Below are 72,089 nucleotides of genomic sequence, written 5' to 3' on the forward strand. Positions count from 1 at the left end.
GTCTGGGGGGCACCGCAGGGGGAGATGTCAATTTTGGAATCAGCAACATATACACATAAGACAGTATTTAAAATGATAACTTTGGAGGAGATTCCAAAGAAAGTGAGAGTTCAGGAATCAGCCCTGGAAACAGGCTAACACCTAGGGGATGGGAAGAGAAAAGAAAAGTAAATTTTCAAATAAAATGTGAAACCCAGAAAAGGTAAGTGATTTGGCCAAGGCCCACATAGCAATTTTCATCAAGGCTAGAACTTAAAGTTGGACCTTTTTTATTCTTTTTTGAGTCATTTTATGACAGAAGTTAAGGGACATATATTTCTCTTTTCAAAATCTGTGGACTTTGAAGTCTGTTATTCCATATATTGACCTGTTTCCATATTGTTATTAGTTTCATGATTATATATGTTGCCACAAATAAGAAAACTCATTGTGTCACAGAGAAAGCATTTCTTGTCTAGAGACTTTGCTCACAAAGGGATTGATTTCTGGTAGGACATATGGTAACATTGTTAAGCTATCACTGCCTGGGAGTGTGAGTCTCCAGAAAGGGAGGAGTGATTTCTCAGTGATGGCTCAATGAAAGGAGAGCATGAAGCCTGCTGAATCTTCTGAGAGATCAGGGTAACATCTCCACAGTAACCCAAACTTAGGACTGATATAGAAAACTATCAAGTGCTCTGCTTCTGGTCTTCTCTCTTGGAAGAGCGACACTATTAATTAATGCATATGTAACCAATTCAAAGCAAGATTTTGTTCACAAGTAGATACTTATTATTTGTAATTAAAACATTAAGGGCAAGAGGGCCTCAGAACAATATAAAGTTGACTCTCTTCTCCTCTCCATTCAACAGACAGCCAAATCTTCTGGTGCAGTGCCAGTCCTGTCCCTGAGACATGATGATGAAGGTAGAAATGAATTGATTTGGCTGTATTGGGTGCCTGGTCACCAGGGCTGCTTTTAGCTCTGGCAAAGTGGATATTGTAACCATCGATGACCCTTTCATTGTCCTCAACTACATGGTCTACATGTTTCAGTTTGATTCCACCCACAGCAAATTCCATGACATGGTCAAGATTGAGAACAGGAAACTTGTCATTAATGGAAAGCCTACCTCTATCTTCCAGGAGCAAGATCCTGCCAACATCAAATGGGGTGATGCTGGTGCTGAGGATGTTGTGGTGTCTGCTTGGGTCTTCAGCATCATGGAGAAAGCTGGGGCTAAATTGAAGAGTGGGGCCAAGAGGGTCATCATCTCTGTCACTTCTGCTGATGCTGCTATGTTTGTGTTGGGTATGAACCATGAGAAGTATGGCAACTCCCTTGAGATTGTTAGCAAGGCCTTCTGCACCACCAACTGCTTGTCCCCACTGGCCAAGGTCATCCACAACAACTTTGGCATTATAGAGAGACTCATGGCCATAGCCCATGTCATCACTGCTACCTAGAAGACTGTGTATGGCCCCTCTGGGAAAGCTGTGGCATGACAGCCTAGGGGATGCCCAGAATATCATCCCCACCTCTACTGGCACTAAGGATGTAGTGTAGGCAAGGTCATCCCTGAGCTGGATGGGAAACTCACTGCATGGTCTTCCATGTCCCCACCCTCAATGTGTCAGTGATGGATCTGACCTGCCACCTGCCAAATATGATGACATCAAGAAGGTGGTAAAGCAGGTATTGGAAGGCCACCTCAAGGGCCTCTGGGCTACAGAGAACCAGGCTATCTCTTGCAACTCCCACTCTTCCACCTTCAATGCTGAGGCTAGCACTGTCTCAGTGACCACATTGTCAAGCTCATTTCCTGGTATGACAATGAATTAGGCTATAGCAACTGGGTGGTGGACGTTAGGGCCCACATGGCCTCCAAGGAGTAAGAGCCCCCTGGATCACCAGCCCTATCAGGAGCAAAATGAAGAGAGAGGCCCTCAGCTGCCCCAACTCATCCCCCCAAACACTGAGAATCTCCCAACCTCCAGTTTCCAACCCAGACATCCTTAAGAAGGAGAGGGGCTTGGGGAGCCCTACCTTGTCATGTACCATCAATGGTGTATACTATATTCAGTCAAAAAAAATAAGAAAAATAACAATACAACGTCAGGCATGCTAGTGCAATGACACTTGGTATCTCACAGTTTCTTTATTAACTTAAATTTTCATGTTGTGTCATCTTTTGGATCACATTTTTTTAAAGCAAGAAACCTATGGTTTCTGTTTGGATTTGTAGCCATAATAGCAAAAGACAGAAACCTGGCCACCATGACCCCTATGTGGACACTTTTGTCTGGGTAATGGGAAGCTAATGGATGTAGAGAAGACCACAGGAAATGACAGTCTTCCTTATTATCAAATGCTTATTCCAATAAAGTCATTGAAAGCATTAATTACTCAGGAATTATGAACCTGAAAATTAGTTATGATATTGTTGTTGTTAAGAACGTTGATTATTAGCATGAACAAGTTAGAAAAAGAAATGAAGTAATTTGGTGTTTTAGCAGATGTTTTTCTGAAAATGCATACCAAAAAGTGGAAGTAAGCTCAAGGATACAGTATCTGACAAAAGAACAAATCAGTCAGATTTATTGAACGAAATCACCCCATTTGGCATTTATATATAACACTTTTCTTCTGACAATTTGAAATTAGTTGGCTAGTGATATTAGATTTCATCCTCAGTGAAGTTAAAATATTAATGTATAAAAAGGAAAAAAGAGCCTGATCTTAACTGCACAGGTTTCAGCCATGCAGAAGTGAGGATGGACATAGTATAGGGATGTTGGCACCACACCTACCTAGACCACTGACTGGCCTTTGAATAGGATATTAAACCTTGTAAGCCCCCATTCCCTATCTGCAGTATTGCTCTTGCACTATTGTCCGGTTGTTGTCAGATTTTAAATGGAAATATATGCAACACATATATATCTCACACAAGTATCTGACAAAGTGAAGGTGATCCAGCTATTAAAATCATAAGTTTGGCCACATTTTGCACTCATTTGTCCGCTCTGCCTCTTGAATGCTCAGAATAACTCCCCACCTAGAAGTGCAGCCCCTGCCCATCCTGTCATTCCATGATGCTCACGTCATGCTTCTTCATGATGAGCCAAGTCACCTGAGAATGAACACGGGTCTGTGCCTACTTGAGTGGTCAAATACAAGGAAAGCAAAATGCGTTTATATGGTAGGATTTGAGAGTCAGGCTCTCACTTCATAGTCTAGAAATAGACAAAAAGGGCCATAAATATACAGATCATTGTGGATTCATAGCAGACCATTAACAGGGAGTTAGGAGTACAACGGGGCCACTTCTTTTAGTATAAGGCTGTGAAGTGTAAGAAGCACAAACCATTGCTTGATGATTCAGACAAAATTGGCATGTATGTGGGAGGGACCAATGTGTGTCTTCAATATTGCAATCACCACCATTATGCATGGGTACAGATGCCCTTACCATGCCTTAAGTAGACATTTGGGGGCTTCCTGATGGTATAAGGAAAGGTGTTTCTCTGTGGGTGCCTGCATTGCACACCAGCATCAGGAACGCTGGAGAACAAAGAAACAGGAAATATACACAACCATTTTAAGGTGTGTCATCCTTCCAGCTTTCTGATTCCAGGGCGTGAACATGAATTCTCTTACATACCAGGATTAGCCAGGGTCTTCCAGAATATGTATATATATTTTTTGTTTTATTATAAAGAATCTATATATGATTATGGACGCTGAGAAGTTCTAAGTTCGACATGAGCATACTGGAGACCCAGGAGAGCCAATGGTGGAAGTTCCAGTCCAAGCCTGAGCCAAAGGCAGTTGAAGACCAATGTCTCAAGCTAGAAGACAGAGTGAAATTTCCTCCTACCCAACCTTTTTGTTCCATTAAGACCTTCAGTGGATTGGATGAAGCCAACTCACATTAGGGCGGGTGGTCTTTACTCAGTCTACTGATTCAAATGTTAATCTTATCCATACACTCTCACAGACACACCCAGAATCACGTGTGACCAAATGTCTGGGCATCCCGTCAAGATGACACTTAAAATTAATTGTCACAATGCCCCACTCCTGGCTGGGACACATTAGGCCGTATTTATTACTTGGAGTTTACTATTGAAAAGTTGCTTCCATTTGATATGGTCATGGATTCTTTACCCTTAACGGATCGAAGAAAAGAATTCAGGGGGTTGACTGTGTTATATGTGTGTGTGAGTTGTAGTGAATATGAGAATTTCAAGGGGAAGCCCTCATAGGACTTCAGTTGGACTCACAGCCTTCATATAACTCTCAGACGGATTCTTGACACCCAGCATGTTAACCACAATGTGGTCTGATACCATGGGATATAGATCAGAGTCCTGAGTGGGGCAGAGGTGTGTCTAGATGCTCAGAAGACAGCTGTCACATTTTCTGACCTGGTGTTCGTGGTGCTAACCTTCTGTGCTCCTTCTAGACAGAGAATTCAATATTTAATGATTTCGTGGTTATTGAGGCATATGCGCTGATTCACTAATACAATTATAACTCTTAGAAATGTATCCCGACACTCCACTACTTGGGATTTGTGACCTTTGGGGGATGGGTACTTCATTGTCTTGAGTACTCGTGTGATGAGAGATGCCATTGTTCTCAGAGTCTGTTGGGGGTTAAGTAATTTTAAATCAGAAAGAGCTACATTTTCTAAGCTTTACTTATGAAATTTAACTATATTATTTCTTAGGCTTCTATATGGATTTGTCTCTCACTTTGGCTCAAAGCTTAGCCATAGTGTATAACAAAAATATGACTCCCATCACAGAACACTAGACCTTGTGTGTGTGTGGGGGGGAATCTGATAACTAGTGGGAAATAATGGAAAGATTTTTAAAGTATATTTTATATTTTCCTTAGCATTCTCAAGAGATTATTGATTTTTTTAATCTCAGTGTCTCCTATTTGTTTAACCATTTTCCTCATTTTATGCTAAAGCATTTCTAAATAACAAGAGGAAAACGGTTTTATGATATCAATAATTTAAATTCCCTTTAATTTAAAAATACAATCTTTTAAATGTCACATTTGTCTCACATTCTACTTTTCATTACAATATTCCCTGAAGCATGGATCTTATAACTAAGAGAGCCTTTATAGTCATTATCATAAGTATGAGGCTGCTTGCTCATAATCATATCGGTGTGGCCTTTTTGTAGACTACACAACCTTACAGAGCATTTTAAGATTGCATTTAGTTATTCATGGGGCCATCCAGTGAGAGCAACCGCTCACATGAATATTGGTTGAATGAATGCTTTGAGTAATATATTTAACTTGTTTATTTGGTATTAACGTGAAATTCTATCAAACATCACTGCCCGGTTCCTCGGTTCATGCAACGGGAATATTTCCTAGAGTTCCAGCAGGTGGCAGCATATAATATCGAAAAAACGCAGAACAGCTTCTAAAAACACGTAGGCACCAACAGGCTGTTCTCTCTTTACTGTGTCTGAATCCTCCTCGTGGGCCTCCCAACCAGCCTTAAATGTGAAAGTAGCATGTGTATATATGCTGATGATGAATAAGCTTCTCTGTATGAAGATTACATATCCTATGAAGGCCAAGAATAATAAAAATAGCTGAAACGTATGGAAGGGTAAGTGATTCTCACTATTCTAATCACTCACTGTGTATCATTTGTCAAATACTTATAACATCTTTTTGTTGGTGTTATTATCGTGTGCATTTTACAGACAACAAATGGAGGAAGGGCTTTACCCAGGCTGCTGAGTAGAGGAGGGAGGATTTTAAACGAGGCTGTCTGGCTCTAGCATTTTTTTTTTAAGATTTATTTATTTATTCATGAGAGATCAAGGAGAAGATCATGAGAGATCAAGGAGAAGCAGAGTGATAGGTGGGAGAAATGGAAGGCCGGAGGATGTCAGAGGGGCTGGTGTAAAGAGCAGCCTGTGTTTTATTTATTTATTTATTTTTAAGATTTTATTTATTTATTCATGAGAGACACAGAGAGAGGCAGAGACACAGGCAGAGGGAGAAACAGGCTCCATGCAGGGAGCCTGATGTGGGACAGGATCCCGCGACTCCAGGATCACACCCTGGGCTGAAGGCAGCGCTAAACCGCTGAGCCACCCGGACTGCCCCATGTTTTATTTTTTATTTTATTATTTTTATTTTTATTTTTTTAAATTTTTATTTATTTATGATAGTCACACACACACACACACAGAGAGGCAGAGACATAGGCAGAGGGAGAAGCAGGCCCCATGCACCGGGAGCCCGACGTGGGATTCGATACCAGGTTTCCAGGATCGTGCCCTGGGCCAAAGGCAGGCGCCAAACTGCTGGGCCACCCAGGGATCCCTGCCCCATGTTTTAAAAGCAATGTGACAAAGGTCTTCTCTAGGCATTGTCGGCTCTCTGGTGTAACAACAGTGACTTCCCCAGCCACCCTGTAAACTCTCTGGGAGGCGAGGCCACATTTTCTTGAACTTTGAGTTCGTAGGAATGCAATGGCTGGTCATAGAGGGGGTGTGCAGAGGCCAGCTCACATGTGTACCTCAGCTGGACACCAGCACCACTTCCCCAAGAATCTGAGCGGCCATGGGCTCATGGGGAGCTGGCCAAGCTGAAATCAACCAGAGAGCCTTTCTCAAATCTGGGGTGAGAGATTAAACAGCTACAAACTATGGCCACGAAGAGAATAGCCAGGTGGTATAAGTCACAGTTTACAGAGGAGAGAATGCACTCAGGAATGCTCTGCTGCCCCTGTCAAAACCAGGAACTGTACTTTCACTCGCAGATTGCAAGAAAAAATAAAGCACCCCTGGAGTGAGAGATCTGTCTGTAGGCGGTGCAGCCTCTGTCCTGGGCTGGAGCAGGAGGTCCAGGTGGGGGTTAAGCCTCTGGGAGGAAGGCTGGGAGATGCTGAGCAGCCTCAGGGGAGCTCAACTGTTCACTAGTACCACCTGGTCACACCAGCGCACCAGGCCAGGAGCTCTACACACCAGTTTGGGGGGATACAAATATTCAGTCCATAGCTCTCACCAACGGTAGGACCATCCCTTTGGGAGCCACTGCTTTAAAAGCATTATGCTGTGTTTTGACTTCTTCTGGATATTTCTTTTACTGCACCCTCTGAAGTTATCTCTCTCTCTTTCTCTGTCTCTCTCTTCCCCTACTCATGACAGGTTTTTGAGAACAGGTGCTGGTTTTCTAACAGCACATGAATATTCTAAGATGAAGTTATATGTGCTTTCAAACTGAATAAAAATGCAATTAGGAGTGAAAGTAAGGTACACTAAGCAAAATGAACAGAACAGAGGCCACCAATGATATCACCTAAGGGAGCCCACGATTAAGTGTGAGTTACAGGACTGATCGTACAGTATAATGTCTCGACAGTGCCTTTTTTCACTTAAAAATATTTTGTGCTGACACTTGGGCCTACTGGTATATATAAAACAACATTAAGAGTAGCATAATAAAGGGGAGCCTGAGTGGCTCAATCAGTTAAACATCTATCTTCAGCTCAGGTCATGATCCTGGGTCCTGGGATCCAGCCCTGCATCAGGATCCCCGCTGAGCAGGGAAACTGCTTCTCCCTCTGCCCCTCCTGCTGCTCGTGCTTTTGTACTCTCTCTCTGTCTCTGAATAAATGAAGTCCTTTTAAAAAAAAAAAAAAAAAAAGAAGAAGAAGACTTAGTATTGTGAACATGGCAATATGCCCTACATTGGCATAAATATTCAATCTAATTCCTAAGAAAATCCCCCAACCCCCCTTTTTTTTTATTTTGCAGAAATTGATAGGATGATCCTAAAATTCTTATGAAAAAATAAGAGATTTAGAAAAGCTAAAGCAAATTACATTCTTTGTTTTCAAAAGTAGAGTATTTATTATATATTTACTTTTCTTGTTAAATATATTGCTAAAATTTTTTTTATAATTATGTCAATATTGGGATTGGGATCCCTGGGTGGCGCAGCGGTTTAGCGCCTGCCTTTGGCCCAGGGCGCGATCCTGGAGACCCAGGATCGAATCCCACGTCGGGCTCCCGGTGCATGGAGCCTGCTCCTCCCTCTGCCTGTGTCTCTGCCTCTCTCTCTCTCTCTGTCTCTGTGACTATCATATATAAAAATTAAAAAAATAAATAAATAAAAATTATGTCAATATTACCTATGATATTTTTTCCTGCTAAATCTGTTTCTGGTGCTTATTAATGAAATATACAGAGGTGATTGGTTTTTATTGCTGTGTTGTATATGACCACCTTCTCAAGTTACTAATTCTAGTTGTTTCGTGCTAGAATCTTGTTTTTTTTTTTTTTTGCTATACACTAATGTGATCAATGACAAAATATAGTTTAGTTAATATAATCCACCACATCAATAGGCTAGGGAAGAAAAAGCCTATGGTCCTATCAAATGAAGCAGAAAAAAAAAAAAAAAAGCTTTTGTAGAATCCCCCAACTCATTCATGATAAAAACAACTCTCAGCAGACAGAAATAAAGGGAACTTCCTCCACTTGACAAAGAACATCTAACAAAAATCCAGAGCAAAAATCATACCTGATGAAGAACAGTGAGATCTCACTGCATGCATATTAGAATGGTTAATGCTCAAAAACCTGACACCACCAGAGGTGAGGACCTCCTTTCTGGATTAAATAGCTGCTTTCTGTTCATGTACTCACATGGCCTTTCCCCCGTGCATGTGCAGAGATGGAGAAAGCTCTGGAGCCTCTTTGTCTTCTTATAATGGCACTTCTTATAATATCATTAAGGTGGGGATGATGGCTTCAACATAGATCTTAAGGATGTGCAAATATTCAGTCCATAACAGTGAATTTGCAAAATTATAAGTAGTTCAGAATGACTGCTGCATATGTTGCAGATGGAAAAGAAAGAAGAGATTAAAAACTGGGCAATATAAAACTCTGATTTTTTTAATGTAGGTTATGGGAAGCTACGGAATACTTTCCAAAGAAGAGCAGCATGATGGGAGCAGCATGATTAGGTTTATTTAAGTAGCAGTATTAGAGTGGATGGATGATAAGGGATAGCGTCAAGGAGGCCTTTGTGCAACATATAAGGACAGCATGAACCAAGGCAGCATTCAATGGAGGGGACAGAAGAGTTGTGAGATGGACAAGGCAAAATCCACAAGATATGAGGAAGAGTAGATACAGGAGAGAAAAGATGTGAGGGGCAGACAGTGGTAGCAGCCCTATGCACTCAATCTGGGAAGAGAAGTAAAATTCAGTCATACAGGCAGTTAAACTGATTCTGAGAAACACATATTTGGATTTGTTAAGTAGATATTTAAATAATCTGTCTATTTGGACCTGGAAGACATAACTTTTAAGGAAGGCAGTAGATAGCGTCAGATTCCAGAGAAAAGTCAGGAAGCCTAAGGATAAAACACTAACGGTTCAGTCCAGCAAATGCAATGTAGTACACTGAGATCCACAAGGCCCTTGTCACAGTCAGGCGTTTCTTTCTTATTTATTTATTTATTTATTTATTTATTTATTTATTCATTCATTCATTCATTCATTCATTCATTCATTCATTCATTTTTACTTTTTAAAAACTATTATTTACATTCAGATAATTTACATATATTACTAGTTTCAGAGGTAGAGGTCAGTGATTACTCTAAAACGCAGTGTAACACACCGCCATGAAGAAAGTTCGATATATTTATCCAGAAGTGTATTATCTAGGGGATAATTTCCTGAAAAGTAAATTGACTTCTCTCCACTCAGAAAGAGTGATTACCAGGTAGCATGGTTATGTGAGCTTGGACTCACTAGTACACGCGTCAACTCAACATTTTTCAGTGGTTGGATATATTCAGTTTATTTTTTTGCTTTATGAATTTAGTTTTTGGATATAATTCAGTTTAACTTGTGGCTACCCTCATTCCAAAATAGATAAAACCAATGTGCCTCCTCAAGGTCACAACTAATATCTACGTGAAGTCTCAAAAATAATACAAAATTAATTTACTTCTCATCTAAGCTACTTTGCTATCTACCTCTAGAAAAAAAAAATCTTAAAACTGAAATTAATTTAGCTCTTTTCTTGTTGAGCTTTCCTGGAAATACTGATTAAAACTCCAAACGAATATCTTTGATTATTCTCAGAAAATACTTTCAATTGCCAATTCCCTTGCTGTCTCAGTGTGCATTAACAAGCAGTGACCATTGGGACCAAGGTGCAAAGCCATTTGAGGTGCCAGAGCACCCTACAGGAATGCAATTATTTCCTTGAGGATTTCATCATTCTCAAACTGGAATGAAGTCTCTACAAGTGGAATCGTCCTTTTTTCTTGGGAAAATATGAGTTTCTTTGCTGCTAATATTCTGGGTACTTATACTCAATTGGAGGGGAAAATTGTTTTGGCTGATCTGAGAACACTTCTGCTAAAAAGAATTACAGGTAGTTTGTATAGGAAAATAATGTTCATCCATATTTATTCATTTTGAGAGATTCTTAGGGCACATGAAACCAAAGTGCTGATAACTTTAGCTTATGTGTACTCTGCTTTTGTTTTACTTGGAGCATCTCTGCTCTTTAAGCGGGATATGGTGGGCAAACTAGGATGGAAAGGAGTTTTATACAATCCTCTCCCCAAGATGTTGGGTTGTCAGCAAAGTTAGTGATTACTTTATATAGAGCTCATTATAATATGTAAATGTATAGCTGAGTGGTGTCTGACACCAACAGTACCATTTGGATTGCAACGTCTGAATTTATCCATAAGTGAACATGTTGCTTTATTATAATGCAGCGAGCATTATCCCAGCCTTGGGCGATGGGGTGACAGGCTTGAATCTGGGTGGTGCTGCTCTTGAGCTGAGTAAACCTGGATGGTTAGCCAGCCTCTTGTCACACAGGACCTCAGTGTCCACGTGTGTGCCACATGGCCATGGTACATTGCTTAGAACAGTTCCTTGAAAACTGTAAGAGCCCCAAATGTTTAGTATTCCTTTTTATTCTCTTTCTTTTTTCCTCTTCATATTGTTTTTACAATATGAAATATAAATAATATAAAATATAATTTTATATTATATAAAATATAATTAATATATTTTAAATAAATATATAGAATAATATAAAATATAAATTAATATAAAAATATATTATTTTTCAACATCTACTTTAGTAGTGTTTAAAATACACTTAGGAAAAGCACTGCAATCTTCAGCTATATGGAAATGTCCATGAGGGGGGCATCTGGGTGGCTCAGTGGGTTAAGTGTTTGCCTTCAGCTCAGATTAGGATCTCAGGGTCCTGGGATCGAGCCTCACCTCGGGCTCCCTGTTCAGTGGGGAGTCTATTTCTCCCTCTACCCCTCCCCCCACTTGTGCTCTCTTCTGCCCCATGTCACATAAATAAATAAAATTAAAAAAGAAAAAAGAAATATCCATGAGATGTTTTCACTGTCTTTGGAGGAAACTATGCTTCTGAAGGTTTAGAAGTAGCTGTCTTTGGTTTTGCCACCACTCCTCCTGGAAGGAAAGAGCCCATGGTCTTAGTATCCTCATTACTCTGCAGAGCATCGATATTAGTATTTTGTTCCTGAATTACTTATGGGATTTTCCTTCTGACTTCCAACTTCCTTTCTGGCTCAAACTTACTAAGGTTCAATAAAATGAGTGGCTATAAGTCTGTTTGGTGAGACGCAAGGTGGTATATTCTGCTTGATAGGTACCAAGCATTGATATCTGTGGGTTGAAACAAGTGCAATTCACTACATAGTAAATCCTTCGATATAAGACACGTAGAAGGCTGTGGGTAAAGAGAACAAATTGTTTGAGGCTGAGAGGAACTGAGCTCAGGCAGGCATGAACACAGCCTGCACTCAGTGCCTTTGGGGGTTGTCAAAGCAGAAACTGCACCAGACAAAGGTAGGCCAGGCAGGGAGACTTTATGCAAGGTCACTGCAAGGCAGGAGAGAGGCCAGGGCACAGCCTGAGCTTCACTCAGACACCACAAAGGGCAGGGGGTCCTTAACGGTAGATGAGAGGAGAGTATCTGTGGTTGCGAAGAGGCAGCACCCAAAGTAAAGGTAAACCCATGTCCTCATGACAGGATGTAGTTTTGCAACTGAAGGCAAAGCGTCCTGTCATCGTTAGGTTCCTACCCTCCAACAGGAACTGGGAGATGGCGGTGTCATCCCCTGGGATGTTTTCACTTCAAAGGGATGACTCTGGGTCATTGAGATAGAGAAGCCTAGGTTCTAAAACTTGCAAGAGGTCTTTTAAAAGATTAGCAGACATCACAAAGAGGCAGAAAGGGATTCATAAATTTTCCCAAGTATGTGCTCTAAGTAAAGAGTAAGGAAAAGCCTAAGTAAAGGTTCCTTTGGCTGAGGGAACATGCGGGCTGTTCAGAGCTGCCTCTGCATCCTGGACACGTGGCCGGAAGGCATGCCAAGTGACGGGACGTGAGAAGGTGGATCAGGGCCAGAACACGGATGATGGTGGAAGTCCCAAGGTGGAGCTCAGGCTTCATTTCCCAATCACTGAACTATTTCAAGCATGGGAATGAAACGATCAAACTTCCAAATTAAGCAAGTATGAAAATTTGCATATGTGTATGAAAGAAGAATTAAAGAGGGTAAGACAGGTCAGGGGATGTGAAAGGAATTCTCTCGCTTAGTGCTCAAAACTGTGATGTGGGTGTTTATTGTTTCCACTTTCATATGAGAAATGCAAGGCTCAAAGTGTTTAAGTAACTTTTCCAAATGTCACGTATTTAGTAAATGTGAGTAATTTCACACCCATCTGTCTCCCAACGAGCTTGCGAGTTTCCCACTTGGCAGTAGGGCTACCAAACCAATGACCATCAAACAGAAAATGTTGTGGGCTTGCTTAGGGAGATATGAGGTCATGTGTGAATGGTGGTAATTCTGGATTTATGGCACTTGCATGATTATGGAGAATTGCAAAGTGAATCACTATCACTGTCGGATGGATTGAGATGGATGTCAACTCTTCCTAGAAAATACTCCTAGGATCTTGGCCATCATCAGCTTCCTTAAGTTTCCTAGATTGAATGAGATAATACACATAACACAGCTTCACAGATTGTGAAATCCTAAGAGATGAAGGGTATTACTTCACATTAGAAGAATATAAATTGTTTATAAATCAGTTTCCATCTTAAGTGCACTAGGGTAGATTATATTCAGAGGAGTCCCACTGTGAATTATTTATAAAGTGAGGGATTACTTCCTGTGGTATGATTGTGGATTTTCATATTTTGGGGGGCTGTCTGTGGATGACTCAAAAACCCTCCCTGATCTCCAAAACATTACCTTGAGAAAATATCTATTTAAATATATATATCACAATGTTCTATATTGCAAGTTATGCAAAACCCAATTCAAGCTGCTCTAAACACACAGTTAATTAACTGGGTTTGCTGCTAGAAATCTGGCCTTTGGGGAGCCTTCATGTAGTAAGTCAAGCTACCTGCCCAGGACTACATTGCATCCTAATTGTGCCCTCTGCCTCACTGTTGGTCTCAGCCTCCCCCTGCAGGGGCTGCACAGCACCCCCATTCTTCTCCCTTCCAATCACTCCACCTGGGCCAGCAAAATGGCTTTAACCCTTGCAGCCTTTCATTCTCACATCACATAGTTCATAAGGAGAGAGAGCATCTCTCCTAGTTCCTTCTGCAGAAAGAAAAGAAAACTTCTCTGTCCCAGAAGGTCTTCGTGAGTTTCCCCTCATATCTTAGTGTTTTCCTTTGGCAACTGGATTTTCCCTGAACCAACCACTGTGAGCAGAGAATAAATTGCCTTCTTTGACTCATATGAGGCAGTTGGCCCTTTTCCCCTGCCCCCCATGCCTATAGCTGAGATTAGTGCAGTCCTGCCCCAACCACAGAGATCCCCAAAGGCTGGGTAACTATGCTAAGAAGCAGACAATGGACATTCCCTGTAATATCTCATAGACTGTCTTTGTGGTTGAATATAAATTCACAATTTCACCAAATGGATCAATTTTCTTTGAGATTTCCTTTTTAATTACTTTGAAGTTCATTGGAATTCCTCCAATAGGTTTATTAAAGATTCAGTTATATTTCCTTCAAATTATCTATGGTTTAATTAATACCTTAGTGTTTTGTTTAACTGGCCCTGGAATTTGTCTGGATTTTGTTTTGGTATAATGTGAGGTTCCAAGGCTTTTTTTTTTTTTTTTTTCTGGCCAAATTGTTCTAAGTTCTTATTACCCTTTATTGAAAAGCTCTTCACAGTGTGTTGTGCTATTTCCCTAAATGTATATCTTCCCAAGTATCTGTTTTCTTCTGTTTATTTATTGACCATTCTCTTCCCATAACTCACATTTTGTTTATTTTAACTGTTAATCAATTCCTTTTAACTTGCTTTTGTTTTAAATATAAATGCAAGGTATCCACATGGTGATTTTTTCGATCAAGGACATATAAAATAAAAGCCCCTTTCTGTACCATTATCTCATTCCACAGAGTTAATAATTCATTATATTTCCTTCTGGAGACATTCAATGCATCTATTCATACATATATGTAAAAATTAGATGTTAGTCTTTTCCTACAAATTTGGAATAATCCCTTATACATTTTAGGTATTATCCCTTGGTCCAGCCTATGCCTTAAAAATACATGTTTCCTTAATATATGCTTCCCTTTCAACTTGGGTTATGGGGCTTTTCACAGTTTGTAAACCACTACATGTTCAAGTTTTTTAGTATTTTTCTTTATACCTTCCAGTATTTGTTTCCATTTTCTTGAGCTTCTCTATGTTAGTCTCTTGAGTATTGATGCATTATACCATTTTAATATCTTGCTCTCTGTTACTGCTTGCTTTTCAGAATTCTTGTAGCTCTTTTTTTTAATATTTTATTTATTTATTAATGAGAGACACAGAGAGAGAGAGAGAAAGAGAGAGAGAGCGCAAGGCAGAGACACAGGCAGAGGGAGAAGCAGGCTCCAGGCAGGGAGCCCAACGCAGGACTCGATCCCACGTCTCCAGGATCACGCCCTGGGCTGAAGGCAGCGCTAAACCACTGAGCCCCCGGGGCTGCCCTTCTTGTAGCTCTTCTATCAGTTCTCTTTTCTCTGCATGCTCTGGAATCTGAATGCTTAGCTCCCTTCGAAAATCCAGTTGGCATTTTTGTTGGGAATTTGCAAAAGCGTAAATCTGCAAAAGAGAGAGAGAGAGAAGCCAGAGAGGGTAAAATTTTGGAAGCTGGAAAGCAGATGTAACTAGTAACTAATATTGCATGAACAGGAAACATTAATCCGGAACTAAAAATGGGCAAAGCCCAGAAGCAACCCCACTCCCACAGCTAATCCTCCAGAGGTTTGGGATTGGAGAACAAATAAACTCAGAGTGAAAAATCAAAGGCTGTGCTGGGAGGAGAATTGCTTAAGTCCTTAGATACTGTCTGTACTTTTTTCCTGCACAAAATACCTGCAGTCTCTAGAAGGTAAAACAGAGTTTGCTTGATGGGTCAAACCAGGAACAACTGAGTATCAGAATGAGCAAATGTATTTTAAAATACCTGGATAACTCTCTTTTCACACCCATTTTTCCCCCGACTTTTTCAACAAAGCCCTCACCTAGCCCATCCTAGTGATTGGGGGTGGGGAGGATTACAGGTTTGTGGGGCCTGAGGCTCACATAATCTGGACACCCTTTACCATGCAGTGAATGTTGTATCAGTCAAAATTCATGCTGTGGCCATAATCCCCAGTGGGATGGTATCTGAAGGTGGAACCTGTGGGAGGCAACAGGGATTTGATTAGCATAGAAAGGTGAGACTCTCATGATGGAATTAATGCCCTTAATCAAAAGAGGAAGAGACACCTGAGCATGCTCTCTTTCTGCTTTCTTAAACTTTTTTTTTTTAATTTTTATTTATTTATGATAGTCACACAGAGAGAGAGAGAGAGAGGCGGAGACACAGGCAGAGGGAGAAGCAGGCTCCATGTACCAGGAGCCTGACATGGGATTCGATCCCGGGTCTCCAGGATCGCGCCCTGGGCCAAAGGCAGGCGCTAAACCGCTGCGCCACCCAGGGATCCCTCTTTCTGCTTTCTTTGAGAACACAATGAGAAGGCCGCTGTTGCAAGGGGGAAGAGGGCCTTCACCAAGAATTAGATCTGCCTGCCCCTTGGTCTGGGACTTCCTAGCCTCCAGAACTTCAAGAAATAAATGTCTGGTTTTTTTAGGCCACTAGTCCATGGTATTTTGTTATAGTAGCCTAAACTGACCAAGAGAACTGTTTTCCCCACCCCCCAAAATAATCAAGATTATAAACTGTCAAAACCAGAGGACCATGTGGACACATTGCTCAGGCCCCTGCCGAGGCCTGTTAGGGGTCCTGCACATGAGGAGGCTTGTGCCTCATTAGTGACTTCGGCACCTCCTGCTGCACCTGCACCACGTGATGCTGGGGCTGTTCCTCTTATGTCCTTCCTCCTCCTGCTCCTCCTCACCCTGGCTTCTCCAAGTCTGCTCAATGATCTTACTGCACTCACTAATGTAAGCCCAATCGACTTTAACTTAGGTTTTGGCTACATAGGCCAGACATTATTTTGCTAACCAAATTTTGTTATTTGGACCTTTTTATTATCGTATCACTGGAAAAAATCAAATACAGTTCTGAGCAGCAACTTCCCTAAGTATTCAAGATGATGCTTGTGATAGTTACTTTTCATTTCTTTACTAACTCTGGTGCTGATGGACACTTAGATAAAATTACATTAATGTCTTCTGAATAAAAGGACATTGAGAAAATATAAGTGAGGAAAAATTATTCTAATAAAAAACCAAAATAACCATAAGCCTTTTTGGGTATCAATCAGTTCTTCTGAAAAATATTAGTTCAGAATTGTCTTTTAATAACTAATATGCTTTCCTCATAATACATTTTGCTCTGTAAAGGTTGTCAGGATGACAATTTGAATACTATTTAGTTCTTTCTAACTATCTTAAAGAAGCTTGCAAACCTCCAATCTAACTGCCAGTTGATATCTTTGAATAGACTGATAAATTACTGAGATAAAGGAAATTTATAAATTGGGGCACCTGGGTGGCTCAGTGGGTTAAGCGTCTGCCTCCAGCTCAGGTCATGATGCCGGGGTCCTGGATCAAGCCCCAAGTCAGGCTTCCTGCCCAGCCAGGAGTCTGCTTCTCACTCTCCCCTTCCCCCTGGCTTGTGCTCTCTGTCTCTTTCATGTTCTCTGTCTTTCTCAAATAAATAAATTAAATTTAAAAAATTACAAATCATTCATCTATTTAAAAAATGCATGTACCTCTCATTTTTATGGGAGTTTTATGTTTATATGTGGGAAATAGACATTGTGTGTCTACTCTTGGTGTGAATACACACATAGCATCCCATAGTACATATGTATTGAACCTTAAATGATTTTCTGCTTCCCAAACCATTCCTGATTCCTTTACTTAAATGCCTTGTTTTCATCTCCTCTCTCTTGTTGAACTTTCATTTTCACTCTTTCTCTCGACTTAATCCAGTTTTTCCTGTTTCAGGATCATACCTGCAAGTATTGAGTTAGTGGTGTCAGGAGGTTCATTACAGGTTCAGCAGAAGGGGAGCTCTAGCTGAGTGGGTGAGGGGGAAGGGCACAGAATGGCTGGGCAGGGCTGGGGGTGGAGGCTGATGGACAGAGTGGCCTGCTCCAGGGAGGGGCACAGATTTTACATTTACATGTCATAATGTGTATTTACACATATAATCTCATGTAATCTTTTCTACGACCCTATATATCCTATTGTTCATCCATTTAAGATGAGGAAGGAGAGGCACGGAGAATGTGAATATATACTCCATGATCCACACAGCGGTGGGTGGATCCACAGCTCCATGCAATTGCAGGCATTCTACTTGAACAGAGAAATGTCATCAGTTACTAGGGAACCAAGAGAAGTTCCATTCAGATTAGCATTGCCCTTTAGAAGGGTCCTGGGATTGAACCTGTATTGGGCTCCCTGCTCAGCAGGTAGTCTGCTTCTCCCTCTCCCCCTGCTTGTGCTCACTCTCTCTTTCAAATAAATAAAATCTTAAAAAAAAATAACTAGCAAGAAGTCATCTGAAATAATATATAGTTTAAATACTACTATTTTTTCATTTTCTTTAGCTCACTGTTCATACATGAATGGTTTATTAATGTTTCAATGAGTTAAGCATTTTTTTCACATATATGCCTACTCCTATCTATATACAGGAGTATACGACATATATATATATATATATATATATATATATATATATATATATATATATTTCTGTACCTTCTACAAGTGGTTCTATCTTGGCCCTGCTAACCTGACTATTTTAACGCTGATTCTCTTTAACCGCATGGGGACGTGAACATGGAGCTATTTATTAATGAAGTCATATAAAGCAATTTGTTGGGAAGATAGATGCAGAGCACCTAGCTCTCGGCCACACACAGAGAAATATCAAGAGATAATGGGACAATCTTCCTCTGAATTTGCATTTAGCCAGTAGGCTGGGCATTACTCCTTTCTCCTGATGGTGGTAATATTTCAAAGGAACCCACCATAATATGTGCAAGGGTAAAACCTAGATGCACCCTGCTGAAGAGTCATCAATTTCTGATAACATTTGCTTTCTCACACTAGAAATTACAAATAACGCATTTTGTAATGATGCAATTTCTAATTGCATAATGAACTTATACAGGCTACTGTCCAAGAATGCTCTGTATTATATAGAGATTCCACTGAAAGCATAGAGTAAAATGTAAAATTATTTCTGAGAACCAAGGTATGAACAAATCTTGACCCAAAAACCACAAATTTTTGGGCCTTGCAATTTAACAAATACTTTTGTTGATAGAATATCAAACTGAGGAGGCATTTAAATAAAATTAAATGCCTAATAATATATTTGTCCTTTGAGCAGTAAGTATTTTCCTCAACAAACTGATACGAGACCTAATTTGAAGTGTGTATTAGATTGTGGGGTCTGCCAATTGGCAGCTTTTGGGGAAAGAAAATGAATAGAAATTATAGAGTGGGAGATATTAGTAGTGAAGACAATCCTATGCTTGGTTAAAAATTTAATTATCACTGTGCTCTTTAAAAAAAAAGATTTTATTTATTTACTTATTTATTTGAGAGAAAGAGAGAACAGGAGGGGGAAAGGGAGAGAGAATCTCAAGCAGACTCCATATTGAGTGTGGAGCCCAATGAGTCATAGGTGCTCTGTAGTTGATCTTTTATGCTCTCCCTAGAACTATATTATTTTAGAGCTTTCAGAGCTTCATATTTGCTGTTATTTATATCCCGTAACCACACAAGAAAAAACATAAAGTAAATGGAAAAATTGAATTTCATGTGGTTAATATGTTAAGTCCTAAAGTGACATAGCATTAAAAATAGGAGGGCATAATGGACAAAAGTTAATCATCACACTTTCCCTGAAATATTAATAGGCTTTTAATCTTGCATTATCAAGAGCTTTGTGCCCTTTCTAGGGGGAATTAAGCCTTGTTCTTTATCATAAGACTTGACTAAAACTTTAATTATTGATATAATACAGCCCTTTTATAACATAGCTCATTATTCAAGTCAGATCTACTAATATATATTAAGCACCTACTTTCCATTGGAACTGGCTGAGGTGCTTTGGGGACACAAATTACATGTAAAAGACAAAATGTCACAATCTTTGAGCTTTTCAATGTGTCTGGATATAGTGTAGTCCAAAGATTACCCCCTGAAATATTATAACCACATATTGCAAAAATGTGAAATGACATGTAGAGCTTATAACTTAGTGGAGGAGACAGATTCTCAAAAGATAGTTCTAATATTGTATAGTTGTGTTTTTTTTTTTTTTTTAATTGATGAGCTGCCTCAGGTGATAAGGAATGGCACTCACCCAGGGTTCAGGAAGCCATTGCTGAGCAAGCAGTGCGATATCCGCGTAAGCAATGAAAAATCGGAAGACTTTTGGGGAACCAGTTCACATGAGCAAGATACATATAGCATGTGTATGGACGCAGAACCCTCATTGTTTGATGTAGGAGCCAGGTAAAATGGTTGTAGATGAGGCTGGAAAGCTGAGGATTACCTTACCTGTGGTCATTGAATTTTACAAGGCTTTATTGTGATAACAACTTACGAATATTGGTCACTTAACCAACGACAAGTTGGTTTTTGGATCAGGTAGTCTGCTAGATACTAATACAAAGCACAGCATTGTTCCAGAATGCAAAACATCACACTGCCATTCCAGTACAAAGGATTGACACCAGAGTATAGGATCTTGAAAGGAAAATAGATTTCCTGAGTCCCATCCTCATGGGAGAGGCCAGTTCCTGAGCCTATCACAAGTGGTCGCAGTGAGAAGGCTTATAAAGCCGTAAATCACTCTCCTCCGACCTTACCAACCCCACTCTCCTACCCAGGGTGACGGCAGGTAGAATTCCTTAGGGAATAGGGATGGGTTTTAAGTTGCTTTAACTTGAATTTCAAAGGACATCTGGGTTACTATCAACACAATGCCAGTTTTGAAGGATGGTCTCAATGAAGATTAGTTTCCCCTCCTGTCCTGCCCCAAGCAGGACTGAAGAAAAGAAAACTTATTAGCTGACAAAGTAGAATGACAGTAACTTCAAGGCTCTAGCAACTGTATGTTTGATAAGCTAGATTTTAGGGAAGGATGTAGCAATTTAGTGCATTACATGTCAACCTGAAGTGATTTTTTTTCTTTTTATAGAGGACTGTGACAATTTTTATTCTTAAAATATATTAAGCAATTAATCATATCTATACTATTAACATCAACTGTTGCCATACTTCATGACTGGGACTCATATTTTAATGTCTAGTTTCCAATCCTGGCTGTAACTTCCTCAAATCCAAGAGCCTCATGTGACGCCCATATCTTTGCCATAGTGTAAAGATGCTCATAATGCTCCATACATCTTTATGATGGTGGTGATGAGGTATACTAAGAGTCTTGTTTTGCTTTATTTATCATTTGAAGTGCTAATGGTTGTTTTCCTGTTCATCTTAGACCTAGTTTGGGAATATTTTAAACACAAAAGTGTCCTTAAAATTAAGACTGTCTGGGACACATGTGGACTTGGCTTCCGGTCTGAGCTACAGGGGAGTGGGGCGTAGTGCAGCTGTATTTTAATAGCATGATGTGTTAGAAAGATAGTTAGGGGGTAAGTGAGAAGGAACATTTTAATCTAATCATGAAAGTCCTTAATCAGAGCCCTGCCTTCCACAGGAGGTTAACATTAGGGAGATGGAACAGAACCACGAATACAGGCTCCACCTCATTAGAGAAGAAAAGCAGAGGCAATGATGTCACTGGCAAACTGTGGGATGCAGGATGAGAAAGCTCCAGAAGGCAAAGCTAGAGGGAATACTGAGGAAAAGGTGAGCAGGCGAGACCCCTCAGCAGGACGAGGGCTAACGGAGTAAAGAAAGTGCCTTGATTTCCGCTGCCTCCCACAGGTACTGATTAATTCAACAGCCTTCCAGTTTCATGAAATGGAGGTCAGAGAAACTTCAAGAACATCGAACCAGGGAGAATTAAGAGATTAATAATGATATTAAATAGGTTACCTTTTTTCTTTTCTTTTGGTTCACATGCATGCACTGAATTGTATTTAATAATCATCTCTTATTTGTTAGCTTGGGAATATAATGAACTTTTAACTTCTAAATGTTCTAGGAATATTGTGAGGGTGAAGAGACTGACTCATGAGTTTCCCTAAACACACAGTGAGCTGTCTTATTTCTGCTTTCCTTCAGGTGCGCCTTCTGCCTGCCTTGTCTCTAAGTCCCAGTTCAAAGGTCTTCTGTGTCTGGACCATTCTGACCAGGTCCAAGGAGAACTTGAGTTGTGTGTGTCTACAGGTATCTATTACAGTCATTATAATGTAATGTGATCCTAGAGTTAGTAACTTATGTTTCCTTTTCCCATGAGGCCAGCTAGGATAGGAATGATGTCTTGTAGTTATTTTGACTTCCCAGGGGTTAGTGAGGTTCATATATAGAGTAAGGGCTTAAGAAACATAAGGAGAGAAAGTCAAGGTCTTGAGCAGAAAGAGGCCTTGAAGTTAGAGCCACAGTGGAATGGTTTTATTTCATTGATTCTTGGTGATCTGCTGTTTGGATCGTACATTGAAACTCAGCCTCCTTTCCCCAGGTCTGAGGGGAGAGTACCTTAGATCTGGGATCAGAAATTCAGGTCTTGTGGTGAGGACTCATGAATACAGCAACTTCGGGGGTGGAGGGGCAGCAGTTGTAAAAGGAATGGGTTTAGGCACCAAAAAAGTCCACCCTTTCTTTGAATCTGTTCCCTCCCCATTTCTTTCTTCAGATGACCTCCTCTGGTTTCTACATCCTCTGACAGAAGGAGTATCTTAATGGTCATGATCACAGTCCAAGGCACTATGTGGCAAAATAGATGTTGGTTCAATTATGAATAAATAATAAGGGGGACCTGGGTGGCTCAGTGAGTGAAGGGTCTGCCTTCAGCTCAGCTCATGACCCCGGGGTCCTGGGATCAAGCCTTGCATCGGGCTTTCTGCTCAGCAGGGAGTCTGCTTCTTCCTCTGTCTCTGCCTCTTCCCCTGCTTGTGCTCTCTCTTTCTCCCTTTTTTAAATAAATAAATAAAATCTTAAAAAAAATAAGAACCACAAATGAAACTCAAATAGCATATAAAACCAAATACCTGGTAAACAAAGAAGCACATTTTATTTTTTTTTTTTAAATTTTTATTTATTTATGATAGTCACAGAGAGAGAGAGAGAGGCAGAGACACAGGCAGAGGGAGAAGCAGGCTCCATGCACCGGGAGCCTGATGTGGGATTCGATCCCGGGTCTCCAGGATCGCGCCCTGGGCCAAAGGCAGGCGCCAAACCGCTGCGCCACCCAGGGATCCCCAAGAAGCACATTTTAAATAATACATTTTTTTAAAGATTTTATTTATTTATTCACGAGAGACACACAGAGAGAGGCAGAGACACAGGCAGAGGGAGAAGCAGGCTCCCTGCAGGGAGCCCAATGTGGGACTCGATCCCAGGACCCCAGGATCATGCCCTGGGCCAAAGGCAGACACTCAACCACTGAGCCACCCAGGCATCCCTTAAATAATAATTGATAACACATCAGTATGTAAGAGAATTGAGAGAGTCTTGTAGGTATTTATGTAATATAATTTTCCTACAATTTCTCCAACAAAAGCAGAATTGAACTGCTTCCTGGTGGTGGTAAAGTAAGCTATGGGTTCTGTCAAGTAAGCCCTCAGGATTTCACATTTATCTGGACTCTAACCTTAATAAATACTCAAATGTTACTGCTTGATCAGACACAAAAGACTACTGACTCTATAGCTCCATTTATACATTATTCTAGAAGAGGCGAAATTCTATCGACAGGAAGTGGAACTGGTTTCTGGGATGGGCCACAAAGGGCAGTGAAGGAGATCTGGAGATGGAGGAAATGTTTGGTGTCCTGTGCTGAGGGTCAAACAACTCCATGCATTTGGAAACTTCATCAGATTGTACATTCAAAATCAATCCTTTTTACTGTAGGTCAATTCTACTTCAATACATCCAATAAAATCTAATGACCAAGTTGGGTACATAATAAGTTGTGATTCTTATCATTCATAAGAAAATTGCAACTTTCCTATTGCAACTTTCCTGTTTGTCACTCTGTTACAGGCAATATTAAGGGTGACAATTGGGTTAAAATAAAATCAGTGTATAGAGTAAGCAGTTGAAGATGGAGAGGCATGGAAGAAATGTAGGGAATGGGAATTAGCACAATCCCTGCCTCGATTTCTGGAATAAGAATTGACAGCATTTCTAGTGCATTGCCCTGTGAAGTTACTGACCTCCAAAGCTTTACTTTTTGTATTTGTTTATCCATTCTTATTGTGTGTATGTGTGTGTGTGTGTGTGTGTTCACACAGGTGTGCACACTCAAGCACTGTGTGTGGAAATGATGATGAAACTAGAGTCCCAGTTCCATCACTTACTAGCTGTGTGGCCTTGGACGAATCACTTATATTTCTGAGTCTTTCCTGAAAAAGGGCCTAATGGAATCAAAGACAAATCCTAACACCCAATATTGTGAGAGGTTCAAAGTATAGTGTTGCTTTTACCAACAAAGTAACAATGAAATGAACCAAATCCTTGAGAGCTTATGGCCTTGACGGGAAGCATTCGTCTATTCCTTCTCCAGCCCTCATTAGAGCAGGTGTGACTTATACCAGGTGGTGACATTGACACTGTTTGTCTGTCTTCTTGTTTTCACAGCTAGTGACACAGTTTAATAATCTGCTTAATGACTTCAGGTGTTGACCTCTATGAAGCTATACCTCTGTCACTCTCAAAATAGACAGCATTATAAAAGCTTATTAAAGAATGTGACAGGTTTGAACCCACATTTACAGAATCACCAACAGAAAACTCTGCTTCCCAGAGGTGAGTATTTCAGTTTGCAGAATAAATTCAAATACAGAATAAGTAAAATTATGCAATGTATATATCTTTCTATTTCTCAGTCTATTATCACAATGCATTTTGCTGGTTTGCCCTATCCTCCTTCCTTTTTAAGTGGGCCATGGTCCAGGTAACTTACTGAAATTACTATTTCTCATCCTTGCCCTTCTTGCTCAACAAAGAATTTCCTTCTTCACATGACTTTCTCATGGATAAAAGTCTTCCTCAACCCATTAACCCTAACACTCCTGGGATCATAATGAGTCTGCTAGACTCTTTATTCTTATATTTATTTATACCTCATTTATGGACCTTGTTGTCTGTGCTTTTTTTTTTTAAGATTTTAGTTATTTATTTGAGAGAGAGAGAGAGGTAGCACGAGTGTGGGGAGAGGCAGAGGGAGAGAGAGAGAAGCAGAGTCCTAGCTGAGCAGGGAGCCGAAAGTGGGACCTTGATCCCAGGACCCTGAGATCATGACCTGAACCAAAGACAGAACTTATTACAACTTACTTTTTGCTAGGTACTTTCCATGGATTACTTAGTGAGTTCACTATATGATCCCATAAGGTACATAGGATTGTTACCTTGATTTTATAATTAAGGAATTTGAAGGACATAGATGTTAAGTATTTGGCCAATGTCTCACAGCTAGTAAATGAAGAAACGAAGATTCGAAAGATCAAACTGATATCTCCTTTGACATGTGTATTTGGTTTTTTTTTGTGTGTTTTGTTGTTTTTTTTTTTGATATGTGTATTTGCATTTGTTTAAATATCTGTGCCTTTAGGTAGACTTTAATCTCTCAGAGGGCAAAAGATGCTTCTTCCTGATGTCTTGAGTGCTTAGCACATGACTTCACCCATGATAAAGTCTTGATAAATATTTGTTGACTGACTGAATGGAAGCACATGTTTGCAAATTATAACAACCAAAATTTATTATTTTTAATAAGCGAAGAATAAATATTACAGCAAATCAACAATGGATGATTAAATTAACAGGAAAAGAAATGAGAGATTTTCAAAAGAAGTGCAATGAAAAAGTAAAAGTAAACTATGTTCAATCTCAACAGAACTGAAAAGTGAAAACATTAGTTTTCAATTTTTACTTACATTTTGAAAGACAGACAACACTAGAAACCATCCTCTCTCAAATGCCTGGCTTTGTAAATCAACTGAGTGGTGAGAACCCAGTATCTGAAGCCAGGTTGACTGGCTCTATTAGAGTCCCAGCTCTGCAGCTTGTTGGTAACGTCTCTGGGCCTCAACATCCTCATCTACAAAATGGGGTGGTGATACAGCTTTCTTCAGAGGTTGATTGTGAGGGTTTAGTGAGTTGACATTCATAGTTTTCATAATATTATCAGGCACAGATATGTTAGGTTAATGCCTGTTTAACACGCAATTCTTGTGTTTTCAGGAGAGGCCAGATGGAATCCCGTATTTGCTGACCACCAAGCAAAGGGCACCACGTGTCCTGTTCCCAGCTGAGCCAGGTACTGTAAGCCTTTTTTTAGTACAGGTGATGAAACCACAGAGCAAGAAGCTAGTAATCCATCCAGGAACCCCGTTCAGCAGAGGAACTAATGTAACTCCTAACCTCATCTGTTAATATGACACCGTCCCTCAACTGGCTGTAAGCTTCTTGACATTTATTTTTGATCTGCACACTACATATCATATGGTGCTTCACAAACTAGAATTACTACTAATCATTGAAGGAATACATATAGATTGAGTGCCTACAATAAATTTATGTCCTTAAGAAGTGTACAATGTATTTGGATAAATATGATACTTCAGGAGAAAGCCAATGATATAAATAAATTGACATAAATGCCAACTGAATTAGAACTAAGAAGTGCTTTTAGGAGTTCAGAGACGATCCCTTGCATGCTTACTTAATACTTGATTGTTTTCTTTAAAAGTAACTTATTTAAAATCTCTATTTTTCTTCTTTCCATCTCTGAGATAATACAATTTGCTGCCTGGACTCCTTTCGTTATGGTTTTCCAGGATGGCATTCATTGGTTCAGAACAACTTCAGTGTTTCTTACTGTGCATAGATAAACATAGCACTGATAATATGGCCTTAAACACCCATTGTCTTTTTGTACTCCTTCAGAACATATTCAATGATATTAGACTCCAGCAGGCTGTGTGACACAAGGTGTGAGACACAACTCCCTTTTGTCTTCTAAGTGTTAGAAGCAAGGCTTAATACTAAGCAATCTGTTATCAATTAGCAGAGGACAGTGAGGAGGTAGATGTGATCCTGGTGACAGAGAACAAAGTCACTACGTCTCCATTTGAACACCTCTACTGAGGGAAAAACTAACACAGGACAAACACAGCGACCGCTCCAGCAGGTCACGTCTCCTTGAAGAGGACCACAGAGGGCACAGTTGTGACATGCAAGCATCGGGCTGGGAGGGGACCCAGAGATGGCACAGCTCGCCCAGGACACACTGCCTGATGCTCATCCTCAGATGTGGAGGGTAAGGAGCTTATGCTTTGCAAAAGCAACCCAAGCTCAGGATTTGAGAACCAAAGGGAAATTGTAGATCCCCATTCATCAGAAGAGAAATGGAGACCCCAAGAAGCAAACTGATGCTCTCGAAGTCGTGCAGTTAGGTAATGCCAGATCTGGAGCTGAGACAGAAAACAGGATCTTGATGATCAAAATCATGTCTTTATTCTAGGTTCTGCACTGGCCCTCATAAACAGTATGCCAAGCATAAGGGGTTTTAATTATTCTTTTTCTCCATTTATCATATCACCTGTCTACCTGCGCTGCTGCCCCATCACCCACCATGATTCCTGCCCCAACCCCCCATTTCCTCTTCCTGTACTACCATTAGCCAGAAATGCTGGTACTTAATTAAGGATGGACACAATGGACACGCTGGCTGAGAGCTAGTACGGGAGATTTACTGTGAGGATGTGGAGACTCAGTCCTTCCCCCATATACCACGAATGGGGCTCTGATTGGAAATGACGAGGTGTGGGCAGTGATTTTGGAAATATGAGGGCAATGCTGTCACCTGCAGGCCCGTGGAAGGCAGGAGGTCCACCTGCCATACTGGGTGATCCAGCAGAGGAGGTTTCCCAGCAGGTGTGGCAAGTGTTACCTGGCTGCTCCTGCTGCTCGTTATAAAATGCAGGAGGACAGGAATACGTCAAGGAAGGACTTTCAACGAAACGAAATCGTGACTGGCTGGCTTGGAAGGCTCCCAGCTCTCCAGATGCCAAACAAGGCTAAAATTAAAAAATGGCTTCTGAGCAAACATCCAATCCAGAGCACTGTCAGGAAAGCCTGGTGCAAAGACGAAGGTGAGAAAGTCGCTGTGAAATGCTGCGTTAAAGCTTGGAAAGATCAGCCTCTGTCAGACCCAGGGGCCTCTGAGGCAATGAGGGTGTGCCCCGAGGTCCTCCACATCAGACAGTGGCCTTCTTCCCAGAAGAAGGCTGGACAGCAGGAGCCCAAGGGCTTATTTTTTATGCAGTCTAGGTGAAATGTCACAAAATTCAGTGACTTGGTTCCTAGCCGGGGTGTTAGTCAAGTTGTTAAATTGTGCAGACTTCTCAGCAGAGCTGGAATCTATTTCTCTCCCTCGGAGAGGCTCCATGCAGACACAAGACAGAGCCTGAGAGGAAAGAACCTCTAGTTCTTCTCATTCTGTAAACGGTATCCCCGTCTTTTTCCTTCCTTCCCCACCCCCACCCCCGGCCCAGCAGACTCGGGAACACAGCCTTGTCACCCCCCTTCAAAAGCCAGCCCCTCATGTTTGTTCTCTCTTGCAGTTGAGCCTCCTCCATACCTGGGGTAGCATGGACCTCTCTCCTTCCAATTCTTCCTGATGCTTTTTGGTGAGAAGGAAAGATCTTTCTCTGGGAAAGTTGTACTTTCAGGTTCCCTGGGGAATGAGGTAGATGAAGAAACACAACTTACGTGGGCAGTTACAAGGCCTCCTGACTTTTTACACATTCATGAGCCCACAGAAGCCTCCTTTTGGTACCTGATACCCAGGGGTCCCTAAGCGGTGTGTCTTCATGAGGATTTGGGGACTTAGACAACTTCTGTGGACAGGTTCTGGGATAAAGTTTAAAAAGTTTATTTTTAGTAATATGTGTTACAGTTTTTATAGGTAAATGTTCATGGAGTATTTACTTTTTATTTGTTTATTTTTAAGATTTTATTTATTTATTCACGAGAGACACACAGAGAGAGGCAGAGACGTAGGCAGAGGGAGAAGCAGGCTCCCTGTGGGGAGCCCGATGTGGGACTCGATCCTAGGACCCTGGGATCATGACCTGAGCCAAAGGCAGACGCTCAACCACTGAGCCACTCAAGCGTCCCTGTATTTACTTTTTAAAAGTTAAAAACAACACGTGTATATAGCTTGATTTAAGAGAATATATATCCATGTTTACTTAAAATAGACTCTTCTCAAGTGTACTGTAAAGCATCTATAAAAGTTGTGACTGACTCATAAAGCAGGTATTAACAGATAGCAAATAAAGTAACTGGTACCATACATTCTCTGAACCTAATGCAGTTTTATTAGAAGTAAGTAAAGGGAAGAAAAGGAAAAAAGATAACCAAAGGAATCTCATCATTTTATAAATTTGAATGTAATTTATATTCAATATACGTATACTCAATAATACAGATTTATATTCCACAAAGCTGACCTGATAGCCAACACTGTACCAGAGCAGAGACAGATGCCAAGCTCCAGATAAGGCATTATAGCCTTGAGGGCCGCCAGCTACTTGACTCCATGGGCCTGTTTCCATTACAGTGGAGGTCCCTATACTTACTTTCAATATGGATTCGACTTCCATGCCTGCTATATCTCTTCCAGGACCACCACTGTAAACTTATTAAATGCCTTGTTCTCTTTTATAGTATTCCATACTACACTCTTTCTCATCAAGTTTTCTCTCTTTCCTTTTTTTTAATGACAAGATACACAAGCCAATACACTCATGCCATGGCATTCACTCATGCTATGTACCCAGTTATGAGATGCAGTTGGCTTGTGACAATTCAGGTACAGCATCAACTGGGAGAAAATACCCTGACAGTGTGGGCTATCGTCCTGTGGGGTGTAATGAATGCACTGAAAGATCAATGGAGAAATAATGCTGTCTCCTCCATAGCTGGAAGATTGGGTTGGAGAGCCAGTGGTAAAAGAAGCAATAGCATCTTTCACTCTTATACCTAAGGCCCATTTGCAAAATACTTGTTATCCATCATCATGAATTTAGACTCCACTCTATCAGAAGTCTAGGGCCTCAGAGAGAGATGTTTCATCACAGGATATAATAATGTTTCCATTGAGACTGCCATTTTGTTTTCCTCATGCCATTGATCCAATAGCCCCAAAATATTCTGTTAGCTGGGCTTGTGTATCCTGACAAGTGTGGGAAGCTAGTGCTGCTTCTGGCAATGTGAGTTAGGATGAATGCATTAGAATCTGATATAATCCTGTGAGGTACCTCATTCCGATGTCACATCCAGTGGTAAAAATTCATGGAAGACTTCAGCAAGTTCATATAGACAAGTCCATGAGGGGCTCAGGCCCTGTGGAAATAAAGATTTGCCTCCTCCACCTCAACCCTCCACACAAATAAAGAACTCATCCAGCTAAGATGCTCCCATGAAATCGGTGGGAGGAAAACACATTTTAAACTTCAATCACACTCTCTTGATTAATTGCAGAAACTAGGACCCTAGCAACTACTCCTATTTTCAGCTTTGCTTTCTTAAGCATGTATTTATAAAAATGAAAATGAAACAATATCCTTCTCCCTTTTTCACAGAATGAATAAAAGGAGTGTTGATGGGGCTTAGCCATTAAGTCCTTAGGTTATAGGACAGTAAGGCGGGATTATGATTGACCTGGAAGATATAATTATATATTATGGATTAAAGTCTACCTAAAGGCACAGATATTATATTATATATAATTGCTGGTGATACAAAATCAGTGATATACTGTGCCTTTAAAGACTCATATAATTATAATTAATTATAATTTAGCCCCTCATCTACATTAAGTCCTTAGGTTATAGGACAGTAAGGCGGGATTATGATTGACCTGGAAGAGGACAAGATGTTACCCAGAGATGCGTACAGTGATTGGTGCACTAAAGTCTCCCTTTCAAGGGAGTGAGGCAGTGTAAACAAGGATGTTTGAGAGTGCAAGCAAGTGTCCATGGAAGAGAATTGTGGTTGGAGAGGACACAGCACTGGCTCTCAGCATACCTTCTAGTGAGTCTATGCAGAAACTTGAAAGCACAAAGCTGCTCCTTCACAGATAGGGTTCTGAAAATGAATTAAGTCCTTCCACTTTGATAAACATATGAGATCTAGAAGGTGGAAGTACCTTCCTGGATGTTTTAGAAAGCCAAGTCAGGATATGTATATATTTTCTTTCATGAATAGTCAAGACTCCACTATCCCAGCATCTTAAAATATTTTATCAGTATCAAACACTCTATATTAACTAATTTTATGTTTAAAATAGTTGGAGTGGTTTCATTTCCTGTAATGGAATTCTTACTGGCACGATTTTTAATGAAGAAATATTAGAGGCATTCCCCTTAAGACAAGAAAGGATACAAAAATGGCCATGCTTACTGCTTCCATTCACTATGAAGAATAGAATAAGACAAGGAAAAGACATAGCATTTATAAGAATTGGAAAAGAACAAACTAAACTCATATACTGCTGCTGAGCATATCTGCTCCTGATGGTGAGGATATCTTCTAGGTATGGCCCCTGAGACAGTCCCACTCATAGATCCTAATGTTCATAACATTATTGTTTGTAATAACACAGTTGTAGGTATCACTGATTTGAAAATTCCAGTCTCTTTCTTACCTATTAATGTATTGTACAAAATGTTTCCCTAATAAGCATGTTTTGTAACTGTACATGTTACACAGGCAGAGCGTTCTAATTTTGTTTGGGTGTCTCTACTACTGGAAAAAAGGGAAAAGTCTTTATTTATACAGAGTATAAATTCTCAAACTTCAAATTATCAGTACTAGTTCCAACTCCACAAATTCTTCAGATTCACAAATTTAGCCCCTCATCTACATTTAAGTAGTGCTATAATCATTCGTGTTTTTCTTTTTCTGGTTAAATATAGTCCTGCATTTATACAGCATAGTTTGAGATTATCTTGAATTCTGACTATTGATCTCCATTTGATATGTTAAACTTTAAACTTTTTTTTTAATTTTTATTTATTTATGATAGTCACACAGAGAGAGAGAGAGAGAGGTGGAGACATAGGCAGAGGGAGAAGCAGGCTCCATGCACCGGGAGCCCGATATGGGATTCGATCCCGGGTCTCCAGGATCGCGCCCTGGGCCAAAGGCAGGCGCTAAACCGCTGCACCACCCAGGGATCCCCATTTGATATGTTTGTGTGTCTTTTTCTATCTTAAAGTTTATGCTAAGACCATAACATGACATTTTTGGTGTGCACTTGACAGGTCAAAAATAGAGTATTGGTTATATATCTTATTCTAGATAATACATTCCTGTTTGTTTGTTCTTATTCATGAAGATAGGGCTGAGTAGCCTATAGTAGCCATGTTGCACTGTTGGCCCTATATATTTTCATCTCTCCTAACATCCCTCTGCTAGAGGACCTAGCTGAAATAGCCAATAAATATTAGAATCACCACTTCCTTCTGGGAGAGAATACATCTCACAGTTCAAGCTTGGAATCTTTTGTCTGTAGTGGATAATTTTCCTACTATTTTCCACTCTCCTGTATCTAAAAACCCAACAGCCACCTAGTCTTAATATCCCACACTATAATTTCCTTGCCCAATAACTGACCTCCCCAGACTGATACACACTCTTCTATCCCGCTAGAGATGGACTCCTACTAACTTATTTGGTTGTGGCTCTAATAACTGGTCTATTCTTTGCCAATCTTTTTCTCTGTGTGAGCTAAAGTATAACCTATATTGCAGATGCTGTCAGGACCCTTGTTAATATCACCATGAAGTCATGAAACTAGGACATTTTATCCATCTGATTGATTTACTTTCACACTTCAATCAGCCAAATAGGATAGAAAACTGTCCCCAGGCACATCTTTTGTGGTCTGGTGGACACTGTGATCTTTTTTCCCCATCCTGCTTCTCCGTGAAAGGACCCTGCTTTCCGATAGTAGAATGGAGCTCTAAGGATGGCTTAGTGCCCTGGAATGAATCACCTTCCTCCTGAGTTACTCCTATCTTTTCTCTGCACCTAGCTACATTTCCTTTTTATGTACATTCCCGCTGATACCTTACTCATTGGAGAACAGCCTGTACAACTACATAAGCCTCTTCAAATAGATTTTTTTTTCCCCTTAGTTAGGTCATATGTTAGTGTATCCTCACGATTTCATCAGGAGAGCCTTCTATCATTCTTGAGCCATTTTCCCTCTTAAAGTCTCTTGCTTTTGGAACATACCTACATTTGCTCTTCAAAGTTTAGACTTTTAATTTGTTTGACTCAGCCGAAATTGCTGGTGATACAAAATCAGTGATATACTGTGCCTTTAAAGACTCATGCCCAGTTAGATTAGATGGGCAATATAAGACTGTGCCTTATGGTATAAATTGGTAAGGGCTCTACTAGAAGGTCTTAGCAAGTATGTAAGGGCACAGAGGGAAGAGGGCCCTCAGCAGAGATTTTGCAGAGTAGGAGTTTGCCTAATAGAACAAAATGATGGAGCATTTCTGACAAATGGGGGAGCATACATAAAAGCCCTATTATATGAAAGAGCATATGGGTCCAGAACACAGAGAAGACATTATTGCTATGGCTGGAAGATGATGTATAGCAGAGGAGTGATTAACAAGGAAAGGACAGTAGGAGCGAGATTATGAAGAACGTGCATTTTCCCGCCAAAGTAGAAATCTCATCAGGAAATAAGAAGCACTCACATAAGAATCTTCAATAAAGAAACAATAAATTCTATGTTCTTGAGGGGAAAAAACTCTCTTAAAATCTTACTATTAGGGATCCCTGGGTGGCGCAGCGGTTTGGCACCTGCCTTTGGCCCAGGGCGCGATCCCGGAGACCTGGGATCGAATCCCACATCGGGTTCCCGGTGCATGGAGCCTGCTTCTCCCTCTGCCTGTGTCTCTGCCTCTCTCTCTCTCTCTCTCTCTCTCTCTGACTATCATAAATAAATAAAAAATAAAAAAAAATAAAAAAAAATCTTACTATTAGTTTGGGGGAATTCTAATATTTTATTTTTATAGGACAGGTGACTTGAAATGACTCTTTTTGGAAAGCACTAAACTCATGGCAGCAGTTCTCGAGCAAAACTCACATGGTACTGGGAATTGCAGTCTCTATGGTTAATGTGATCAAGGCACTTAACCCCCCCCACCTTTATGTGAGTATCTCCTATGTCAGTACCCACATTCCAAGTTCAGCAATGAGTAGTTGTTTGATGGACAGCAATGGAAATTGCAGTATTTGGAGATGTATGGAAGTGCTGAATGACTTTACTGTATGCCTAAAGCTAGTATAGCACTCTATGTTAACTAACTGGAATTTAAAAACAAAAAAACAAAAACTTGCTTTGAGACCATGGGCGAAATTAGACTGAACATTTTCTTGATTTTACAAGGCATCTCTAGATCACCCCAGCACATCTTCCTGGGTTCTTTAATGCTACCAAAGACATGTTGTCAGTAAGTATGATTTGAACGTGTTCACTATTATATCACAAAGAGCTATCACAGGGCCTAGAAGCTAGTAGGCATTCAATAACATTTATAACATGAATGAAAGAGGCAAGCAAAAGTCTCACTGAGCCACAGTACATCCTTGGCAAGCAGTTGGTGAGAAGTCAAATAAGGAATTGTAAAAGTGATGGAAGATTCTAACAGGTTTGTGTCAGGCAGGAATGTGGGATAGCCCTGAATCATCCCCAAAGCCTGACCTTGAAATACACACTTCTTTTTGCATGTATTGCCAGAGACAAGGGAGATGAGAATTTCAGGTAGAGAAAAATTGTCTAAATGCATGAAGTGATTGAAGGTTCCAATGCAAGTTTAGAGATTCCAAAAAGTTTTAGGAAAAGGTGATTTTCTACTACTTGTGTTTTTCAGTTCTTCCTTTCTTGGTTATGCCTGGGTTATGGAACGCATAAATCCGTACAGTGACTAGTGCTATAAAATAAAAGAATAACATACCTGTGAGTGAAAGACAGTGCTGGACAGAAGGATAGGGAGTATTTCTTTGTCACTGGATGTCTCTTTATTTTCTGAGTCTTACCCAATTTTAAAACAGTTAACGTTCAATCTCCTGTTCTTTCATTCATACACTCAGCCTAAATTTAGCACCTGATATTACCATGGACTATGCTTAGGGTTGAATGAGGTTAGCTTTCTTCTTATGTGTATGTTTACCTCTTCAAACTTCAGTTTTCCACAGGACGTATCACCTCACCTCATCATAAGTGCCACACAATAACTTGTATATTGATTGGTTTCTCACCGAGCAATAAAAGTATATTGGGAATGGGACGGTCAAGAATTAGACATTTTTCCATTGTTGGCTGAAGCATTTTGTCAACTCAAGAGTAGTATCTTCACCTACGTTTCTAAAAGGTGTGAGCAGTCTGCATATTATTCATAGACTAGGAACTCCAACAAATGCAGATGATGATATCATTTTATCTCTGAAAGGGCACTTAAAAGATATTTAGGCTTACCCTCTGTTTTACTAAGGAGAAAGAAAGAGGAAAGGTAGAGTGAAATACCCCAAATCACATACTTCACTGATACGCAAGTCAAGGCAAGAGCTTTATTTTGTTAATCCAATGTTGCTTCTGCAATAGTTTGTGATGATTAGTGTTATATGGGGTAATAGCCTGCAGAACATATGCTTTCTGTGGCATACACCCTCATAGAGTAGTAATCAATCATGTGATTTTAAGTATTGCTAATTATAGCTGCCATTTATTAGGCATTTTTTGTATATGAAGTACCTTATGCTCATATTTGGCCTAATCTTCATGACAACCTCATGCGATGGATACTCTCCTTCCTATTTTATTTTTTTATTTTTTTTTAAAGATTTTATTTATTTATTCATGACAGACACACACAGAGAGAGAGGCAGAGACACAGGCAGAGGGAGAAGCAGGCTCCATGTAGGGAGCCCGATGTGGGACTCGATCCCGGAACTCCAGGATCACACCCTGGGCAGAAGGCAGGCGCTAAACCACTGAGCCACCCAGGGATCCCCTCCTTCCTATTTTATAGGTAAAAACAGTGAGGCTTAGGAAAGTTAAAACCCTCCCCGCCCCAGCCATACTGCAGTTAATCATGAAACGAACACCCTAACCCAAATTTCATCTAGCAGACATCTCTATGTCCCTACAAGTAAGCTATTCTCCCTCAGTCAGACTTAGCTCTGAAATGAAGAGATAAGATAAGCACGTATCTACCGATCCTTTCTACTGAAAATAATCAATGATTCAGTTCCAGGTACAATTATGGAAGTTTGCAAGCTCAAAAATGATCATTAACCCTGCGTTAAAGCTACCAGGAATTCAGTGTTAAAAGTTTCACTTACTCTTTCCACCACAAACTACAATACACTGATCTTGAAGCTCCTACGTGTCAGATGCTTTTCGTTGTCACAGAGAACGGAGGACTGCTCTAATGGGAAAGACCTGCAAGTTGAACTCTGCTCACTTGTCTATTAACATTTTTACCTATTTTTAATTGAAAGGATGGTACACCAACGATTTTCTTTGAAATTGTAGAAGTATCCTGCTGACAAACACTGATCTTTTCCAAAATACCAGAAATGTATAACTTTAAAAAATAATCTGCCTTCTTATTATGTTAGGGGGTCAGCTAGCTCTCTTTGCAGGGGAGCCAATGATCCAGCGAGTTCATCTTCCATGCCCTGGTGTTCCTCTGTCTCCTACTTGTTCTATTATCTTTGAAAATGTTATGCTCATTAGCATCCCCACTGAACACAGGAAAGACAGGACTTACAGACGTTTTCCTCTTGCCTGCTTCAAAGGAGCAGAGTAGATAAACAAGGTAAGTAAAACAAGGATCTTTGAGAGTACCTAGGGACGCTATTTCTCATCTACATGAATTTTTCAAGTCACTAGTTGAATATTTACCTTCATCTCCTACAGATTCTATGTCCTATAAGAAAACCAGAGAGTATCAATGGATAATAGGATCGTTTGGAGCCTCAATAATATATTTAGCTTCTCCCACTAGTTTCTTACTTTTACATTTTTACATAAAAGAAAATGCATTCTAAGAAATCACTTATAAAAAGAACCTTAATATTTTTAACAGCAAGTATGCTCAGAATCCCCATTTCTCAAACGGTGACCCCAAATTCCCTCCTAGCCTAGGAGACCTTCTCAGAGGCCTTCAACTTTTCCATATTTTTGCATTAAGTGTTTGATTTTATCTTTAATTAAACACTTAACTACAAACGTATTTTGGATCATCTGATTTATGCCGGTAGCTGAATCCCAGCTGTTTATTTCTGCTATAATAAATTACTTTTGCGTTTAACTTCACTCGGCTAAAGACCACATGGAAACGTTTGTGGTACGCTGTAGAAATGAGGGCTTTGTAGTAATCTGAGAAAATTGATGGAGGAATTAGGGCCCTAACACATCTCTCACTGGCAGATGATAGTTGAGTTCAAAAAGACCTCTGTGATCACAGATATTACCGCCTTCAGATTGTGAGCAGACACATTTGTCAATTTGCAACAGTTTATTTTCAGCGAAGACTTTTCTGCTCCTGAATCTGGCAGCGATTACCATATATGCTCACGAAATGTAGAATTCAGTAATGCAGCTCTGCAAACTTTGTATTCAAATAACACAGGAATGCTAATTAAAATCATCATTAGAGAAGCTTTTGTGACAGAGTTTCGTTAAAGTGAGAAGCTTGATTAGCTCAAGCAGTCAAGTCAAAGTTATCAATATTTTATAGAAGATACCAATGCAAATAGATACGTTCTATATTGTATATTTAAGTCAATGTGGAACAAAATTTAAAATAGAAATAGGGCAAACTTTTCCTTATTATTAAATACATATTCTTTATTGTTAAAGCCTGCATCTATAGTTTAATTTCAACAAAATTATCTAGATGAATAAATATTATTGGTTGGCAACAAATTTATTCTTCTAGCTTTACTTTCATTTATTTTATAATCTCTTTGGATTTTATAGGTGCATCGGACTTATAGGAATAAGGATTTATACAGGTCATGCAGATTTAAGTCACTGTATGATGAAAACATGAGGAAATTTTTATTTAAAAGGAGACAGTATGAGAAAAAAATAAAAAATAAATAAACAAAAGGAGACAGTATGTTATAAAAGTCTGAGAATATACTGTGATATGCTTCACAAGTGGTAGCTTCCTGGTAGAATTGTTTGTTTTTTTTTTTTAAGATTTTTTAATTTATGTATTCGAGAGAGAGAGAGAGAGAGAGAGAGAGAGAGACGCAGTGACACAGGCAGAGGGAGAAGCAGGCTCCATGCAGGGAACCTGACATGGGACTCGATCCCTGGTCTTCAGGATCACACCCTGAGCTGAAGGTGGCACTAAACCACTGAGCCACTGGGGCTGCCTGAAATGTTTTAATATACTGGATCACAGAACTGGGGAGAGTTTAGTTTACATCTATTCTACTCCCCTCGTTCAGGCAAAATATAGACTCAAGTAGTTAGAACTCACATCCAGATCATATAGCAAGTTAATCAATCACATAATGTTTCTGAGCACTTACTTCCTTGCTGCTGAAAATAAAATGTGCACACATGGCTAGTGGCAGAGCCCTACCTGGAACTTACATCTTTTATGACCAATTCTCATCTGTTTCTATCTCTCTGTAAATCTTTCTAAGCCTGCATACCAGCTGAAATGAAGCCCAATGTCTATGCAGAAATCCCACAAATCCTAAGGACCTCTTCCATTCTGGATTCTAGGTCCATTAACAACACAATTCATTTTGAAGTTCGTTGAGGGGGCTGAGACTTAATTTTAATTATAAAGAAGGAGGAGCATGGGAATAAGTTCTTTAAAAAAATCTGACCTCAGACTAGCCAGACAAAATGAATTGTGGCTCTTTCTTAATTGAAGGAAACATTGTATTATTTTGATATGAAAGGACAAGGCTTCATCACCCTCCATAGGTGTCTTTAGCTATGATGACAAATGACAAATTAATATGGAAAATTTGCAAATCATTGAATTGTCCATGTTATTCCTATACTCAGTCTCTGGGAAAAAGTTACAAGGTGACATGTTGTATAAGAATATTAAACTGCATTTGTCATCAGTTCTCTGAGCTCCACTTCCACTGATGTTTGACCTATATAGCCTTGAATCCTGAGGATTTGGGTCCAAAAGTCCTTAAAATGGTGGGTGTTTCCTTTCCCACATTTTGTAGAGAACCTGGTAAATGGGAAGTTCAAAGTCCGTGTGTGTAATATTATGGCATGATTTTTTTCAAAAATACTTGCTTCGGGATCCCTGGGTGGCGCAGCGGTTTGGCGCCTGCCTTTGGCCCAGGGTGCGATCCTGGAGACCCGGGATCGAATCCCACGTCGGGCTTCCGGTGCATGGAGCCTGCTTCTCCCTCTGCCTATGTCTCTGCCTCTCTCTTTCTCTCTCTGTGACTATCATAAATAAATAAAAATTAAAAAAAAAATACTTGCTTCATCCAAGGGGCTCTGAGTCACTGCGGCATTTGGGTGAGAAGTTACTACTTCTGGCTGGATACACTGAGAAAGGCATTTTGCAGTTGACTAATACCCTTCATCAAATATCCCCCATCTCCTTCTTGCAAGCATGGGGCAGGATGGTTCATTGTAATCCGTTAGGGTCTGACCCTGGGGTCCACTCTGTCATGCAAAACTCCACAGTTGTCTTTTTTGATTGAAATCTAGAGAAACAATTCTAATTAACTTAAGAAAGAAAGGCACTATTGGAAGGATAGTGAGTAGTTCAAAGAATTGAAACAAGAGCTGGTCAAGTAGGCTTTGGAGAAGACAAGAATAAAACAGTTCAGGAACCAGCAACAAAACTCTTGAGCATCTACCTTGTTTGTTGGTTTTGAACCCAGAATGAATCCTGGCTACCAGTGGTAGACTCATCCCCAGAACTTGTAAAAAGCACTCATGTTAAAAATATGAGGAAAAAAGACTTGGGGCATCAAATTAAGGGCCCCGAGGCTGAAATTAACAGTAACACAAAGAAATATTTTCAAGTCTAAACTGAGCAACTAATATCTAGGGTGTGCCAAGAATTCCTGGAAATGAACAATAAAGGCAAAAATTTAATCAGAATTTAGTAAAAAATTAAAATTTAAGCTCTGATATCACAATGAATGAAGTTTATGAAGGGATAATCTCTATAAAGGGAAAAAAAAAACCCTTAAAGCTAACCAACTTGTGAAGACATACTCAGTATCATTGACAAATATAGAAATGAAACATAAAACAAAAATATCCCCTTTGAAATTTGAAATGAAGAAAATTAACACACTGGTTGTTGCCAAGAGTTAGTGAGGATGTGAACATATATAAAACTTCATGTCTGCTATTGGGAATGTGGACTAGGGCAGCCATTTGTAAGCGATTTGGCCATCTGTCATTTAGCCAAATTATGCACACAGCACAGTATTCCTCTTAGCTGTCTACCCTCGAAGAAATTCTCACACAGCATTATTTGTGTTATGGTGAGTTGGTTTCAAGTTGACCATCCATCCCTAGGAGAAAAGAAAGTTACAATTGATAGATAATACACCAACGGGTATTATGCAGCAGTTAAAAGCAGCAGTTAGAGGCAATGGATTTTATATAAATATAAATGTATAATTGGGAGTATTAGGTGAAAAGTGTAGATAGATAGATAGATAGATAGATAGATAGATAGATAGATAGACGGATCTAGGTGGCTCAGTCAGTTAAGCATCTGCCTTTGGCTCAGGTCATGATCTCAGGGTCCTGGGATCATGCCCCACCTAGGACTTCCTGCTCAGAGAGGGGGTCTGCTTCTCCCTCTCCCTCTGCCCCTCCCCTCACTCATGCTCTATCTGTCTCTTTCTCTCACTCTCACTCTCCCTCAAATAAATAAAATATTTTTTAAAAAAATAAAAGCATTTGCTTAATGAAGAAAGAAACAATAGAATATATTTAACTCAATACCATTAAAAGAATTTAAAATGCATGCACACCAAGCAAAATACACATTTTTTTTCAAGAATGCAGTAAACAGAACAGTTTTCTATAGGGTAAGAGATGATCATTAGGGTATAATATAAAAACACATCTCTCTCTCTCTCTCTCTCTCTCTCTCCTCTCGTTTTTGGAGAGCTCCTTAGGTGATTACAAGGTACAGTAAAAACTACTATTGAACAAGACATAGAAGTTAACAAAAGAATAAATAGAAAGTTTCCAGTGGGTTTTACCCCTTATAAATGTCTTCACACAAGTTCTCAGCTACCTTGTGGGAGAATCTGATCACTGCAGCATGGGTCATGTGCACTCCTAGGTTCCTGGACTCCTACCTGCACTATAGAGCAAAGGGAACTGTTTCCCAAGAAAAGAATGCTGAACAGTCCCAAACCCCACATGGGCCCTATAGCACCCAATACTAACTAGAGCAGACGTTTGGATGTTTCGATTCTCAAATTATATTTAAGGTAAAATCTTTGATTTCCAGATGATAAAGATTAATTAGTGTTATCGACAGTGAATCTCCATACGTTCAGGATTCAGTTTATTTCACTTAAAGAAATGATGGAATAATCTTGAGTGCTTCCTTAGTATGCAGCTTAGAATGCAGCTTTCTGACCATTGCACCTAGTATGGTAAGTGTGGGGAGCACAGCACAAACATATTTTGGATGTTGCCATAGGGAATTCCAGGCTAGATGCATTTTCATCTGTCATTAGTGCTACATGATGTCTTAGAATCAGGTATTATCAGATGTTTGTACATGATTAGGAAAAACTACCTAAAGCAATGACTTGTGTGAGATGTTTAGGCAAAACCCCCATCATTTGCTCTGAACGTTCCCAACAATGATCTTGAGTTTCCAGCATCGGATGGGACTCGGTTCCCTGTGCTCTCCTCTGGCATCTACTCGGCAACAATTTAAATTATGACTTTGTGTTTATAAAAGAAAGAAAGAAATTAAAGTCCAGAGAAATTAAGTCACGATAGATAGAAGGTGGGAGAGCTTTCACTTGGACAAGGGACAATCTCATGGTTCTCCCACGTTTGTCTTCCCCAGGGAATGAGGTGTTTCTGGTGCACTCACATCCAGAACCTTCATGTCTGCACAAATGACCCTGAAATGCCCTGTCACTGTATTTTCACAGCTTCATTGTTTAAAATTTGATGTACTAGTGCTCCAATGTTTTCAGTCATAAGGAACATAGGATTACCGAGCCATTAAATGCTTTTGTCCAATGTGTACGTATATGTGTACATGTGCTATTTGTACATATACATATGCTTTATATGGACATATGTGCGTATACAACCTTGTACATCCAAGACACAAGTCCAGACATAGGAAATATCATGATGAAGGAAGACAGATATAACTCATGCCCTCAAGGAGGTATTGCTCAGGGAAGATCATTTCTATGAAAACGAGCAAACAAAGCAGCCCCCAACTCCGACTGTGATGTGGCTTAGGTGGTGAAGTGTTTGCTCATACTTGTGTGGTGTGTGTGCGTCCGTGTGTGTGAGAGGGAGAAAGAGAGACAGATCAAAGGAGAGAACGTGGAATGGGACATGAGATAACAAAAGCTATGGATTTCTTTTATATAGGTCTTAGAAATTTGAGGAAAACTTTATTTGTTTGGGTGGAGTTAGGTGAATATTTGCTCAGGAATACCTTCCAGGTGCTGGAAATCACTGGGCTGCCAGCGCTCACCAACCATGTGGGGGCTGCCTTCTCTCCTTCCCAGCATCTTCACTCAAACCCAGAGCGTGATTTACCAACCAATTTTACTCACTTTGCATTTTATGAGCTTTCGCCCTCACCGTCTTCCATCTGAAAACATTTCCCTGATCTTTTCTAAATATGTGTGTGCTGTGTGCAGAAGCACAGGGTCTCTGGGTAGAATGCAGCTTTCTGATCATTGCATTGTTCTTTAGGGCACATTGAAATCTCACGCAGGACCCTGAGTGCTTAGCTGACCTCCTCTTGTGACTTCTCCCCATGTCATCCTCAAATCTGTGCTCCATTCTTCTTAGAATAACACATCCCCAGCAGCCTTTTATGAATGACCCCTGTCCAAATCCTCCCCCTTGGACCCATTTTCCAAGCATGAGTCTCATTTGTCCAGATACTAGTGAGCATTTCCACTAGCAACACACAGCATGCATGCAGCAAGCAGTATGTTAAGTTTCCTGAAAGGTAAACAGCCCTGACTTCCTCATTTCTATTGATGATCTGGCATTCTCTTGGTCATTCCAGTTTAAGAATTTAAAAGCATTTTAAATCATCTTACACTTTTACTTCTTATGTCCACTCATTCACCAGACACTTCTGATTCTTCCTTGGCAATCCTGATATGGAAGTAGTTTTATAGCCTTCTCCTAAGAAAGCACTGATGGGCTGAGGGGCATCTGGGCACCTACCACTGGAAACGACTTTGTTTAGGATCACTTGTCTCTGAGAATATTTTGCATATTTTGCGTTGGTTCTGATCTGGGGACCTAGGCTGGAAACTTGACTCACTTTTATTTGACCTTGGAGAAGATATTTTTGAAATTCCAAGCAGGTGAATGTGTTTGGGGGATACATTGCTGTGAATTAGCGATTCCTTGTACCCAAACTCTAGAAAACATTTGAATGACCTCTCAGTGAGCAGAGGGCAGCTCTTGTCTTATATTGGTGCTGGTTAGCACCACCAACGCAGGCAAGTGTGCAAGATGGAAGCCCCGCTCCCAGACATGAGCACGAGTGCTGCTGGTCCCCACCAAGCAGCCGCTCTCAGGAGCGGCTTGGTGCAAAGCCGAGGTCCACTTACTAAGTTTGCAGAGACGAGAGAGGGAGAGAAACCTGCTTTATTATACTCATCTCCCGGTCAGAAAGCATCTCCTTTATGGGTTCACCTGCCATCTGGGTCCGTGAGTCTGACGATGCCCTTCTGTCCCTTCCATCAGCATCTTTGGCAAAGTGAGGCACACAACAAACATATTATAAAAAAATCTCTGCTTTAACTGCCTCCTCTTTGTGGGCCTAAAGATTTATTCTTCAAAGGCTAAAATGTTTAGATCACACATGCTACCTCTCGGTGCCCTATTTAATGCCCTCAGCCTTGAGTTGCATGTTATTTGATGTGAAAGTAACATCTGGGGCTTTCTTTTCATTGCCCTTTGCGTGGTACACCTGGCTGTCTGCTCTTCTTTCCTGCCACCTCTTTGTGCATGTTTTTGTAAATAATAATAAATAATATATAGCTTTTCTTATTTCTAACAGAGTCTGATACTATATGTGACACAGCTATTTAACCCACTGACATTTTGATAAACTTACTCTCAATCTCTAAGTTGCACTTATACTTAATAATTATTTGACACTATTTTCTCTTCTGCTCTTTCTTTCTCATCTTTCGTGGCTTGAATTCTTCTCTTTTCTTTTTCTTCCCCCTGTGACGTTGGAGGTTCTGGTGTGCTTTCCAAGGCTTTTTCCTCTTTTATGAGAACATATCAATGCTAAATAATTCTTGCACACCCTCTGAACCACCTCCCACAGACCTTGTCTCACTGACAGGACCTGTCGCAGGCCGCGGGTGGCAGAGGCAGCCCTGGGCGAGCAGTGACAAGAAGCAGCCGTGCCAGCAAGGCTGGAGGGATCAGGGAATGAGGTGGTACTGCCAGAACCGTGGTGGGAGCTGGAACCGTAGGAGACTCAGTGCCAGCGAAAGGATGGAAATTGAAGCAGAGAGGAGGAGGAAGAAAGATCCTGGTGTCTCCTTCCTTCTTCGTCCTGGCAGCTCTAGAGAAGCCAGCTGGCGAGGGGGCCTGGGACACAGACCCCGGGGAGGGCAGGGCGTGGGGTGGGCTTCCAGCCAGCAAGCCAACAGCGGCTCAGGCAGACACTTCCTGAACTTTGCAATCCCGAGACTATCTTTATTTTGCACGAGCAGATGGATGCTGTCTTGGCTTGCCACAGGATTCTTGGTGCCGGTCCTGGTCTCTCCATAATTTATAATATTGCTCCACTGCCATCCAGCTACCAGGCTTGTTCCTAAAGAATCTGATTTCATTTTTATTCTCTCATTTTATGTTTCCCATCACAAAGTGCACGTTATATTTTCTTTTCTCTTGGAATTCAGGAATTACACCAGAGAGGTGGCCAACTGATCCTGGTATTTGGGGAAGCCTTTCAAACTACAGATTCAACTGTTTTTTTTTCACCCATGGCTAATTCTCTGTATTATTCAGTCTGCTTTCCCTCCTTTCAGCATTCTCGTTACTCCTGTGCTACCTTTCCAACGTTGCTTTCATCATTTTTTTTCACAGTTTCCATTACTACTACATTCTTTTCTTAGAGACTTCTTCCACCTGTTTCTCAAAACAGAGAATAAGGTGTCTAAACCAGGATTTCTGGGGGGTTATCATTCCTATACATATTCAAACATGATGCAGCTCATAGCAGGTGCTTAATAAGCATCTTTGGATGAAAAATAGATTATCGATTAGTAACATAGTTATTTTCAATTTGCAGGCTACAGAATATGTGGACATAGGTAGAGGTATAGCAAGGTGGGTGTACATGTGAATGACTGTTCACATGTAAAAATAATGCTGCACTTGGAAACATTTGGATTTCTTTTTTTTTTAAGATTTTATTTATTTATTCATAAGAGACACAGAGAGGAGAGAGAGAGAGAGAGAGAGAGAGAGAGAGAGAGAGAGGCAGAGACGCAGGCAGAGGGAGAAGCAGGCTCCATGCAGGGAGCCCGACGTGGGACTCGATCCCGGGACTCCAGGATCACACCCTGGGCTGAAGGCAAATGCTAAACCACTGGGCCACCCGGGTTGCCCCACATTTGGATTCCTAACGGTTACACAAAATACACCATTAGGACTTTTACATAAAGCCAATCACAGAATGATGTACAAGCAAATATAGATTTTTCAGTGCACTCTGCCATTAACTTTTTTATTTTCTAGTTCAAAACAGGAAACGAAGGCATGAATAGATGTACTGACCATTGTGTTTATAGAAATATGTGTTTCATGCCTCAAATGATAGCAGAACATAATCTTTTGAGATCTATTTTTTTATTAAGGCATTTAAAATCTTACTTTGTTTTCTTAACTGGGAATGAGTATGATAATGCTAATCTAAGAAACAGTTTTTTAAATGATGTCTAGGAGACTAGAGTTTTAAAAGAGAATCTGGGTGATGTTTTAACCATATTAATTTTAAAGCCCCTTTTATGGAGCACCTAGCAGCAGTGCGCCCACTCATCATGAATGAGGACAATGGAAGAGTGCTTGCCTAATATTGCAGACACATGATTTGATTTATAAATGTGCATTTGTATAGAATTCTCCATCTTTTATCCATTAACTTGAACTCAGAAGTAAAAAATATCAAAAGAAACTACTGTATTTGTCTCTTCCTTCTGAATTTCTTTTTTATTTTATTGAACTGTGATATGGATCGCTATGGGAAGACCGATTATAAATCGCATCCTCCTATGGCAGACAGTTTATTTGAGCCACTGAGGTATTTCTATTAAGTGGTTTATTTGTTTATTTATTTATGTATTTACCTATTTAAAATTTATATGTAATAAAATGCACAGACCTTAAGCATTCAGATGGTTGATTTTTTACCTGAGAGACCATCATTCAAATCAAGTTGTAAAACATTTCTATCACCCTATGAAGTCCCTGAGAAGACCCCAAATGCTGTGTTCTAATTTGTGCTGGGTACCATCATACCCTTCTGGGTTGTGGTGTGTCCAGCATCCTGGGGTAAAAGTCCCTCCCACCTCCACTTCCCCCACACACACACTCAGTGGAGCCCTGACTTCAACATGGAGACATCACCCACAGAAATGTGGAAAGCTTCTCCTACGTAGGAACTGAGTCTTGTGCAAAGGCCCAGGAGTTAAGGTTATGGAGGATTTTCACTCTGATGACAATGACAGAAAGCAGTTCTTAGCCCTGGCTTCACAGTAGGATTACCCTGGATACTCTCAAAAGGACCACTGCCCCTTCCTCCGAGGCTTCAGACCTCAGGTTCTTTGATTTTTCATCTCATGAACAATTCTCTCAAGAAAGAAAATAATCAGGCTCAGCTTGCTAGAATGGGAAAAGAAAGAGAAGCAACAATAGCACCATAAATATCATTTATCAGAAGTTTGCTAGCACTCCTGGCACCATGCCAAGCAGTTAAGCTACATTATTTCTTTCACGGGTATATTATTGTCATCATCCCTGTTTGACATGAAAAACATTGAGTCTGAAGGATGTGAATTTACCTGCTCAGACTCATCACTTACTAACAGGTGGAAATAGGTTTGAATTCAGTACTGTCTGAAACAAAATCTCATGCTCTGAACTATGCTACGGTATTGCCACTTACAGTGTCACAACTGATGTACATGATTACTCCGTAGTTATTCCAGCAATTCTTACTTCGCCTCAATGAGGACAAGACTGAACTCAAAGTACATTTTCTCTTTTAAAAAGACTAGATTAGGGACACCTGGGTGGCTCAGTGGTTGAGTGTCTGCCTTTGACTCAGGTTGTGATCCCGGGGTCCTGGGATGAAGTCCCACATCTGACTCCCTGCAGGGAGCCTGTTTCTCCCTCTGCCTATGTCTCTGCCTCTCTCTCTGTGTTTTTCATGAATAAATAAATAAAATCTTAAAAAGAAGACTAGATTATACATCTAATTATATGCAAAATAAAAATGTAATTAAAAAACCCAAACATTTTGTTGACATCTTTGAAACATGGGATTCTATAGACTGCTTCTCTTTATTTTATTTTTTTTTTTAATTTTTATTTATTTATGATAGTCACAGAGAGAGAGAGAGAGAGAGGCAGAGACATAGGCAGAGGGAGAAGCAGGCTCCATGCACCGGGAGCCCGACGTGGGATTCGATCCCGGGTCTCCAGGATCGCGCCCTGGGCCAAAGACAGGCGCCAAACCTCTGCACCACCCAGGGATCCCAGACTGCTTCTCTTTAAATGCATTTCTACCCATGGCCTCCATAAAGCAGACTGGGCTCTGACAACATAATGTGTCACGACATAGTGCAGGGTCATTGTGTTTCATTTCTAAGTACAAATTTCTCTCATTTGCCACATTATCCCTGATGTCAATAATAATAGTCCCAATAACAAAACCAACGAAGCATTAGTTTTGTGTTGGGTATCATTCTTAGCAAGTCACACCAAACCTCAGTCTGTGTTTGCCTAAATATTGCAGACACATGTTTTGTGTGTCTGCAAACCCCCAGCAAGGAAACAGCCCCGGCAAAGAAATAGCACTGTACATGTGTTTATGGAGATGTGCTTTGTTGTTGTTGCTGCTGCTGTCATTGAGTTCATGTTTATGAAATTAGGAGATGAATTTCAGAAGCATACCTGTGGGGCACCTGAGGGGGCTCAATCAGTTGTCTTCATTTGGCTCAGGTCATGGTCCAGGGATCCTGGGATTGAGCCACACATTGGGCTTCTTGCTCAGCAGAGTCTGCTTCTCCCTGTCCCAGCCCCTGCTACCTCTCTCTCTTTCTCTCACTCTCTCTCTTAAATAAATAAATACAAATCTTCAATAAAAAAAAAAAAGAAGCATACTTGGGAGCAAAGTAAGTGAAATCCCTGGAATCCCCCATATCATTGTCTAGATTTTCCTCCCCTGCAAGGATGATGAACTAAAGGACAGGAAATGTCCATGGAAGGGTGCAACCTTGAGTCAGTTCCTCCTGGAAGCTTTCCAGAAGCCTCATAGCAGGCAGGTGTCCTGATGGAGAGCAACTGACCCCATGCATACCTTTTGCTGTCCCACTGTCCCGTGGTTAGGGTCAGTCCCTAACCTCAACTCACAGGACTCTCCATCTCAACAGTCAGCTCTTCCTCCCCCTGGGAGGTCAAATTTGTGTAATCATTGCCTCTTTATCATTTTTATCTTATTTCCACATGCCCCAAAATTATATTAACACGGACATATTACCTTAAAAGAATCAGATATTTTGTGTAGTTCTATTGATTCATATAATTTCTTTTATAACAAATCTTAATACATAAAATATTTTCCAATATGCACTAACAGATATAGAAGCTTTTAAATTAAAATTTATAAGACTTCCCACTTATAAATTTAACCTTATAATGTCTATTTTAAGACAACAACTGTCCTCCCAATTAGGATTTTCTATCAATGTCTCCCCTTTATTCTAGGGAAATTCTATTAATGACAAGTCTGACAGGATAATATTTTACTTTTCCTTAGTGATCTGTATGTTGATATCAAATTATTGATACAATTTTCACTTTTTGTCCAACCTGACAATCTCTGTGCTCCCTTCTGGATATTCATACAAGAAGCACTCAATATGCTTCCTTCATTTAAATATTCCAGTACACCCGCTGCAATATTATTCCTGCTTAAAGTTCACCTAACAGATGACCTATGTGTGGCATAAAGAAACCAGAATCCTTTGAGAAGAGTCTAACTCATAATGACTGACTCATTTATTCTAACCAGCTCTAAAACGCCTATCCTGTCACAATTCTTCTACATGCCCTGAGTCAACATCCATTAAATCAATTGATAGGAGCTGAGTGGGCAGTCTGTTTGTTCCGTCTGTACAAACATTAAAAAAAAAAAACCCTTTAGATTTTTAAAAAACATTTTTCCTGATAAAACAAGTCTAACATTGGCAGTATGAGAATCAGGCAGATATTTGGAAGATGTGATAATGATTAGAAAATAAACAAGGAATGGCACAAAAGAACCCATGCTTAAAAAAATTTGTAGATTTTTTTGCAGATGGCTGAATTATTAAAGTTTAAGAATGTCACAAAATACGACAGAACTCTGAAAATAAATGTCACTAAGAGAGTTCATGAGGAAATGATGGTAGACCAAATTGCCAATATGCAGATCTTCATTGTAAGTCAGAAAATCAGAATGAGCCTGTCACTTACAGTGACCTATGAGATTAAAATAAACAGTCTGACGTATACCAGTGTAAACCAGGGCTATCTTGGGGTTTCTCCCCAAATTAAAATAAAACAATATATTTGAATTTTGATTATATGATGCATTCATTTTGTAAAACTGTAATTCACTAAAAATAATTGACTTGGGGTCATTTTTTCTCTGTGTCATAATGAATTTCTGTGAATTTTGGTGAACAAAGAACTGATTGATTTGTTATCATCAGTGATCCCTGCAGTTTATCTGCAGAAATATAACAATCTATGAAACTTCTCAGATTAGTCAAAGGTCTCTGGCACTTAAAAATTCAGTCATGTCATAAATTGGAATATTGTAATTTAAAAAGCACAGTTAGACATTAAGAATATAATCATGTTTACTTCTTTCAATACTCTTTAATAAGTGGCTTTGTGCTGTGTGACAGCGATGAAAAGAGAGAGTGAGATACGGCTGGTTTATATGGAAGCTGTTCAGAACCCTTTTGAGGATCATGGATATCAAGTAGGAATTACCACTGTAAAAGGTCTCAGAATTACCTACTGAAAATACAATATGGACACAGGTTCATATAAAAATCAGAAAATAGAAAATAAGGATATAAAGAAATTTCCCCTAATTTTACTTTCTAAGGGTCGAAATCCTTATGATCCATGAAAATTCTGGATTAGAGGCTTTCAAATTATTCACATTTAAAATACTGAAGACTTCATTGTGTATAGAGGCTCCCAGCAGGGAAGATCTCTGTGTACTTCTGGGGGTGCCAGGGCATGGCTGCTAAGTGACCCATCTGCAGGGCAAGGCCAGGCCAAAAGAAGGCATGAGGCCAGTGGCTGAGAAAAGGGGAGGGGGGTGGTACTGAAGAGCTGGAAAGTTGCCCATTGGCAGAGTTGACTAAATGTACAAGTAGGGCTGGAAACAGGTTTCAGCAAGACCCACAGCAAGCGAGCCAAGCTAGGGGTCAGGCTGAGCTGGGAACAAAGTGCTATTATCAGAGGATTCTGGGTTACTGGAACAGATCAACTAATGACAACATCTTGCTTCTTGGGAACATACCAACTTCCCTTTGGATGGGCACTGCATCTTAATCTAGGCAGTTGTTTGCCCAATAGGCTGGCAGCTACTATAGGCTTTTATATCTTGGTCACCGAAGTAGATATCTACTGTAGAAGAAATCATAGCAAAAATCCACATATAACTAACCCTTCCCACCCCATGCAGATACTACCTCTGGTCAATGTCCTCAACACAGAATCCAAATATTTTGTTAGGCACATTGATTTTGCTTTTATTTATATGTTTTTAAAAGATTTTATTAATTTATATGTTTTTAAAAGATTTTTATTAATTTTATTAATTTATGAGAGAAAGATAGAGAGAGCACAAGCAGCAGGAGCAGCAGAGGGAGAGGGAGAAGCAGACTCCCCCCTGAGCAGGGAGCCCCACAGGGCACTCGATCCCAGGACCCTGAGATCATGACCTGAGCCAAAGGCAGACACTTAACTGACTGAGCCACCCATGTGCCCCTGATTTTGCTTTTAAATACAAAAGAGTTTGGGGGAATATTTACTAACATGTTGCTCATAAAAATAAACCTCCAAATTTTGTGTATATATTCCCAGTGGGAATCTAATAGAACTACTCAGATTGAACATCCTTCCTGGGCATGTCTGTGAGTCTGTGTCCAGATGAGATAAGCGTTAGAATGGGTGGACTACGTTAAGTAGACTTCCCTCCCCCAGGAGTGAAGCCCTGAATCCAGGAAAAGGCAGACGTGGGAATTCACCCCTGTTGCTTCCTGCCTGCTTATCCAGGTTGTTACAGTTCCTTATCTTCTCGAGCTCTCAGACTGAGATTTTCACCACCAGCTACCTGGTTTTTAGGCCTTCAGACTCAGGCTGAATTACACACCAGTTCTCCTAGGTCTCCAGCGGGCAGATGGCAGATCGTGGGACTTCACAGCCTCCGTAATCACTGAGCCAATTTCTCATAATAAATCTCCTATATATATATCCTGCTGGTTCTGTTTCTTTATGAACCTTGGCTAATGGAGACCAAGAGCAGGTTTTGTTTTTTTGTTTTTGTTTTTGTGTTTGTTTTTAATAATCAGAGTGTCTCTCAGAAAATGGCCTCAGATGATTAGATGCTTCACTATGAATATGCAATTTCAAGCTGATGTAGGAAAAAAAGTGTCTGCCTTTGGAAACTATGTGGCAACATCAGGTCAGATTTTGCCCTTTCTCATAAAAGTAATGCAAAAAACAAACAGAAAAATTGGGTTTTAAAAAAAACAAAAACAAAACCCAAACATCAAAACATATTTCCATTTCTATCAAGACCACAGATTCCAAAACATGTGGAAGAGCTGCTAAAAGCAGCTAAGATTGGGTAGAAGCCACAGGCAAGGCAAATGAAAGATGAAGAAGAGAGAAAGAGTGCAGTAATATTTGGCATCTGATCTCAGAAAGCTTGAGCAGACACACATTTCCTGAAGATGAATAATTCACCTGACGTCAAAATACTTTGTTTCTTCCTTAGAATACTGAGAATCAAAGCTGAAATGTGAAGAACTATGACACAAGTTTCTCCTCAACTGAGCTGAGTTCAGGGATGCTGAGGAGATGGGCCACACGAAGACACACGCAGACAAAGAATAGTTGCTAGAAGCAACCATGTTGACAGAGCTATTCCAACATCATGGTTCCTATTCCCCCATTGATATCCATCCTTTCCCTGGTGGTCTACAGGAGGGCCCAGGAATATGGTAGGCCCACAGTACTTTGCTAGGGAGTCACCACCTCTAGAACAAAGAATAGCAACTATCTCCCACCATACGATAACTCTCTCTCTTGACCTCCTTGGAGAAGGTGAGGCAATGGGACAAGAGGCCTGGAAGTCCTGGAGGAAATATTTGCACTTGGCAACCCAGGCAGTGAGGAAATTATCAAGTCTCATCACAGTAATTTTCATTATTCTTGATTGTCTATGATGTGGATTTTTACTTAAACCATGGAAGAAAGAAACTACCATGTTCTGAATACCCACTAAAGCCAAAATGCTTTCATTTGTCTCATTTAATTTCCATCCTAATCCATGTGTATTCCCAGGAACTAAGGTTTAGACACGTTTTATCCACAAACATTATAGATCATGTAAGTGTTACTGATGGTAATCGAACCCAGAATGTCTGCCCTGTGATATTCAATTCACTCATTTTCTGTTTCCTTCTAAATTGTCTGAATTCATGGAGGCCTTTCCTTATTTCAGGGAAACTAAAAAGCCATCAATTAAACATTACACTATCATGTCATATATGTCCAGTAGGAAAGACAAGGCACTGTCAACTGTACCATGATATTCATCAATGATATAGGATGCATCTGACTATCAGATGTTAAAACAGGAAAAGAAAACTAGAAATCATGAAAATAGGGGATCCCTGGGTGGCTCAGCAGTTTAGCACCTGCCTTCGGCCCAGGGCTTGATCCTGGAGCCTCGGGATCGATTCCCACATCGGGTTCCCTGCATGGACCCTGCTTCTCCCTCTGCATGTGTTTCTGCCTCTCTCTCTCTGTGTGTCTCATGAATAAATAAATAAAATATTAAAAAAAAAGAAATAATGAAAATAAGATCTATTTAAGTTGAGGAAAAAGTCAAACTTGTAAAATAACTCCCACAATTTTATATGTGAGAGAAATGATTGGTCTTAGGTAAAGACACTGAATCATCCTAGTCTTTTGATAATCACCCAAAGAAAAGTTAGTTGCTTGCTGATTGCTGATACATAGTGTGACTCAATTTCAGGTAACACTGAAAAATAGTGGAGTCGTTTTTATTTATTTGTATGTAACAAGAAGGAAATAAAAGTTAGACATATAAGTAAAATCCTCCCATCACCTGCACACTTCCAGATAATAGATATTCTAGATAATAGAATGACTCTTGCTGCTAAACCCTCACTTCCAATCAATAGATTTTGAAAATTTGCAATGTTGACTCTAGCCTTAGTTATGACTTTTAAGTTTCTTTCTGTTGATTAAATTAATCTCACAGGGCTTTCTCAAAAAGGTTGAAACTTTGTTTGCATTCGATGGAAATGTTATGTTAAATGCGACTTCAAAGATTCAGGTTCCTGCAGAGAACACTATGGGTGTTAGTGGTTCCTATTCTCACCTTATTCCCTAAGGTGATAGGGAATTTAGAAAGTTGCAGGAGTCAAATCCTTTCCACCTGCCTTGATATCCTTCAGAGCCAAGAATTGTGGTCAGTGGAGCCCCAGAGGTATGTGTGGATCAGCATAATAACACCCTTTCCCCCTCCCATCACTCCTCAACACAGTAAAGTCAGCTTTGACTATAAAGCATCTTTCCTAGTGTTTAAACAGTTATGCAAGAATGTATAAATGCATAAGGTATTGTTGTAGCTGGTATGGCATTGTACATTTCCAATTAATAGGACTTTGAGTGAATTTAATGCTTGTGAAAGTTATTCATGTAGTAAAGACTGTGTTTTTATTTGCAGGTCAGTATGGAGACATCAGAGTCTCTGTTCTGACAATTCACTTTACCCTTGAAAGAGCTAATTTTTTTAGCTCTAAGAAAATTAATCCATATTTGTGCCAATAAAATAATTTATATAAATCTTTTTATACATAACTCAAAATACTCCAAGCTAATTCGCTCATATGACACATCCACAGAAAACGTAGTCCTTATTATGAAGAGAAATTATTAGTTCAGAGTTGACTCAAAGGCATTATGGCTATATTTTAAGCAAGAAACTTAGTGGATATTTCCTCTAGGGTGCATTCTCTTCTCAAGACATTGTGGTACATGTTCTTTCAGTTGCCCCTTAAGGGGCTTAAAGGCACCCAGATTAAAAAACAAACAAACAAACAAAAAAACAACAACAACTGTATGTGCCTTTTTATAAAAATGATCGAAGTCTTCCTTCAATCATGCTATATTATTCATATCACTGAATTTAAACCTTTACTACTAACTTGGAAAAAATATACATTGATTCACTATATGTTCTTTACAAAATAGAATTTTATATCCAGAGAATACTCTAAAGGGGATCTAGCTTCAGCCCAGCACCCTGAGAGCTCACTCACACATTCTGATGGCTTTAAACCTTCTGGGTTACACTACCCTGGCTCTGAACGGTTCAATGCCCAGAAGTAAAGGCACATTTCCAAGATGCCATTTCAGTGAGAAGATCTCATTGGAGTGTTACTGATGTGGAGAACAAAGGCAAGAAGGAAATGTAGATAAAATTAACTTCCCTTATAACTTGCAGCCCACGGATAAATACTTGAGGCAGGCAGAGTGTGACAGTTCCTCCAGGAAACTCCCAACTGTCTTCACGTGAATGCTTTGCTGGAGGGAAAAACAACCTTAGCTTGACAATAGCAAGGTCTCCTACATCCAAAGAGTCTTCTTTAGCACCTGAAAAGTCCTTTTGGAAAATCCTCCTTGTCTTTAGCTCCCCCAGCTCCAAAGTGTGCAATCAATTGCTCCTTGGATTCTAGTGTAGCTCTTTCTGCCCAGGAGTCCTGTCTCCAAGCTTTAATAAAAACATCTTTTTGCATCAAAGAGGTCCCAAGAATTATTTCTTGGCCATCAGCTCTGAACCCCAATTTCCCAATCATTACTCTGGATAACATTAGCAGTGCTTTGTGATACCATTAGGGGTCAGAAAAGCTATGAAACTTAAAACCAGCCACTCTTAGGCTAGGTTATCTCATTCTTCCAAGAGCAGCAGAAATGCCATTGAGAAGATTCTTAGTGTCCCCTGAGGCCACCTGATATCTACAGCCAGCTTATGGAAGCCCATGCCTGAAACCCTTCTGCCAGAGTGCTAATCAGGGCCTAGAGTTAGCATCCAGGATGGTAAAGCTCTCAGGATATTGTTTTCAAAACCCTGGAGGATGCTCAATGCTATAGGGTAGATTCAAACCATTCAGCAGAGAGCCTTGTGTATACAGACGCAGTATACACAGTCCTGTATACATACACTGTATAGACAGTCCTGAATAGGATAATCTGTTAAGGTGTTGAAAATCAGAGGAGGAATCTGGACCTCGAATGCTGAGTAGATCTTGTCCATTAGGGGCACTCACCAGGAAGCATTCCACCAACTTCAGTTAAAAACTGTCGTGTCTGTTTTGCAGACAAAAGCATAGAACCCTACAGCAATCCAATGTGCTCCAGGGGATGGCCCAGGGGATTCAAGCTCGATGTAAGACAGATGTACATCTGTCTCCAAGACTCTTACATGGCAATATTAACAGAGGAGAATATTAAAAACAATAAACAAGGGAAGAAATTGCCAAAACACGTGCATACAAGGATCTCTGGCCATTCTTGCAAAGACCATAGAAAGGAGATGATTAAGATCAGTTTATGAGGCTGGCATCCAAATCACAGAGGCTGGTAGAAGGAAACAGAGCTTCTATACAAGGAAGTTAGGAACAGAGGAGGTTAAGGTACAGTAGCCAAAGGGCCTGAACACTTAACATATCATGAATAAAGGACAGGTGGGGGCTAGGTAGGGAGTGATAGGTGGGGGGCCAAGGGGTCAGACTCACAAAAATCCCAAGGATGTGGAGGTAAAAGGAAACCAGAGATAAAGAAACAAACCAGACCATCCTGTCCTAGATGTCAGAGGTAAGGTCTTGTTATAACAGCTACTTGTGACTAACAAAGAATTACTGGACCCTAAAAAGTAATATGGCATTAAAGGGGTGCTCACTAGTCCTTATTCAATGGTAATATCAATAGAGATCTTAAAAGGATTTAGGTTCCCTGGCTGGCTTTCAATAATAGACCAACACTACAAGCCCCCAGAGGACCCCTCTCACTTCTGAGAGCTTTTTCTGTATCCTCGCTTAATAAAACTCTATAGCTTTATTCACTCTCCTTTATCCTCAAGATTCATTCCCTTACTCCATAAGATGAGAACCTGGCTCTTCCACTTCAATATCTCCCCATCTTGATGGGCACTGCTTTATCAGGGGCTATGTGGAGGCTGTGTACTCCAGCAGGCTCCATAGAGCAGAGACCATAGTGGCCAGTGGTGGCTACAGAGCAGGTAAATCACAGGTTCTATCTTCCACCACCCTCATCCCCCTTGGGGTAACAAAACAACCTTCCTTGTGTAGAACTCACTTCATGTGGCTTATGTAGCTCTGATTCTTCTCCCAGTCTTGTGCTGGAGTCCAGCATACCCGGGAACTGCTCACAAAAATCCTGTATCCACCTGGTGTACAATAATTATCAAACAGCTTAGCATTTGACCCAAGCAGGGCTCATGAGAATCCTCTGAGGTCATCTGCTGGAATAATGATGTGATTTTTATTTCCCTGGGCTTGTTAGCCAGGAGGATGATAGAAGCAGGGCTTCCTGTCTCTCTTTGGCCACCACACAAAGGCAGCCTGCCAGAGAATGAGATTATTTTAACCTCTAGGTACAAAGGAGCTCTAGGACTGAGCCACTGCATGCCAATAAATTCTTTTTACTTTGTGTAAGCTAATGTGTCTTAGGTTTGCGTCACTTGCACCTAAAGGAGTCTGAACATAGAAATAAGAAAGAACAGTGAACACAGTGGTTCGGCGGCATTCCTATGGTGAGAGTGGTTCCAAGCTTTCACCCTGAAAATTTTGTGCACCTTTATCTTTTTAAACTAGTTTGCTATAGGTTTTGATGATAGGTTCTACTTTGGTCCTATTGTCTGGCTATGATGTTGAAGTGGGAGAGCAAGGTTCATGGAATAGAAGAATGAATCTTGAGGACAAAGGAGAGTGAATAAAGCTATAGAGTTTTATTAAGCGAGGGTATAGAAAAAGCTCTCAGAAGCGAGAGGGGTCCTGACAGGGTTGTCACTGGGGACTTGTAGTATTGGTCTTTTATTGAAAGCCAGCCAGAGAACCTAAATCCTTTTAATATCTCTATTGATATTACCATTGAGTAAGGACTAGTGAGTACACCTTTAATGGCTTATTACTTGTCAGGGTCCAGTAATTCTTTGTTGGTCACAAGTAGTTGTTATTTTTTTTTTAATTTATTTTTTTATTGGTGTTCAATTTACTATCATACAGAATAACACCCAGTGCCCGTCACCCATTCACTCCCACCCCCTGCCCTCCTCCCCTTCTACCACCCCTAGTTCATTTCCCAGAGTTAGGAGTCTTTATGTTCTGTCTCCCTTTCTGATATTTCCCACACATTTCTTCTCCCTTCCCTTATTTTCCCTTTCACTATTATTTATATTCCCCAAATGAATGAGAACATATAATGTTTGTCCTTCTCCGACTGACTTACTTCACTCAGCATAATACCCTCCAGTTCCATCCACGTTGAAGCAAATGGTGGGTATTTGTCATTTCTAATAGCTGAGTAATATTCCATTGTATACATAAACCACATCCTCTTTATCCATTCATCTTTCGTTGGACACCGAGGCTCCTTCCACAGTTTGGCTATCGTGGCCATTGCTGCTAGAAACATCGGGGTGCAGGTGTCCCGGCGTTTCATTGCATTTGTCTCTTTGGGGTAAATCCCCAACAGTGCAATTGCTGGGTCGTAGGGCAGGTCTATTTTTAACTGTTTGAGGAACCTCCACACAGTTTTCCAGAGTGGCTGCACCAGTTCACATTCCCACCAACAGTGCAAGAGGGTTCCCTTTTCTCCGCATCCTCTCCAACATTTGTTGTTTCCTGCCTTGTTAATTTTCCCCATTCTCACTGGTGTGAGGTGGTATCTCATTGTAGTTTTGATTTGTATTTCCCTGATGGCAAGTGATGCAGAGCATTTTCTCATATGCATGTTGGCCATGTCTATGTCTTCCTCTGTGAGATTTCTGTTCATGTCTTTTGCCCATTTCATGATTGGATTGTTTGTTTCTTTGGTGTTGAGTTTAATAAGTTCTTTTTGAACTCGGCCATAGTAACTTCTTGCAAGATACATCCACGAAGGCAAAAGAAACAAAAGCAAAAATGAACTATTGGGACTTCATCAAGATAAGAAGCTTTTGCACAGCAAAGGATACAGTCAACAAAACTCAAAGACAACCTACAGAATGAGAGAAGATATTTGCAAATGACATATCAGATAAAGGGCTAGTTTCCAAGATCTACAAGTAGTTGTTATAACAAGACCCTACCTCTGACACCTCGGACAGGATGGTCTGGTTTGTTTCCTTATCTCTGGTTTCCTTTTACCTCCACATTCTTGGGATTTTTGTGAGCCTGATCCCTTGGCCCCCTACCTATCTCTCTCTCTCTCTCTCTCTACCTAGTCCTGCCAGTCCCTTATTCAATGTGAGCAATGAACCTATCTTATATTTTCTTTCTAAATCTGTATATCAAGTATTTTGAGTGTTTTGTTTTTGTTTTTAAGTAGACTGCATCCATACTGTGAAGCCCAATGTGGGGCTTGAACTCACAACCCTGAGATGGAGATCTGACCTGAGATCAAGAGTCAGATGCTTAACTGACTGAGCTACCCAGATGTCTTGTGTCTTGAGTTTTCTTAATGAAGAGAAGAGGGTGAATACTTTTTGATGCTAATTAATTAACATGCTAATGTTAACATATTAATTAACATACTGAATAGAGAAATACAGATGGTCACTCCTACACTTAGAAGTCACTATCATACATAGCATGACTGCATAACATGCACATGGCATTTATACTTGCTAGCTCCCTCTATGCAAGAATGTATACGTGTATCATTTATAACGTTGCTAAGAAGGGAAATCGAAGGAGTTCCCTAATATCATTTTTTTTTTAAAAAGCACAGTGAATTTTAGAAATGCAGTGTAAACGGAATATAACAACTTTCCTCAGCTTCAAACTAATGGAAACACGTTTTAAAATAAAGGAACACAGTAAGTATAAGGACACAAGAAAAATGGACTTTCGTATTTTCAACACATTTAAAGGTAGCAAAAAAGGCAGGAATATCTTCAAACAGATAATTGTAATAATCAAAATGTAAGACAATGAAAAAACCCACAAAATGTAAAACAATGAGAACACAAGTTTATTTTTCACTTTAGAAGTGATTCAGTGTTTTCTCATTTTAGAAACATTATATAGAAAATGATACAAACTTGTTAGAGATATGATACAGTGCAGAACAAAGCCACCCAAGGTGAAAAATAAACCTCTTAAAAGAACTGGATGCCAGGAAACTGAATTAACCCAAGCCAATTGACGAAGCCTGGCTGATGAGCTACAAGGCAGCAATTTCCTCTGGCTTATTCTACCATAGATATGCAGCAAATAATTTGTCAGTCATGATGCCCGTTGCCATAATTATCCCTCGTCCCTGTCCAAGGCCATCACTGGGCCAACTTTATAGCTCGTTAATTTGGGGCAATATTTATGGTGAACCTATGTGAGACCTTCAGGTCTTCATTAAGACTGCCATAACTAGAGATTTTAGAGCAAAGGAAAAGTTGCATAAGGGTATTTTTTTGGATGTCTCTTTTTGTCTTTGGCAAACTCAAGCCTATGAACATGTATGGCACCTTGCACAAGTCCTGCATTAGCGGCATTGTAGAAATGTGAAGAGTAGATGGCGTGTGCTCATGGGACACCTGTGATTTAATTGAGAGGGCAGATACACACTCTAGAGCAGATGATTATTGTGCAAGGCACATATACTCCACCCATTATTTAAAGAAAACCCAGGACCAACACTTCAATATTGTGAGAGTTTTTCTATAAATAAGGGTATAAATTCTCTTAACTCTCATGGTAAGGGATGTTCATTATCAGCTTAGAAATTATAAGTTTTCAGGTTGCAGAGCCCCTCACTCAAAGGGTCATAGGGTCCTTGGGGTTAATGCCTTTGGGTGTCATTGAAATTCTAGGACAAGAATGAAAAGTCCATGATAATCATTTAAGAGATTTAAATGAATCTTCCCAATTAAATATTATGGGACAAAAGCCTATCAAGCCTTCTTGATGCTTTGACTGACTGATTGATTGATGCTTTAATTTATTCTACCTTGTTTTCATAGTATTAGACACACAAAGAATGACCATAAAGATATAGGAGTTCACAATGTCACCGTGGAATTGTTAAAAAGGTAAATTTATGTTATGTTTTCCCCCCAATTAAATATATATGTAATACATAATATATGATTAACATATTAATATTATATATGATTATATATATATGTAATCAATCACATTGGGCATATGTAATTATACATGGCAAATTATAAAAGTATTAGATTTAAAGTGCTTGAGCAGTCCTCACTGATAACTCTAACAGAAGGAAATGGTCAGGATTACGACATGCTCAGATTAAGGAGCAGAGCATTCATCCTTGCAACCTTATTTCCAAGTTCAATAAAATACTGACTGGAGGTACCAAACTGTCACACCCTCTTCAGCCATCAAGAATCATCCCTGATCACACAAGAAATTCCTGGTGACACAATGGGCCATTAAAATAAACTTTTATTGAATATTGTCTTAATATCCAGGAACCAGCCCCATGAAAAAAGCAATATTTGCAGTGTTAGTTTGGCAACTCATTGTCCTGGGGATTTTTAAAATTCTTGTGACAATTAATAAAAAATAGACCTGCCAAGCATAAGTTGCTATTGTAAATTACGAATACTTTAATCCACATTCAGAGAACTTATCATTGAGGTTCTTCTTCTGGTGTGATTTATTTGCTTATGTTTACATCCACTCGAGAAAGAACAATTGTGTTTTGTTCTTAAAATAAATTTCTCAGAGCTGGGAACACAATCTTCCTCTTGGTCTTGTCTTTTCCTCACAGTACCTGGGTTTTCCTTTAAAATGTTCTGGGTAGCTTGAGAATTCAATTTGAATGGTGAATATAAATTGGGATCCAATGGAGAATGTAGACCACAGTTGAGAGTCTTCTGAGCAATATTGTTGAGTGATTACTGTACATTGACAATAAAATTGTTTAAATGTTTTGGTTGACAATATATAGAAAACAGCAAATAATTGTCTTCATTTGGGGTTTTATTTTCATTTTTTGTTTTTGTTTTCTTTTTGGTAAATAAACTCCTTATGGAAGAGGAATTAAGTTCCACCTCCCAGAAGAGGGATATTATTTGGAATTCTTCTGTAAGAAGATCTCATCCCTCCTCACCCATTTACTTATGTCAGTGTGAACTCCTGCATGTTTTTCTATACCTTGGGATGTAAACCAATTTTACATTATTTATTTTGTTGCTTAAACTGTTCCAGGTGTATCCACTGGGAGATCTTTTAGCTTGGCTTTGTCATTGTGATATATCTCTAGCATTTTATTTTATTTTATTTTATTTTATTTTATTTATTTTTTATCTCTAGCATTTTATATGTTTGTTTAGTTTGGGGCCCTTTCTTACATGGTGGGATGACAAACCTAGGATCATCTTATATTTTCCCCACCCTACTCCCAGAATCAGATATTTCTCTAAGATACCTTGATTCCTTTTAGTGGGTAATAGTATTTAGAAATGAAGAATTGGGTGCTGAGTATTCTTGGCCTTACTGGGGTATCACTGCTTCCAGACTCTCTCAGCAGAGAATTAGGAAACTGTGTATGCATAATAACCTATACATACACAGATATCTAAAATTATTTCTTCATTTTCTAAAATATACACACTTGTATTCATAATGATGTCTGATTCTAATCCATTCTAGGACTCATTCTGGCTGTCTCTTCCTTGATTAGTTGTAACTTCTTTCTCTAACAGTAAGAAAGATGGATCTCATTATCAACATCACTTCTTAACCGATAGAAACCTCATTCATCTTTGAACAATAATTTGCAATAATAGGTCCTAAAGGATTAGAGATACTTAGTCATCAGATAAAACTTATCATGGTTGGCCACAAAGTTAATGAAAGTGGTCACCTGGTACTGGTAAAATATTTACAAACTGCATTTAAATTTTTTATACATATAGTTAAAAACTTGGAGAAAATTTACAAGAATAGTACAAAGAATTCTTGGAGTCCTTTTATACAAAATCCCCAAATATTAACATTACTGCATGTTATATTTTTTCTCAACCATTCTAAAGTAAGTTGCAAACAGAATGCTCCTTTTATTCCTAAATACTTCATTGCATATTTCCTACTAATGGATCACCTCAAATATTTTGTCCTGGTTGATTACTTTTAGTAGAAGAAAGAATAAGAATATTAAGTTCAGAGGCACAAAAACTGCCTATTTGAACAACCAAGACAAGACAGTCATGGTCATGATGACAATGGTAATGGTAGTTATAATGAAAAAGCGGTGTTGCCTCTTATTAACACTAAGGTCCTGATCAATGGCCTCACGTATACTTGGTCACTAAGATCGTGGAGAGGTCCATACAAATTATTACTAGTTAAGAAAAAGCACTAGTTACTAGTTAACAAAGAGTCAATAATCTTTTTGAATAGAACAGTCTTGTTATTTTTGGTTATATTAAAATAATGACAATGTTTTCTCTAAATGCAAATGAGATGCCAATTACCTCTATGGCTTGAGTCCTCCAACACTTTCTGCATTTTTCCTGAACCACCATATTTTTAATCCCAAATTGATTTTTCTTGCCATTTAAGTCAGAGTTTTAAAATTTTTGCTTGACATAACAAAAATCTTATGTAACTATTGCTGACACAGTGGCACATTTTCTTCTGTGTAAAACACTAATATATGAATTTTTATTATGCTGGTCTTTGGATAGTAGCTCATGACTCTTTTTTTTTCTGGAAGGTATTAGCATTCTTTAACAGGGTTCATATTAATCATGGCTGTAGAATTGTTTTATGACAAATAGAGAGCAGTATCTCATTGTAAAAGAACTAGCTAAACATACATTCTATGCCTGGCATTTGAAGAGGCTTAGTCTGCTAATTTGTTAAGAGTAATTAATGGTAGAAGGTTTGGCACTTTTCACTGACACCAACTCACTTCTAATTGGAAGTAAGAGTTCTGTTGTTCATTTTTAAAGAAGTTTGCCAGATTTTATGGGATAGAAAAGTTTGCTCTGTTCCTGAACAGTGAATCTAGGTATAAAAACATCACTTCTTAATCATAACTTACATTTATAGAGTTCTTCTGCTCCTTGACTCTGAAATATCATCTTTTTTTGGATCAAACACCCTTTCGATTCAAGATTGAATTTCAGGTTTTTAGGTTAAAAGTCTCTACCTAAGCAAAATGTCTTAGTGTTTTTTATATGTGGCCTATTAGATAACACTGACAAATCTCTAAGAAGTAGTAGAATAAGGATTTAAATGTATTTTGTAAGTGTACATCGATCATATTTGTACTTAATAAAATTATTCATGTTTCTATGCTTCTGAAAGCTTTCATCAAAAGGATCATGCAATTAATCCAGCTTGAGACAGGTAATATGTATATAATTGATCAAATTAGATTTGGTATATATATATAGGACTTCATTTGGTATATTAGGACTTCATATATAACATTTGTTTGCCTAAAAATAAGATTTAGTCTTCAAGCATCATTTGACTCATTTGAGTGAGATGTACTTATCAATAGAGGTTGTGTTGTATAGTAGAAAGAGGATGAAATTTGGAACCAGGCAAAACCAAATTCAAATTACCTGGAAGTAATTTTGTCACGTAAAATGGTGATAGTAATATTTGCTTGTGAAGATTAGCTTTAATAAATGTCAAGATGGTGTGTCACTTTCAGTTCTCTAAGGAGCAGATGTCATAATGGGATTACGTACATAAAAATTTCAGAGGAAGATATTTGTGATAAAGAAAGAGGGATCAGGAACAGGCAATGAGCAGGGAAGTCTCCAGATCATGATGCATGTCAGATCACCACAGGAAGGGAGGAAGAACAGGCTGGGTAGGGAGACTGTCACATCACAGTTCCACAGATCAGTGATGAGGTCTCAAGCAAGGCTGCCCATTCGAGGGATCTCATGTCAGATAGGAATGGGCTGGCACTAGTACCTCTGCCATGTTTGTTCATTGACTGGTGGCAACCCAAAGAAAGCATGGCCTCAGCATAAACCTGGTGCAAATTCAAAGGGTCAACAACTGGAGTGGACAGTCAGCGATGTCTGTCTCCCACAGGGAGATCTGATAGCAAGCATCGCTGGCTACTTTTGGTAAGGAGATTCAATAAAGGATAGCAAATATCGTGAGGTAACATTGATCAGAAAGAAAATGCTGGATTTTCAGGAAAAAAAAGTTGATTTACATTATTAGCAATTTCAGAATCTATTAAGTCTGTGTATTTGAGGAAAGGTATACTGGCCAATAAAGCAATGTAAAGAAAGAGATTAGGTGGCAGAAACTGTAGACTGTTACATTTTGCAAAGGAATGTGCTACAGACTGAATGTTTGTTTCCTCCCCCAAATTCATATATTGAAACCTAAGCCCCAATGTGACCATATTTGGATGTGGGGCCTTTGAGAGCTGAGTAGGTCCTAATGATGAAACCCTCAGGAATGGGATTCTTGTAAAAGAGACCCTCCCAAGGTCCCTTGTTCTTCCTGCTAGGTGAGGACATACCTGGAAGATGGACACTAGGAATCAAAACCAACCCTCACCAGACACTGGATCTACCAACATCTTGATCTTGGACATCCTAACTTTGAGAACAGTGAGAAATAAATTTAAATTTCTTATAAATCATCTAGTCTATGGTATTTTTTCTTATAGCAGCTTGAATATACTTTGAGTGAAATGGCCATGAATATAGGCTTATATGATTAATCAAAAATATAGTTGAGTTAGATAGATGGATCTTAGGCTCTAGCTACATTTATAACTATAGCTCATTTTCCGAGCTAAGAATGCCTTCCTTGGGACAATAATTTTTATTGTGAGAAAAGTCATGTGCAAATAAAATACTGGTAGCTAAGATAGAGAAAAGCACATGGACTAGTTCACTTCAACTGATGAGAAGATTGTTTCATTGAGTGTACAAAATACACTTTTTTTTAAAGATTTTATTTATTTATTCATGAGAGACACAGAGACACAGAGAGAGAGGCAGAGACAGAGGTAGAGGGAGAAGCAGGCTCTGTGCAGGGAGCCCTACGTGGGTCTCGATCCTGGGTCTCCAGGATCACACCCCAGGCCGAAGTCAGCGCTAAACCGCTGAGCCACCCAGGCTGCCCCAAAATACACTTTTAAATCACTGAAGTCCACCTACAAATATTAAACCACATTGGGTGTAGCGCGAAGATTTCAGAGCAGTATATTCTGAATTCCTCCCTCTCATTCCTTGTGTCATTTTTTTTTTAAAGATTTATTTATTACTCAGCCATCAGAAAGAATGAGTACTTACTATTTACACCGACGTGGATGGAACTGGAGGGTATTATGCTGAGTCAATCAGAGAAAGACAATTATCATATGATTCACTCATATGTGGAATATAAGAAACAGTAGAGAGGATCATAGGGAGGGAGAACTGACTGAGAAGTCATCAGAGAGGGAGAAAAACCATAAGAGACTCTTAACTCTAGGAAATAAACAGGGTTGAAGGAGAGGAGATGAGTTGGAGGGTGGGGTAATTTGGTGATGGGCTCATGATGTGATGAACACTGGGTGTTATATGCAACTAATCACTGAACACTACATCTCAAGCTAAATATGTACTTTATGTTGGCTAATTGAATTTAAATTTAAAAATATTGTAAAAAAATTATTTATTTATTTTAGGGGGCGCAAATTGGGGGAGGCGCAGAGGGAGAAGGAGGAAAAATCTCAAGCAGACTACCTGCTGAATGTGGAGCCGACCTTGAGATCATGACCTCAGCCAATACCAAGATTCAGATGCTCCACCAACTAAGCCACACAGGTGCCCCTCTCCTGCCAATTTGGTTACATGTTTTACTTTGACATAGGCTGTAATCACACAATATATTGTTAATATGATTTGTTTGACAATTATTTTTCTTTTAGAGAGATTAAAATATGGTAACATTTTATTTCCTTTCCAGCACTCTTCATTTCTTTGTTTGGTCCCAGATTTCTGACCGGTATCATTTCTTCTCCATGAATGACTTCCTTTAATGCTTCTTATCCAGTAGTGGCTGGCAATGAACTTCATCAGTTTTTGTGTGCCTGGGAAATTGGTTACTTCCTTTCATTTTTGAGAAATACTTTTTCTGAATATAGAACTCCGGGATGACAGTTCTTTCCTTTCCATGCTCTGGATATGGCATTCCTGCAGTCTCCTGGCTTGCCTCGTTTCTGATGAGAAGTGTCATAAGGCTTAACCTTTGTTTCTTTGTAGGGGAAGTATTTTCCTCTGGTTGCCCCTGGGATTCTTTGTCTTTGGCTCCAGAGTTCGAAAAGAACATGCTCAGGTGTGTGTGTGTGTGTGTGTGTGTGTGTGTGAGAGAGAGAGAGAGAGAGAGAGAGAGAGAGATGTACTATATCTAGTATTTTCCAACTTCTCAGATTCTGGTTTTGCATCTGCAAGTAATTTTGGAAAATCCTCTGCCACCCTTCCTTTGGGTATTTCTTCCATTATGTTCTCTCACTCAGTTCCTCTGGCACTCCAGCTACAAGTGTGGTAGAGTCTTTGCTATTGTCCCAAGGGGTTGGTGTTTCCATTCTGTTTTTGTGAGTATCTTTTTTCTTTTCTGATTCAGTTAGGGTAACTTCTCCTGACCCATTTCAAGTCCAGCATTGATTTCTTTGGTTGTGTCGAGTCTACCAACCAATCTCTACAGCTTCCATCAAGGTGCTTTTTATTCCTCATATTTCCATTGGACTATTTCTTATGGTATCCATCTCTCAACTGAAATTGCCTTCTGATCTTGCACATTGTCTGCTTTTTCTACTCATAGAGTTTAACATATTAATTAGAATTATTTTATAGTCTTTGTCTTATACTTTCAACATCTATTTCCTAATAGATTCGGATGATGATGACTTCGGCCTTCTGGACTGTGGTATTGTTTTTGTCTTTACTTCCCATGTGCTTCACAGTTTTGTGTAGGACAGTAGATACTGAGGCAGTATTCACTTTGTTCCTTCCTTCATGCCTTTAGTATAGGATCTGTTTTCTTCTGGGCAGGATTTGGGCTGAATTTGAAGGTTTTTTTGCTCTGGTCACTGGAGTTGAAGTTTGTTGTTGTTATAGAAACCACAGACTTTCAACTGCTCTAGTGATACCTTGTTTCTATCTCCCTGGTTGGTGTTAAGTCTTGACTCTGTGTTTGTCCCTTAAGTGAGTTTCCCCTTTGCTGGTGTCTTCCCTTATTTTTCCTGGAGTTTCATTAGTGTGACTGTGGGATGGGGGGCAGACAGAAGGTGGGTTTTCAGTTGTATACTGATTTGATTTCAGGTGTAGGGAAATCCTGGGGGCCTGGACCTTGGGTGTGTGGCCTTCACAAGACCTCCTGTCCTCCTGCGGTTGTCACTTCTTTCCCGCCCCACCTCCCCTGGCTACAGTGCCCCAAGACTACAGTTCTGACCCTCCTCTCCTGCAGATTAGCCTTTTCCCACTAAGAGAAGAAGGGAGGAATGAGTCTGTGCTCCATCCCCTCTTCCAGCAGCAGTGGGATGCCAGCCCTCCTCTCTCTGCTGACCCAGGCAGTGTTTTCTCTAGTGAAGGAAGATAGGTTAGGTCTAGGTAGATTTTCATGGTGGGGTGTGAAGAGGTGAAGTGGATTCTTTCTGATTTAACTTGAGATCCTGGTGGATGTGTCCTGGGGTAAAGGTTCATAGGAGTGTGACAAGCCCTCTATGTCAGTGTCCTCCATGGCACTCACAGGAGAGCCCACGTCCAGCTTTTAGCAGCTTCTAAGGTGTTTCTAGTTAATCTTGCTAGCAGATCCGTATTGCACCCAGACATGTCTGCCCCCAGGCCAATGTGTGGGTTCTGTTCCTTTCTGCAGACTTCTAGGTCTCTCCAGAATTCAGGAGCATTTTCTGCCCTGTGGCTTCAATTCTCAGATGAGCTCAAAAAAAAGTCATCAATTTTCAGTTTGTCTTGCTTTTCTTCTTCTTCTAGAATGTGAGTGATATCTTTTTTTTTTTTTTTTTTTTTAGCTCTGTGTAGCTCTGAGGCATCTTTTTGTTATTGATGAAATGGCAGAGTTTATTTTGAATGCTTTATTGTCAGTTTGATTAAACAGTTACCCCAGGTGTTGCCTCTCAAGGCACCTATATTCATGTCTTAATCAAATGTCCAAATTTCCTGCAACAACTATTGTGATTTTTGCATCCTTACACTGGATCTTAAATATAGAAAAATTATAATTTTCAGGATATCTTTTAAACCCAAAAGTAGCTTGAGGTTTCCCAGAGAGGCCCTGGATAATCACAAAGATTTGTTCGCTCATCTATAAAAAGAGATGAGCTGGAAATCATTAGGTTTATTTAATATGTTGCTATTATAGTTGCATGAGAAGATGCATCAAATCGGAAGAGATGCTGACTGAGCCTTGTGGAGAGAGCAGTGCTATTACTGTAAATATTTCAGAAATGGCATATTTTATAGTAAGTTCCTAGATTATCTGTCAATACCCACACTGTCCACATAGGATTTTGTTTATCAGAGTCCTGCTGGTGTTTTGCCTGATGATACTACGTGACATCAGTCATTGGTTTCACTATTATTTAAAATTCTTACTTGGCCGTAAGATACAAATTACTTACTTACTTTGTATCTGTTACCCAAAACTGAGTTTGCTTCTTGGTGGGCATTGAGCCCAAAGACATGATGAAGCCAAAGAATAGGACAAGGTAGCGTTTTACTGGCAACCAGAAAGGAGAACACCAAGGCTCTTTCCCAAAACAGTGTCTTGCTGAATAACAGAACCAAGGAAGTTTAAGCCAAGGGCCAAGGGTGTACACATATTCGTGAAGGGGCTTACATGGTGGGAATTCAGCATGGAATTGGGCAGAAGACGGGAGTTTAGTCCAGAGTCTTCAGGGCTGCAAAGGTCCCCACCATTGATTCTCTGGCTCTGTTGGTCTTGGTTATCTGCAGATAACTCAAGAATGCACTCCGTTTAGTCCTCACGTTTGAACCAGCCCTGGGATTTTTTTTTTTTTTTTTTTTTTTTTTACCACCGATCTGTTGTCCTTGATGTGACAAGCTATTTCCTGGCCCATAGTGGCTCTTTGCTCTTACCTTCTTTCAGAAGATGTCCTGGGGCCCAGAAGGACTTTTCTAATGTCAGGAAAGCTGTGTCTCATCTTTCTTTTGCAGGGGACTCTTAACTCTTGCTGCCTACACATCTAGTATCTTCTAGGCCAGCTATTCTCAATTATTGACACACCTCAGACCTACCCATGGAGTTTTATAAAAATACCAATGGTGGGACCCTCTGCAGACTTACTGAATCATGTTTTATCAAACTATCTCCTGATAGTTTTGATATATTTTTAAAGGTTTTATTTATGTATTTATTTATTTGACACAGAGAGAGAGAGCACAAACAGGGGGGAGCTGCAGTCTCCCCTCTAAGCAGGGAGCCTGATGCAGGATTTGATCCCAGGACCCCAAGATCATGACCTGAGCCAAAGGCAGATGTTTAGCAGACTGAACCCCCCCAGGCACTCCTCATGTTATATCTTGAGTTGTAGTGGGGGGGAAGGAAGAGCTCTTCCTCTGCAAATGTCTTCCATCAGGACTAAGAATTCAATTTACATGAGACAGATTAACAGGAGAAAAAAAAAGTTTTATTTCATGCTCACAAAAGCCTAGTAATGAAACTGAGACCCAAAGAAATGACCAAGGCAGCCAGTTTTTACACACATTAGGCAGAGAGATGATGAACTTGTGAAGAACTTACAGGATAAGAAAAACAGGTGTTTGAAAGCTTTTATTAAGACAGAATTCTAAGCAGAATTTGGGCTGAGGTAGTAGATTAGTAAAAAAAAAAAATTAAAAACAGATAATAACATGGTTAATTTCTACAGTTTTCTCACCTTGAAAGTCCCAGTCTTTACTGATAATGAAGCAGAAGAGCGAGATTCATGACCTAAAGATTTGGAGTCGAAGAATAAATCTTGTGGACAAAGGGGAGTGAGTAAAGCAATAGAGTTTTATTAAGTGAGAATACAGAAAAAGCTCTCAGGAGTAAAAGAAGTCCCGACAGGGTTGCCACTAGGGGCTCATAGGGGTTGGTCTTTTATTGAAAGCTAACCAAGGAACCTAAATCTTTTTGACTTCTCTACTGGCAAGCACCCTGGATTAACAACTAGTGATCACATCTTTAATGACTTACTTCTTTTTAGGGACTGGTAATTTTCTGCTGAACACAGGACACTGTTTTAAATAAGATTTCCCTCCCTTGGACACCCAGTAGAGGGTGGTCTGAAGTGTTCCCCCATCTCTGGATTTCTGTGAGTCTGATGACGGAGCCTCCTACCTACCTCTCCTCACCTAGCCCCTCCTGTCCCTTACTCAATAAGGACGTCTTTGACTTCTTTGCAGAGGCATGGTATTTTCACATGGGAGATTTGTTTCCTGCTCTCCAGGAGGGCAGGGGAGATTCAGAGTGTCCTTGCACATGTTGTTTCTCAAGTAGCTTCAATTCAAAATAATCAATAGGCCACTATGGTCCATTTTGGGGCAGCCTGCCCTGGGCCCCTACCATATGTTATGTATATTCAATCTCAAAAGTATTGCATCTTACATATCAAGATTTTTCCATGAAAACATGTATATTTACGAGTTTTTAAAACTCAGATGTCACACTCACAAGCTTTCTTGAAAATTGCTGTATTAGTTATAGACATATTGTCTCTTTTGTGTGTGTGTGTGTGTGGTTTCATCATTTTGTCTGTCACATTGTTAGATAACTCTTTTTTGAAACCCAAATCCAATTCCCTATAACGTATAATAGGCCATTTACATAGTTCACATATTTACTTATTTTTCTTGTATTATTTTTCTACCTGCTTTACCCTAAGATAAGGTAATAATATATGAGGAGCCCCTCTGTCTGATGCCCAGTCCACTCTGTGGGGTTTGTGAACTGGCATTACCCAGAGCTGTGCGGTGAGATCTGAACATACTCATCTATTTTACTGCCTTTTTTTTTTCTTTTAACTTTCTCATCCGACTGGACATCTCTTTTATGTTTAGAAGCCATAGTTGACTCTTTGCTGCCCAACCACAGAGACTATCTCAGCTTTTGTTATAAATAATTCTTGCAAACATCTATTTTTTTCAAACATCTATTTAACCCATATCCACCATACACACGCACACATACACACACAGACCACATCTTCCTAATAGACACAGATGCAATATCGTTATTATAATAATAATGGTAGTAATAAAAACTTATTTAAAATATTACTGAATCGAAGTTCCC

General features: G+C 39.8%; 1 pseudogene; it reads left to right on the top strand.

Moving 5' to 3' along the window:
• The first annotated feature begins 921 nt into the window (after positions 1-921).
• LOC140607844 (glyceraldehyde-3-phosphate dehydrogenase-like) lies at positions 922-26,008 on the top strand (annotated as a pseudogene).
• The last annotated feature ends 46,081 nt before the right edge of the window (positions 26,009-72,089 follow it).

The sequence above is a fragment of the Canis lupus genome, chromosome 17, assembly GCF_048164855.1.
Source record: "Canis lupus baileyi chromosome 17, mCanLup2.hap1, whole genome shotgun sequence".
Classification (NCBI taxonomy): domain Eukaryota; kingdom Metazoa; phylum Chordata; class Mammalia; order Carnivora; family Canidae; genus Canis; species Canis lupus.